At 38.8% G+C, this 72089-nt stretch overlaps 1 protein-coding gene across 1 annotated transcript; it reads right to left on the bottom strand.

The window, feature by feature from the left end:
* Positions 1-33825: 33825 nt before the first annotated feature.
* LOC126470999 (craniofacial development protein 2-like) lies at positions 33826-34344 on the bottom strand. Its single transcript, XM_050099051.1, has one exon. The coding sequence runs from the start codon at positions 34342-34344 to the stop codon at positions 33826-33828; it is 519 nt and encodes a 172-aa protein (XP_049955008.1).
* Positions 34345-72089: the final 37745 nt, after the last annotated feature.

The raw sequence follows: 72089 nt of genomic DNA, 5'->3' as shown, positions 1-72089 counted from the left end.
ACTGTGCCCAGCCGCTTATCATACACGACCCGTTGTGTTCTAGCTTGAGCAGCTCAAAAGGGTACCTTTCCCTTTCGAAACTTTAAAAGAAGGTTCCACAAAATTACACATAAAGAAATAGATTACAATAAAGACTAAACATACACAAAAATGCTCATGGCATCCGAATTTAGATGACAAATCTAGTCACACACACATACCATAAAGCCAAAATAACGATTATTGAAGCCCACTGGAAACACCACCATACACATTGGTCCCTGGTTTGAGAACCAGTTACTTATCGCATGTTCACACATTGTGCAAATAGGTGATATAACTGAAGAATTTTTTTTGTATTCCTCTTACGGTCGCCCATGGCAGCAACCGAAGAATGACTAGTACATGTCGTTACAAGATCCGTGCATAGTACCAAACGAAACACCGAAACAAAAACAAAAAGGAAAACAAAACGTTTCCACACCATTAAAAACACAAAGAACTAAAAGTTTCGGAATGGGAAATAAATCTCTAGAGAATAACCATCGAGATTACCATAAGTAACTGTCAAGATAACAAAACAAGCCGCAAAAACTTCGAGTAACACACATCATTAAGTCCAATCCCACACTAACATCACCTAACAACCATTTTAAACAAAAACATCTCGCACTAAAGTGCGCCACTACTTACACCAATATGCCATCTGCAAACACAATCCATTTCAAACACATGGTGCCTCAATGACATCACATTTCACTGCTCAAGTCGTGGTCAGAGCAGATGGCTGGAACTGGACCCTTCGCCTGACCCAGGATTTTCCAGTCTACTTCTATTTTGACCACCCTGTATTTCCTCACACGTCAGGCGATAGTACCTTACTGACATTTTATTATGCAGTTGTAAGGAACGTGCTTGCATGACAAGTCATGGCACGGTGTATGAAAATAATCAGATTATTTTGTACATTTGTTTGGATCAAATTTAAGCACTTTTATATAAAACTAACAACTGAACATCAGCTGTAATCATAAAACCAACTACTCTTTGAATAAGGTCATTTGTTGTTCTGAATGTTATTCACTGCATATTTTGTTTTACTGACAATCAATAACACTATGAAAACAGCAGAGTAACTAAGAGATGTAACTTTTTCCACCACTTCACTACTTGAAAATAATAAGGGATTGTACTACAGTTTAAAACAGAAATTTCCAAAGTGCAGGTAACTCTTTCACTTTGGGCACTTCAAAGGAAAAATATCTGAAATACTGAATTATTAGAGAATTAGGCTAGAATGTGACGCATATAAAAGTGTTAATGAATTGAGGTAAATAGATATAGAAAGGTAAGCCGGCCTGAGTGGCCATGCGGTTCTAGGCGCTACAGTCTGGAACCGAGCGACGGCTACGGTCGCCGGTTCGAATCCTGCCTCGGGCATGGATGTGTGTGATGTCCTTAGGTTAGTTAGGTTTAATTAGTTCTAAGTTCTAGGCGACTGATGACCTCAGAAGTTAAGTCGCACAGTGCTCAGAGCCATTTGAACCATAGAAAGGTAAACAAATTGTGGCACAATAGAGCCTGAAGTTGGAGATTCATCAACGAACATATTTTTCTACTTGAAATGACTTTATTTGAGTATATGTAACCATGAATGATACGAAAGTCCGGAAGAAAGATAATCTCTGGACACCTCTCTAATGGTAATGGAGAACAGCTGGTTGAAATTTTTGAAAGATTTGATCCAAAAATTACGTGTAAGTTCATGAACAGAAAGACATTTCCAAATATACTTGGGAGCAGATTACCAATTGTAGTCTCTAGATGGCTGATGAAAGGTCTTAAGGAAGAGTGCATGGTGGATCAGACCACTATTTACTAAAAATAAAATGTCTTTGTCCACAGGCAACAATAACAAGATAATATTAGAGCTACAAAAATTTACTATACTGAGAACGATGCAAAACAATATCAACGGCATACCAGATGAAGGGATAAGAACATTATTTGCTATAGAATGGGGAAGATACTGAACGTATTGTTTAAAGGAAGTACAGAAGAAATGTATGAAAACAGAAACGCCAGTGTTCAAAAGAGATACTAGGCGTACAAGTAAACCACAAGCAATCAGCAGAATGATAGTCAGAAGGAGAGATAGCAATGAAAGAAAACATAATGCGTTCTTTCAGTGGCTGAAAGATAAATCTGACGAAATGTCAATCTACAAAGAAACACGAAGTGGAAAAAATAGGGTAACAATGAATGAAAAATGAGGTATGATATGTTCTGAGCCTGGTAGTATCAATCTGGAGACTGCGAAATATGATTAGGTAGTGAAGCTAGTAACACAGTTATTCAACACATGAAAACTTAATAACTGCAGAAACGAACCTCAATTATATTACTACCGCAATTAAGAAAGGAGACCCCTAAATTTGTTTGAATTGTAGAAAAAATTGTGTTACATACATATTAACAACGATTTCAAGGAAAATAATAAGAAACAGGGAGCAAACTAATTTTAGAACTCGAGAATGACATAGTTTGACCACTGTTAGAGCATGTACTTACCATATTTTCAGATCGTAATATTTTAGAAAAATGTAGAAAACGACCAAAATGGACTGGATTAGTTTTCATAAATTTGCATAAAGCATATGATACCATTCCAAGGAACCAGCTCTGGAAAGCATTGCATATGGCAGGCAGAGAGGGTGTCTCAATTAAAATGCAAGAGACACGCAAAGGTAATATGTACCAAACAAGAACTAGTGATATACTTTCACAGAACCTTAGAACAACCAAATACCTCTTAAGAGGCTGACCCATGTCAGCAGCACTATTCCAAATATAGAGCTATTTGTCCCAGTAAATGGTCTGTTAGTTGCAAGACAAAGAGGTTACAGATTGCAGTAGGAACATACATGCGTTATTTACTATTTGCTGATGCAAGAGTGGGAGGATGAAAACTGGGTCTATATATCTAATCAGCTAGCAACAGAATATAAGAACTGGGATTTGGGGATTAATTACAAAACAACAATCTACTACTAATTATCTGGATGAACTGAACATGGAGGAAGAATACCATAAAAGTTAACAATTTTTGCTACCTGAGGTCCAGATTAGAAAAAGAACGTAACTCAAACTTACGAATTAATTAAAGAGTTGAAAATGGTTCAAATGGCTCTAACAAGTAAGCACTATGGGACTTAACAGCTGAGGTCATCAGTCCCTTAGAACTTAGAACTACTTAAACCTAACCAACCCAAGGTCATCACACACATACATGCCCGAGGCAGGACTCGAACCTGCGACCATAGCAGCCGCGTGGCTCCGGAGTGAAGTGCCTAGAACTGCTTGGCCACCGCGGCCGGCAATGAAAGAGTTAGTAATGGGACCAAGGCCATTGGGATACTTAATTCCACGTTACATAGCAGGAAATCAAAGAACAAAAAGACTCATTAAGTCAGTATTGGGTATAGAGAGTAATAATCGCTGCTTGTTGTCGGCAATGACCACTCATGCAGGAACCATGTGACAAGTTTCGAACAACTCAGTGACTATAACATGGAATCACTGGTGTTTTCTCAAATGAGCGAAGCTACAAATTACTTTGTCACCATAGCCAGGTCCTTATTGCTTTCACATTCATTGGTTTCCATGACAACCAAACTGTCACTTGCCAACCTAACCTAGACCCTGGGCTAAGCTACAGATTGGTGTCACCACAATCAGATTTTTTCCTTTCACATATGTGGGCTTCGCCAAATAACAAACAAATTGAGAAACTGTGCACCAGTGTGCACAGTCCAACATGGAGCAGAGACCTGGATAAGTAATCAGAGACATGTAAAGAAGCTGGATGGATTTCTGAGGCAAGAGTTTCTGGGAAAAACCATTAACGAACTTGGGCATTATAAAGATAATTGAAGTGGAAGAAGGAATATGGGCTGTGAAGGATAGAAAAAAATAACAGCAGTGAATACATTTAAGAAGAGCAGAAGCTAACAAGAATACCAAATTTGATACTGGTGTGGGAAGCTGAAGGAAAAAGCAGATGACCGATGACTACTTCACATCAAAATGAACAGATGACAATGGGGAAATCTGATGCAGAAGCAGAGAATGCGTCAGACTGAAATACCTGGCGTACTATCTTCAACAGAGTGTTTGTGTACTTGTGTAATATTGATTACAATAGTTTCTGAGTGTACTATGTTGACAGAAACCTCTATATAGAGGACACTCTAAGTAAAAGTAGGAACAGGTGCAGTGGGCCGAATTTTTCAACCCAGGAGGTACCAGAGACTTGTCAGTCACCATGAAAATATCTCTGGTCAACAGGAGTTGGAGGTACAATGCTACAAAGGTCAAGGAACAACTTCTTATTCAGTTAAAAATCACAGCCAATGGAAGGCTAATATAGAAAATGGACATGAACTGATTGAAATGTGGACAAATTTATTATCATCACAAATTAAAGACCAATAAAACAATGTTAACACATAATTACAGCAAGAAAGTTAGCATATACTTGGTTGTATCCAACATTGCATGTCAAAAACGATTTCAACACAAAATAACAACTCAATGCATTGCTTGTTGCATTGTCAAACAGTGTGTCTGCATAACTGTTAAAAAAAGGGCGAAATACAGTGATTTCATTTCAACAGACTAGGGATTCGTTCATTAATTTGGCAATTGCAAGTCCTGATGGAAGGTAAATAACTTAAAAAGAAAAAGTTACAACTGACTGTGCTTGTGTTTATGTTGCATTGGGGTTGGAATGTGATGTTACAGAATTACCAATATAGATATCCATCGTGTGCACTCTATGAACAGAAGGATGTATCAGTGTTAGGCCTATATGTTACGTAATTTTAGAACATGGAAGACAAATTTGCACAAAATTATGATGCAATGAAATGCCCTAAAAGCATTTTGTACAACACCAAATTTGCACAAACTTTTTTGTAAGGTGAAGAGCTTAAAAACGTGACTAAGATTTTTAGGCACCTGTTGTTTGATGGGGAAGTTACTCAGATGATGAAGGCACATCTATTGCTGAAGCTTTATTACTATGTAACCCGTTTTCGTGAAAAACATTACTCTAATCTGTCCAACAGCCCTACCAGATAGAAGTAAGGTAAAGTCATTTCGAAGTTTCCTCCCTGATTTGTCCTATTGGTAATAAATTAGAACTACTCACACCCCCAAAACATGGTATCATTAATACAAAGTGGTTAACTTACTCTCTAAGATACATTATCTACATTCCCCATAACCAGCAATGCCAATCAGTATTATAAATATCACTTGACTATTATTCCACCAGCTAATTTGCTGCAAAAGTTATGCACAATTTCTGATTAAACTATACAAACATTACGCTACACACACACATAAGTTTATAGAATACCCTTTCTATGAGTAATACAAACCACTGTCTGAACTTACAGCTGATTCCAGATGGCAACTCAACTAAATGTAATATGTATATATACATGCGAACTGGAGCGTCAAATGAGACTTTGTACCAAGGGCAGGATTCTAAACTGTGTCGCCTGCTCACTAGGCAGATGCGCTAACCACTATGTCCCCCTGAACATAGGCTTTACACGACTGCACAGACTATTGTAGCATGCCTCCCCTTAATCCAAATTCCCATTCATGTCTTACCCAACTTGGTGTTACCCATAAACTCGAATAGGGATGCAGAGGCTCCCCTGTTGTATTGCAATAGTACCTCAGCATCGAACAAAACAGGGCAGCCTGTCTGAAACGAAGGCGTAGATGTCAAGTTTCAATCCCAGCCTTGGTACTAATTTTCATTCATCATTTAAATGCACACACACCGACACACACATCAAGGAAGTATTCAAAAAACACGCCACACGACTATACAGGAACTCGAGACACTCCAACAATCCTTTCATCCTCACTCTGGGAAACTACGATCACAACCACAGGTGGAAACACAAGCGGCCAAAGACACTGCTAGCTAGGGCATAGCCACCTATGGTTAACTAACATACGCAAACAGCGACAAACGTCGGCAAGCCCCTGCATATCAGCAACACTCACTGGCAACTACCAGCTGCTCTGGGAAACTACGATCACAACCACAGGTGGAAACACAAGCGGCCAAAGACACTGCTAGCTAGGGCATAGCCACCTATGGTTAACTAACATACGCAAACAGCGACAAACGTCGGCAAGCCCCTGCATATCAGCAACACTGACTGGCAACTACCAGCTGCTATTAGTGCCGACCAACAGGCCACAGCAGCGACACCGACGAGCTCGCCCACAGACGCACAAACAATCTGCCAACATTCCCTCACACTGTGCCTCCGGTATATGACCTATCGGACACAAGATCGATAACAAACCTAACTGTTGCAGGTTGCTGACGCTGAACGAGGACTCTGTACCAGCACCCAGCGCCAGCCGCCGAGCAGCACAAACGCACAACGTCAAGGTATCGACATGCATGATACCCACTACTAACAAAGCCTATCCTTACACAACCTATCGCAGGCAGGAAGACAACCGCTACTGCTCTTGCCGCCCGACCTAACTTTCGCAGAGGTTTTTTCCCTTGGCCCTTGCCTCAGCACTTTTTTTCCTCTGCCCTTCAAACCGCTACCCTTCGTCAGATTTCGACCAATCTATCTCCAGATGAGCGCGTATTAATGGTTAATCCTAACCAGACGTACGCAAACATCGCAGTATCCACATCCTGCGACACCTCACTTTAGTGAATACTAACCCTTATGCAGAGATGGCAGTAGACCTTTTGTGTTGGCCATCGTGCCGGTGTGGGCGTGGAGGGGCTCCACCTCTTATAAAAACAAAAAAAAACAAAAAAAAACACATATCTCAGATGTTTGAGACTTAAGAAAGGGCTCTGGAACCATATAGTCCCATTTGATTTGGGATTGGGGAGGGAGCCATGCTTGAGTAGTCCACGAAGTTGTGCAAAGCTGTTGTGACAGAGTGGCGTACTGGTTAGGGCAACTGACCAGTGAGCACGAGACCCAGGTTCCAATCCTGACCTTGGTACTAATTTGATACTGAACATTTTCCTGAAAGCAAATATTTGAGTAGTACTAAAATTAGAATACAGTTACTACACAATTTCTACCGAACAAAAAGTTTGCATTAACCTTCTTGGATTATGATGATTTGCAATTTCAGTGTTGAAGCCGATTGTTCTGAGAATTGGCCATTAACACAAACAGTGCACTCAAAGAAATTTTGCAGTGTAACATTCTATCTGAATACTGCAGGCACAAAGAACAAAACTGTATAGTTTTACAAGAAACTTTACTTTTCTTGCAAATCAGAAACTAATTATTATACGAAGTTACTTACCATCCGCTGACTGGAACACAAACTTTCCTTTCTCTGTTACAGCCATGTGCTTTCTGTGCATATGTGCTCTCATACTACGCAGTACATTGAATAGGAAACTGCAGTCATCATGGGGGCACTTAACCATACCTTCTGTATTTGTCTCTTTACCCTGTTTTTTTCTAATGTGTGCATTTAAAGATTGCTTAGCTAAAACGCTTTATCACACACAAAACACTTATTAAAATCCGTTATTATACACCCACAACCCATGAGGTATCAGGAAAGAATGGCTTTGTTCAAAGAATAGCTGTGTTTCATAAACTAGCCGTGATCTGGTTTGGCTCATGTGGGAGATGACATAATGAGCCTTAGCCAATCAGCAAGCCCAGCTCGAGACTCCACTAGGGATTCCCAAAGAAGTGGTTTCTTTGGGTCTCATAGCTGCAGCAGTTTGTACCCACACTCAGTATCACAGATTGTGTTAGCGATCTCAATTATATGAACACCTGCAAAATTCGTCAGCTACTTGAATAGAACTACATACCATTCCTTCCACAAGTTATTCAACTGTAAGGACTTTTTCTTTTCTTAAATACACAAAAACGTATCTGAGGAACAGTATGGCCCAGGATCGCTTATCAGCTCTTCCTTGGTCCTCAGTTGAAAAACCTGTACTGAAAATACGCTATGTGATCAAAAGTATCCGGACACCCCACAAAACATACGTTTTTCATATTAGGTGCATTGTACAGCCAACTACTGCCAGGTACTCCATATCAGCAACCTCAGTAGTCATTAGACACTAAGCGAGAGCATATGTGGTGCTCTGTGGAACTCATGGACTTCGAACGTGGTCAGGTGATTAAGTGTCACTTGTGTTATACGCCGGTAAGTGAAATTTCCACACTCCTAAACATCTCTAGCTCCACTGTTTCCAATGTGATAGTGAAGCGCAAACGTGAAGCGACACATACCGCACAAAAGCTTACATGCTGATCTCGTCTGTTGACTGACAGAGACCATCAACTATTGAAGAGGGTCGTAATGTATAATAGGCAGACATCTATCCAGACCATTACACAGGAATTCCAAACTGCTTCAGGATCCACTGCAAGTACTATGACAACTAGGCGACAGCTGAGAACACTTGGATTTCATGGTTGAACGGCTGCTCGTAAGCCACACATCATGCCGGTAAATGCCAAATGACACCTCGCTTGGTGTAAGGAGAGTAAATGTTGGATGATTGAACAGTGTACAAACGTTGTGTGGAGTGACGAATCAGTACATAATGTGGTGATCCAGTGGCAGGGTGTGTTTATGGCGAATGCCCAGTGAGCATCATCTGCCAGCGTGCGTAGTGCCAACAGTAAAATTCGAAGATGATAGTGTTATGGCGTGGTCATGTTTTACATGGAGGTGGTTTGCACCCCTTGTTGTTTTGCGTGGCACTATCACAGCACAGGCCTACATTGATGTTTTAAGTACCTTCTTGCATCACACTGTGTAAGAGTAATTTGGGCAGGAGACTGTATCTTTCAACACGATCGAGAACCTGTTCACAATGCATGGCATGTGGGGAGTTGTTATATGACAATAACATCCCTGTAATGGACTGGCCTGCACAGAGTCTTGACCTGACTCATATCGAATACCTTTGGGATGTTTTGGAATGCCGACTACGTGCCAGACTTCACCAGGTGACATCGATACCTCTCCTCAGTGCAGCACTCCATGAAGAATGGGCTGCCATTCCCCAAGAAACCTTCCAGCACCTGACTGAACATAGGCCTGTGAGAATGGAAGCTGTCATCAAGGCTAAGGGTGGGCCAACACCATATCGAATTCCAGCATTACCGATGGAGGTTGCTATGAACTTGTAAGTGTGTAACAGCCAGGTGTCCGGATACTTTGGATCACATAGTGTAGTTGAAAGCCAAGACATGTAGTATGATGATGTCATTGAACAAATGGGAAAGAAGAATGATCATCGAGTTAGCCTTGCTTTACAAGTAAGAAACCCTCCAATCACCCAGTTCGTTTGTAAATAAAAGTGTGTGAGTCACTATTATATAGTTGTACTGCTATTGGCAGTAGTAGTAGTAATAGTGGTAGTCATCATTATTGTCATCTGACAACTAGTAACATTGTTAGTAGTAGTGGTTGTCTTTAGGAATGCTGGGTATGTGTAAATTAAAATAGAAGAAATCGGAAATCCAGTAAGTTTTCTGGACTACCCAGAATTCAAGTCCATGATCCGTGATCTGGTCGGAATTCCACACTGTAGGCGTACACATGTAACAGACAAGATATCAGGAAAGACTGACTTGATTCAGATAGATGTGTTTCAAAAAGTAACAGCGATGCAGATTGGTTTGCGTGGGAGACCACTGTCATGAGCATCAGCCAATCAAGAAATCCAATTTCTTGGTATCTGACAGTGATTCAGATTCCCAGCCTAGCCCAAATAATCAATAGGGGCAATACGTCAGAGACACTCAGGCTATATATGATGGTTACAGCTTGTGCACACATGAGGCATTACAGCTGCTGTAAATACATCACTTCGCACCACCCCCTGATGAGAGTGTGCTATGAAGTGCTGCGAGTCTATTGCTCATCACTGAAGCCTTTATTCACGCGCCATTGAATATTCAGTAGAGTCTGGACCTTGTCTCATTTATGTTTATGGTTTGAATTGCTCCCTGGATTGTTGTATAGACGACTTTACTGCGCCCTGAACTTGTTCTTTTTATCCATTCACTTCATGAACTAGGCTGTTATTTACTTCCAGAACCATCTATTTCACTGCGCCTAACTCTACGTTACTACCAGCGTAAGTAATCATAAACTTACTGTTCTACCTACACAGTATAGGACTTCATGCACTGGCTACCGATAACTTCAGGTCTCTGCACCGAGTTGTGTGACAGCAAATATTAACCTTATACATTGCCGATTAGTGGTATAAATCAGATGTAAACCTGAATCATAATCCTTAAGATGTCCTCCACAGATGAGACAAAGCTTTGAGCTTTTCAAGACAATCCATGGGACCACTTCTTAATTGCTTGACAAATTTTAAATATTTTTATTGTACATGATTTTCAGTCATTTCCGCCAAACTTCTTAAACAGTTATGTTTTTGCAGTTGCCAGACTGCCCAGCAAAAAGTAATGGATGTGCTACAAACTGTATACTGTAGTAAATAACTTTAAAAATTACATTTGTAACAATAGAAGGGTTTAGTTAGGTTTCTAAAGTCACTCTGATAATATATATTTAAATATATGTCAAACTGCACAGATGCGCTGGAACATTTTTGGTGAAGGAATTGAGGAAATAACTGTAATTGAAAAAAGAAGGCAGAACCTCTTCCCATGTTTGTTTAATTAATTACTAATATAACATTTGAACTTTGACCATACAGTTTAGAGGGCATAAAATCAACAGAAGCCTCAAAATATCAGTAGGATTCACTGGTTCACCATTTCATCTCAATCACTCACACCAATGATCAGATCAGACAAACCACCAGCAGAATCAGTTATACCAACTTAAAACAAGCACGTAGGAATACTGCTGGTCCTGATCATTATACTGTCAAATTTTGTGTGATAAATGATCATAACAAATTATATAATGCTCACAAACACACTAGCTAAATCTATTTACATTTCACTACTTTTTCCCATTATTGTTGTCGTAATTTTGACATGTCAGGATTGTAGCATAGGAATTGGAGCTGAAATACATAGCGCATGAATCTAGTCAATGACATTGGGTTTACCATGCCCAGAAAACCTACTGCATTACACACACTCTCCTAAATGTGTAGTATATGAACTATAGAGGATCTGAAATCATAGTAGGTCCATGGTTTGAACATAAAAGGCCCGAAATTTCTCACAAGACTTACTTTAATATATACTTCCCATTAGCATGTGGAATTTAATTGAAATTGTTTCTCTTAAATTCAGCAAAAGTACATTGTTATTTTCATTTCTGGTTTGTATTGTATTATATTGTATAGAACTCGGAACCTAGAAACGATGGAGAGGCTTCGTCCCTGCCATAGCTCTCAGTTGTTCACAACCCCACAATAGGCTACAGCAGTCCACTCACCCCACTGTCACCCCACACCGAATCCAGGATTATTGTGCAGTTTGCCCCTAGTGAACCTCCCGGGAACATCTCACACCAGACAAGTGTAACCCCAAAAGTTTGCAAGGTAGAGTAATTATGGTGTACGCGTATATGGAGACAGTGTTTGTGCAGCAATTGCCGACATAGTGTAACTGAGGTGGAATAAGGGGAACCAGTCTGCATTCGCTGAGGCAGATGGAAAATCATCTTAAAAACCAATCCACAGACTGGTTGACACACCGAGCCTTGAGATTAATCCACCAGGTGGATTTGTGCCAGGGACCGACATGCCTTCCCACCACGAAAGCAGTGTTTCAGACCGCATGGCTAACCGGGCCAGCTTCATTGCTGTTTAGTGTTTACACAGTGCAATCTGTAGCAGTACAATTTTAAGATTAAACATTACCTGTGGATGTAACAATGTGAGTGGCAGGATTTGCACTGTGTATAAAAACTAGTGTTGGCACTGCTACAAGTGCAGCAGGAACAGTCCATAGGGACAGAATATGTTGAAAATGCAGCAAGTATATTGGAAAGAGCTAGTAACCAATGAATGAAATTACTTCTGTTTCATGTCAAATAAATACCTAGCAACACTTTCTCAAAGACTTTATCTGTGTCATTTTTTTTCCATTCATGCACACAGGTCTCTACTTCTCCCCCCCCCCCCCCCCCCCAATACTGTGGAAGTCAATTGGCTATGAGCTATTGGCACAGTCTTATTAAACCAAAATTCATTTAGCCTGCATAGATACTTACTAACATACCTAGATATGTGTCTGTTTTCTGATTTTCTAGTTTTCCTTTCGTTTTTTAATTTACCACTCGTTTTTTGGTGACAGAAGCCTCATGTCATTAGGCACCCTTGATGCCTAGCCTAGTCACACCCCTCTGTAGTATAACATACATGTAATAATAGTTGTTGTAGTAGTAGTAGTAATTGTAGTAGCAGTACTTCTAATCATCCTTCAGTCAAAAAGTGGAACCAGTTTTATATGCTGATGTTACATTTGTCATTAACTTTTGTGCACCAAACTATACTACAACCAGCTCATTTTGGAAGGAACATTTACAACACATTTTATAAGTGATTGTCTACTGCTGTTAAATATTTGGAACAAAAGCATGTTTGTGCCATCAGCTCTACAATGGTATGTTTATTCTCTATGGGTTTCAGCTATTGCAGTTATATTTACAGAAGGATAAAGTGTACATCAAGGGATCAAAGATACGTTTTCCTCTACTATTACCCAAGGAAATGTAGAACAAACATACGTCTCATAAGAGTCTGTCTGAACACAGTCCATATAAATCTGCTGTAACTTGACGTAGTTACATTACTGTAATATATTAGACTATTGGACATGTTATCTTGTTACAATTTAAGATCACAAAAATACATAATTCTTTTTCGTGGATATTCCACTACATTCAGGGTTAGTATGACCTTAAATGGGCAGGCCTTCTAGTAGGATATATCCAAACATTTCTTTGAAGCAACTGAAGGAATTGTAGAAAAATTAAATCAGGATGATCAGACATTGATTAAAGCCTCCACCTGTCATCCATACATCATTTGTACCTTATTGAAAATAAATTATTTCTTAATGAAAAGTCTAGTGCTGCTCTGTTTATTCATTTAGCACACTCTGTATGCACACTGCCAACTGGCATCATGACAATGTTGACAGTATTTAGCTTCCATTTTATTTCTGCAATTTCCCATTTGCCTGCCTGAAAAACTGATCAAAATCCCTCCATAATGTGTGAGGTGTTGAGCTCAGAGAGAGGATAAGGTGGTATTGATACTGATTCAACAGATTTGTATAAAGTGTGAATGTGTCTGTCTAAAATGCACATACTTAGGTTAATTTTTTAATAGACAACAGCAATGTATCATCTAAGTAATTCTTCACTTTACTGAATGTGTTGCTTAACATCGTTCCTTGTAACAGCCTAAAAGTCAACTTTAGTAATTTCCTTCATTTTTTGTTGATAATTTATTGTAATACCTTATTACTGTACTGATCTTTTTGTCCATTCTTTCTTTGATAAAACAAAATATAAATTCAGTCTAGGTCTTGTTCCGGGGCCTTGGCCAGAGCTGTTGGTGCTACAATTATCAAAGTGTCTAACTTGTATATCGAATTAATACCTAGATGGGGCACTAAATTTAATGAACTGCCAGGGTGAAAGTCATACTGTCAGAACAAATTCTAGAATTAAATTTTTGACAAGCAGTGGATGCCATGTCATGCAACATTTTCAACACAAACAGATGTTTAAAAATAAATGTTCTTGAGCTCAATGGTTTCATTACGTGCTTTTGTTAAGAATGTAAGCAATAAATATTTTGTGTGTGTATTTTTAAATTTATTTTCTTGTCTACCAGTGGTACACTCTGATGCATTTGAAAAGTGCCACTTGAAAAGTGCTATAAGTGGTACTGTTGCTTGATTCAGTTTTAACTGGTGACTGCTAAACAAGATCCCACAGCATTTGCACTACTTACAGTAACACTTGCAGTAGGCAGAGCTTAAGGTAGTAACAGTTTCATATGTTGATGTTACGTTTGTTAACACTTTATCACAAAAAATTGTACTAAAATTATGTGTTTTGAGAGATCTTTAATGTAATGTTTCGATGAAATTGCATATTTTCATAATACACAAACGTAAGCAAGAAAACCACCAAATATGACATTTTAGCCTTGCAAACACTAAGTCAACATGGCAGTTGCTTGGTTTGCTTCCGTCAGCCAGTCAGTACGAGACATGTGACCCTGTCAGTAAATCACAGCACAAGACACATCACCAAGGCTGTAGTAAATGGAGATTAATCTCTAACTTTTCTTCTGCCATGCTGGTAATATTAACTACAAAACCCATGAGCATTTGTGATCAGTAGCCTCCACACGGTTTTATATAAAAAGAAAGGTCTTGAGCTAGGAATTAGATGCAAGCATAATAGATAGGTGAACATGAAACACTTGTCTAACTTTTGTATCTCAGATCGGAAAAGGAACACAAAGACAGTATAGATAGGGTACGAGAAAAGAGAATGCTAATAAATTAACGTAAACCAAATCACACAATGAAGCAGTTGTTATGCATCTTCACAGTTCCCTTCTGCAAATGTATCACAGTTCTTCAGTATCAAATGACAGTCTTTTAACTGCCACACAAAGCATTATTTTATGATGATGAACATATTGTTTATTATCAGTTGTTCATGAGTTAAGTGCATAAGAGGCCAATAAGATTTCAAGGGGGAATAACAAGAAATGTGCACAAATTATTCAAGAAATGTTTCGGTAAACTGCAGCATGATTTTATCTGAATCTCATTACTTTGCTACATGCAAGGCACCTTAGCAGAAATGGCCATTCTGCTCTGCTGAGCATAGCAGCATTCTCATTCATGTCATGATTACATCAGTTATTTCTGCAGTCACCTAAACTATGGTGACCACAGGAGTAACATGCTTAAAACTTTTGGCATTTCTCCAAGTAAAGAAAAGCATAGTGTGTTAAATTACGTAGGCATGCTGGTCATCCAAGGAGTTCTGTTGCTGGTTTATAATATTCTCCAAAGTTGACAACTGTGCTCATACATCAACACGGATATTTACTGGGGACCCATGACACAGAAACCAGTGTGGCACACAGTATTCTGCAGTTCCATAAACGTGCTATGCAGATATTGATGGTCTCAGGTGATGACGGATAAAACCTGACTGGTATGGTGGAACATGCTCTATGTAGAGTAAACTGAATATCAGTGAAATAATCAGTTATGAATCATAAAATTTTGTAGTAGTAGTAATTCTATCCTTTTAGTTATAGGATCAAAAGAAAATGTATCTCGTTCATGAATACTCATTTTCTAGTAGAAATTAGTATGGTACTGAATTTAATGCAATTAACTGTTCTTATAATCTTCCATTTGAGTGTGTCTGTGACTTATTCCGTTACTCAGCACTCATCTGTGATGTTGAAGATACCAGCACTGTAAAACATCAAGCCCTGGAGGAATTTCTCCCCCAGCCACCCCAGCCCCTCCCCTTTATGATGCTACCTGGTTTTTGGCTGTATTTATACTTATTTTTAATTTTAAAGCAGTTCATTCATGATTTTGGAGATTGATAAAGTTTTCTAGTACTTGGGTGAAACTTTTCCTGGTTTTTATTTTTCCTTTTGTAAATTGATAGTTACTTATGCCATGATGTTATACCGCAAAAATCCGTTTTCCAATAAATTACAGTAAAAGACTATAAAACAGAACATTGTCACTTATTCTTATTTTGCAAAGTCATTTTGATATTGTTAGAGACAAATGCCTACATATTTTTACTGATTTACAATTTATATCTGTTTAAGGTATCAACTTAACGTAACTTTAGTAATATTTACTCTAACTTTACACTACTGTTATTCCCAGCTATTTTCATAAAAAAACTACAATTTACATTTGGTAAACAGAAGCTGTAAATTCAAAATCTTATAAAACTTAAAATGAAAGTTACTTACATAGTAATTTGGTCAACAGAACTTTCTGGACGCTCCCAGAACAACCTGAAAGGTATATACTGTGCTTGTATGGGGCCAGATGCTTCAGACTCATTTTGAATCTGAGAGTGTGAACATGATGTGAAGGCATTGATTTCTGCGGTTAGAAAGACAATAGATCTCTTCTTATCTTTTATGTCCATACTGAGCATATTTTCTTTGTGATTTTGGACAGTGTTTGTTACTGTGGATTGAATAATGTTACATGGTAATAAAATGTGAGATTATGCAAACTGATAGTTATACTTCAAGCTTGTGATTTATGAGTCCCAGGGCCTACTGAATTATATTTATACCATGTGGTTATGAAGACCCTGTACACTGATGCCATTTGCAAGTTAAGTAAATAATTAACAATATGTGTGAGGTTTCCTCTCTTGAACTATGTTAACAAACATTGCTACCAAAGTGCACTTGCACTGTCATCAACTTTTAATAATTCCAATATAATTAATAAAGGGAGGATCTTTACAATATAATGCCATCAACTTCACAAGAGAACATGAATTCTCCTCATAAAACAATGAAGACATCACTTGGCTCTGCATGGAACTGTTTTGCAGTGAGCAGACTATCTTTTTAACCCATAAAAAACGTTGACAGTTTCCATTAGGTCAGTCTCATGGTATATAAATAAAATCAGTAATATTATTAGTGAACCCTATTGACCATGGGCTTAATGGGGCAGACTATGTCAACCTTCTGTGCTAAAACATCTGACAGAGCTGCTATGCCATCTGGAATATAAGAGATGTAGTTACGAACAAGAGCTACACTATTGACATATTTTCAGTCACATACTTGTATCTCACATGGCTTACTCCAGCGTGAACATTATCCTCATATTAATAATATTTATAAAACACAAGAATATTATGAAATGATGTGTAATAATGTCCTTGGGCAACAAAGCCCTCCTTTCTTCACATACTCCAGTGTAATAACCATTTGTTTAACTCTACATTTGTGTGTCTGTATTGTAATACAGAAATTACATCATAAAATTTGATGCGAGGAAGTAATTCCATACAATACCAGAGTTAATAATGTTCCATGGGCCCAAGGTGAAAGGAACTGGAAACAGTTACATATTGTCCTCTGAACTTATCAGCAGCTCTTGACTAGTTTCCTTTACATATTTTAAAAGGCAGGCAAATAAAATAGCACTATTAATGAATTTTATAATGTTATGCAAAATGATATGCTATGCTAAATGTTCATTAAGTTTTGAAGAATCTAACTATAGTCATTATCTTTTTGATGCCCTTATTATGCTCCATATCAGACTTCATTAGTTTCAAATGAGCAGACATGCTACACATGGTCCATTATTGAATTTCTGGAGGTATACGGTACTAACTCATATGAGAAGACAACAGTATTATGAAAAGGACAGTTACTACTCACCATATAGCAGAAATGCTGCATCGCAGGTAGGCACAACAAAAAGTCTGTTACACACACACACACACACACACACACACACACACACACACACACACACTCAAGCAAAAGCGACTCACACACACATAACCACAGTCTCTGGCAGCTGGAGCCAGAGACTGTCATGTATGTGTGAGTTGCATTTGTGTGTGTGTGTGTTTTGTCTATTTTCAACAAAGGCCTTGTTAGCTGAAAGCTCGCTTCCTGACAACATGCGACTCAACATCTCTGCTATATGGTGAGTTACAACAATCCTTTTCATAGTAGTGTCATGTTCCATCCTTGATTTTCCAGTGTTTCACATCAGAAGATGTTTATTCGGAGCTCATCACAAAAACCATTACACAAACCAATAATGCCCCCAATGGAAACAATAACTATGATTAATCACCTGGATGTGAGCTTCTTCTCCACTGATGTAAAATGATGTTTACAGTTTTTAGTGAAGGCATTAAAATGTTTTGTTTATGCAAAAAGAAAATTGTAACTGGTATAAAAATATTTACAGTGCTTACAAGGCGACATAAAATGCTTACAAGGAGACATAAAATCAGTGTTATCAAATAATATGAAATCCGTGACCAATCATGGTTGTCGAATAGTGATTACAATGTCAATAGAAATAAATTGTACGTGACATTGCTCTCCTACATATTATGTTAATGGTCAGCTCACAATTTTAAGATAATTGTTTATTGCCCACATTTTATATCAGTTGCTTGATATGACATAATTTTTTGTAGGATTTAAAAAGCAGACCTCGTCAGAGTGTTAAAGCTATGAGAAAGGATAAAAAAGTCAGAGTTGTGACAGGAACAAGAAACAGGCAGTTATGCAAACCATTATTCGAATGAAAGCCTTTACTTGATGGTGGTTCCTTGTCGGTTTGTATACAAAACACTCTTCTTTGTGGAAAAAATTTCAAACAAAATTTTTTTGCATTTGTTTGTGATACAACATCTTTTTCAGACTGCTGGTACATGCTGCCCTGCTACAGAAATAGATTGCTTGAAAATAGTACATTTTTATGGCAATAAAACTTAGCAATAAAATATGGTCTAAGTACCAGTACTACCAACTAAAAGCTATGCAGGCAAACAGTGAAAAGTATTTAAAACACAAATGTTATCATAGTGTGGAAGAAGTGTATGTGTTCTTTTCATATATACCTATGTGCCCATACAACTGTATTCATTGACATGTCGCCAATATTTGTCATGTCACTCAACAAAGAAGATTGTATTCTGTCCTGTTCATGCATAAAATGTACCTCCAAGGATCTGATGCATGTGTATCAAAATAACTGGTTCTGAACATTACTGCCACAAGCTGCTACATAATCAATTCATGAGTTATATGTATGTTACCATTGACATAGGAAATACAAATAAAAGATGGATATTCCATTACTTTTCCAGTTTGGCAATGTGATGAATCTTTTTAACACTTCAAACATGGTTGAATATGTGAAAATAAAAATTTTCATACAAACTAACCAGTACAAGAATAAGCACAAAAACTTATGAATCCTTGCCTGCTAGAATTGTCTGAACTGAATATGTGAGTAAAGCAGAAGCCAGTCTCTTAAACTGGTCTGCCTCCATAGGTAGTAATGCCGTTGTACAGTTACAATTCTTGACTACAGTTTCACGATTCAAAATCTCCTTTAATATAGGATCCTCTCTTTGTTTTATTCCATTTTAATTTCTTCTTTTTCATTTCATGTTTTCTAATTTTGGTTACTTTTATGTCCTTCTGCCTCATTTTTGTTTCTTAAATAACATCTCTTCATGTATCCTTGTTTCTGTACTCCACATCCCCATAAATGCTACTATTGTCTTCTATTTGATGACCCTAGCTTCATTACTGTTTATTTATGTTGCTCTCTCTGAAGTGTCAAATCACTTAAAATTCTTCATAAGTTGCTGCACAGTTAACATGTTCAGATTTTCTGAATTAGATTTGAGTATGCTAGGATTTTCAGGTTTGCTGTGTTTAGACATTGATCTCAGAATGCAAAATACTTTTTACTGAAGGTGTAAGTTTTTAATTTGTAATAGAGCATAGGACCAGCAACATTGGTATGAAATATTTGTATTTTTCCCTAATTCCATCATAGCAGCAATAATAGTCATTTCTTTGTGGTGACTTGTTTTGGACTATGAATTGAAAATGCTAATTGCCACAGAGAAATGACCATTATTGCAACTGTGACAGATACAGGGAAAAAATAAAATAAAATAAAAAATAGGAAATATTTTTTTTTATTTATCAGTTACATCAAAATTTTATTACAAATTTGAAAAGATAATATTAGTCAAATTACAAATACTACCTAATCCTAGACTTTTATGGTGATATTTCTTACAGTTCCCTCTCTGTCACACCCTTTATCCCAGACCTTATTTCTTGTTCTGAGTTATTCAATTTTACATCTCCTCTGTAGTCTCTTCAGCTGTGTTGTCATCTGGTTTCATTCCTGGAAATCCATAATGCTGCTTCAAGTATTTTTGGTAGGCTCTGTATGCTTCAGTAAACACATCATCTGATAACAAAGCTCTCTGAAGGATTTTCTTATGCATTTCAGTTGTATTTTCACCTGTTGGTATACTTTCTCTGACAGTTCTAATGTTGTCTTCATTGTTATCAATTATGTGTTCTGAGAATGTACGCAAAAATAAAACAGAGAAGAACTGTCAGTGCAGCTAGAATTATGATATACGATTTTGTGTCCTTTAATAGTTTAGACTTCCTCACATGGGACACAACCTGCAAAATAACAATGCCAGAAATACAAACAAACCAGCTGGAGAAATATTCCCAATTGTGCATTACAGTCGAGACTGAGAATACTGCTTCAGTTGTAAGTTCTTTTTTCTCCCAATTCTTAAAAGTATGACTGGTTTTGGGCTATTACATGCCCATCATCAAGTGTCCTCTGTGCTCACTGGTGGTACACTGCCTCCTATACTCTACATCATGGCACTCTGGATCACAACACAAAATTATCACACCTAATGATGGACATGTATTAGCCCAAAACTGGTCATGAGATAAGTATTGGAAAATAATAATAATAATAATAAAAGCTTACAATGGAAGCGGTATTTTCAACCTCTGCAATACCAAAAATTATGGAATATTAATTTCCGCTCTTCAATTTCAGAATAACATTTAATATATGACAGTTCCTTAAAGTTGTGAAAATGAAGTTAACAAACAGTCAGATAAGTTGTATGCACAGAAAAATCTATAAAAAGTCATAATTTGTGATCCCATGCAGACTGCAATCTGTTGCTGTGTAGTGTAATCAATAACATAATGATCACTAAAAGCGAAACAGTATGAGCTGAAATGTGTCACATTCAATGTGTGACATATTTTTCAAATTTTTACCATATCCTATGCACTGCAGCTAAGCCACCATTATAAATACTAACTTAATAAGTGGCACATAAAGAAAACAGTTACCATTGCATAACAGTTACTTGCTGCCCGACGCTGTGGTAAATACAGGGATCCTCAGTGAAAGGTTAACTGCAGTTTGAGACCACACAGGACACTTACCTTTTCATACAATAAGACATGTAAATTAATTCAGATAAATGATATATGAGACTTCACTGAAACAATGAAAGAATAAAGGAACGAGCAAAAGAAGGAAATGTCAAACTGCTAGATATTTTGTGATATATTTGGATGTAAAAATTTATTATAAATCAAAACGATATTGATGATTGTCTAAGATAAAAGTGGTTAACAAAGAATGAATAAAATTTGTCAGTTGACACAATTTATGTCCATTAACTGCCACAGGTAGTATATAATATTTTAGTGTAACTTATCAGTCAGTGAGAACAAGAGAGTGCCATATAACATACAGTTACTGAGAACATATGCAGGTTTCACAGATGTACATCGTAAACTTCTCTAAATTGCTACACTCAAATGTTCTTTTATGCAACTAGCAGCCACAGCAAATATAAGTGAAGACAGATTTTTGAAACCATTATATACAATACAAAAGAGGATAATAATTTGTGGGTCAAAGAAAATTTTATCAAATGCTGTATGACAAGGGTGTAACAAAAGAGTATAAAAGGGAGATCTGATCTGAACTTCTAATGAATAATGCAATTTGGAAACTGGTGAAATTATATAATGTAAAAAGATATATATAAAGGAAAAATTGAATGGAAGTACATAAGTGATGAAACTGAGTGGAAGGCATGAAATATGTCAGGTTTTCAAATATTGTTTTTAATCATCATTTTCTTGTAGAGTTAGCTCTCAGCTCTTTCTGCTGTATACCTCTTGACTTCTCTTTCAATTTTACAAGAATATTATAAAAACATCAGGCTTCTAATATCAGTATTCTTGTGTCTTATAAAGTAAATCTTCACTCACGAAACAGTTATAAGATATTACAGACAGGTGTGGCTAAACATGCATCCATTTGACAAGAGATGCAGTATGAGTGAGGCCTGACACAGGTGAGCATCCATCGCAAACTGTTACTGTGGAACTAGTTTGCCAGCTAAAAGATTACACTTCACCCTCCCAAACTGGTGAAAAAGAATCCACAAAATAAGGCAGCTAATAGAAGGGGAGCAGGTAGCCTGGAGAATTACTGCAGTGACAAACATTGAGGCCATTGCTGAATACCTATGTGGTGAGGTTCCCCATGGTGAAGACCCAGAGCTTAAAACAACCATTTCAAGACCACAAAATACATACCATACAAACAAATATAATAAGAAAACAAGCAATTACATCAAATGAGAGATAAAAATAATATGATAAAAGGCATCTAAATGTCCAGTCAGAAGACAGAATAGTACTTAAGTTACTGAATATGTAAGGTGTGAAACTATTTATTGACATAAGGAACTACAAAATGTTTTAAGTAATTTGACAGAAAAATTGTTCTTCTAAATCTCCTAAGCAATTTTCTATAACCAAGCATCTGTAGGTAGCACTTGAATAGAAGTGTCAAAATAAAAATACAGAGTTTTTAGTAATGCAATAGATCTTGAATTATGAGCCAGTATGTTAACTGTGAGATTTAAAAAAATGTATTTCCAATGCAAAATAAATATCACATCATTAATGTGGTGGCTTTATGAGACAACATACTACTGTCAGCAGTGATGTACATTTCATTATGTTCAATAATAAATAATAGCAAATAGGGGTAAGTTGAAGATCTCACTGATTAAAATGTAAATAACACGAAAACCAAAGATCCCAGCAGACAGCTAATGGCACAGCAGGAAAACTAGTGTAATTCTAGTCTTAAATTGTGTGTAATATGGATAGTGGCAAGAAGTTATATGTAAATTCGAGAATTTTGCTATGACAGACCATGTCCGTTTAAGGGCAGTGGCCATATCGGCTTTGAGAGTTGCCTGAGGATGGCCATATAGTTTGATGACCAACATGTCAGTCATGGCTGAAAGGGACTGAAATCTTTGGGTGACTTTTTCATGGATTTTGTGTAAGAGTTGTGAATTTGAACTCTAAATGGAATCGCATTTATACTTCTTTGACATCTAATTTGCTGAATTTTAACTTTAAATGGCATTTTCTTAGAACTTTTGAGGTATATGTAACTTTAAATTTCTACATTAATGTGGTATGCCAGATTTATCACTTTGATAGCCCAACTCATTTCTCAATTCTCCACTTTTGCTTTCTCAATATTATGCAAAGATTTAATGAAGCTTTTTACTTATAAACATTAACCAGCTTCAGGGAGTAGAAGAGAGTGTGACCTTAGTGCTATGTACACTGACTTTGCAGAAGGTAAGTTTACCTACGTGCTCAAGTGCAACAGGTCTAGGTAACATCTGGTGCAAGAAATTAATTCCATCCACAGTAATGTTTGATATAGTGCTTGTGCATGAAACCATAGAGGCTCTGGGAACTCTGTGGCTATCAGTGAAATACCAAAAATGGGGTGGGAGCATGTGGAAAGCACTGGCAGCAGATATTAGACTGAGATGTTGAATGGTGAGTGCCACAATAAACCATAGAGGCAACATGTAAACTGCAACCAAGAAGAACTTGGCAGCCCTCTGTGCAGAGGCAAAACAGTTGAGAGATGCATCTTCAAAGGTGAATGCAAAGTGTGTTTACCCAATTACAAGATGAGGATTTTTCCCAAATTCATGATTTGAAAAATATGGGGTCATCTTATATTCATAAATAAAACTACTGCTGCTGAGGTCAACATTTTAACATTGTTTAATGGATGATTATAGGGGTCATCTTACATATACTGATGAAGCTTTAGTCATTGAGGTTTCGCACAACTTTATTTTGAAGAATTCTGAAGGGTAGGTCTTAGCAAACAACAGTTGTTTTCAAATAGGCTTAAAACTCCTTGATACACCAAAGTGCTCAAAACAGTACTGAACTTTCTTGAACAATCACATGGCATTTGACTCAGGGCACTAGTGCAAGGAGTAGTTGGGAAACTATGGAGTAGCCACTAAAACTGTCTAATGCTCTGCTTTAAAATGGACAATTTTGTGAAACACAGAAGGAAATAGCATTAAATTCTATCAACTTACAAACTTTTGTTGTATGTGAACAAGTCTGCAATAAAAGTTTTCATAGATCTATGGGTATTGTATACATATGTTTATGCTGCTTTTCAAGTCAAGGTAACGTTCAAAGATGAAAATGTTGTCCCTCAAAATCCATTACTTTATTATGAACCTCAGTCAATATTTTGTTGGGTTATGAGAAACTATAATCATTTACCAGGTGGGCTGCAAATGAGAAAGTCGGTCACTCTTCATATTTTAGAATACCAAGGAGAAACATTAACAGGTTTAGAACAAGGTGGTGTCATTCAAATGAAATAAGAAAGAAAATTAATCCAGAATTAAATGCATAATCAACAAAAATCACATTAAACCAAAAGCAATTTTTATTTCAAGGATAAACTATGTTTGAAAGACGTATTGTTGAGATAGTACCGAGAGATGTCAATAGACTGTGGGATAAATGAAAGTTTGAGAAGTGTACTGATTTGAGATGGAAATCTTTTATGTACACACCAATTGCTGTTGTTACATATGACATGCACCCTAGAAGATATTGCCATCCAGGTATCACTGCTGCTGATGCAGCTCTACAAAATGGTTGGAAAGGGATCAGTGACACCAGCTTGGCTGAGAAGTTGAACTACCACAAGTGTAACAAGGGAGGGCATAGCACAGGCAGCAAATTTCTGTGCTGCCAACCATGGGAATATAGACTGTGTACTTTGGCTTTTTTATGAACATCTACCATGTTTAAGCTGCAGTTTGCCTGAATCCATTTGTACTCAGAATCAAACTGACTGTAAAATGGGACAAATACTCAACGATAGCACTCATTTCTTCAGGAGATGGTAAAAGTCTAGACTGGAGCTAGTGGCACACTTAGCATTTTGTGCTGCAGTATTGACGACGCTTCATCATGGGGTGTGATAGGAACAGTAGGGGTGTGTCAGGTGCTAGTTCTACAAAGCCAGTGAAAGACAGTCGAGCAGATATGTTTGGAAGCAACAGAAATTGTAATATTCTCACATCAGTATAAAAGTGAAGTCCACTATTTAGTCAGAAAAAAAACCAGCTGTGTTCTCATGTCCCATTGTAGCTACAGCCTTAGAAATTGCAATATATTTGGAAGAAACAGCCAAATATTTGTGACAATGAAGAACAGCTCTACTGTTAGGATGATGATGATGATGATTTAAAATAGTGATACCACAGACTAGAGGCTAACTTAAGAAAAAAGTCAGTGAAGATAAAAATAAATGTAAACAGTTTCTTTTTGTTCATTTCTCCTTGTATTATCAAAATACAGGCAACAATAAATGGCAAAGTTGAGTATGCATGTGTGTATGTGTAACATTAATGTTTTAGGTCATCTTATACTCATGTAAATACAGTATGTGTGGGAGGAAGGAAGTCCGCCACAAGGCAACTGTAGGACACACGTCAAAACAATGTTGTGGATCAACAATAAAAGCCTGTCAAATTTAAAAGACCATAAAATCTCCAAGATCAGCGATGCTTTATTGAAGCTCAAAGCTTAGTATGTACTTTAATGCTAGATACTTTTAATAATTTCCTACACAAAAGTCTGTCTTGAAATCTGGATGAATATCCAAGCAGGTTCTGGTTATTTGTAAAGTACGCCATGGCAATACACAATCACTATCTTCACTGTGTGACAATGGGCATCTCACTGATGACAGTGCCACTAAAGCACAGTTGCTAAGCAAAGTTTTTCGAAATTCACAATTTTCAGTCTTTGAACAGATGCCAGGTCTTTGTGTAGTGAGCAGTTGGAGCTGCTTGATGATGGCACATACAGAAAATTACGAATATTTTATACTGTGATTGGTGATCCTACAAATTTCAGTTACCTATAACTAGCCAAGTAAAATAATGGTACATTTTAGAATGAACTGCTTGAAATCTGACACAGCAAGTATACAAAACAATGTCTTGTCTCCTCCTTTAGAACCCTCCTTTGGTTAATTACTCTTGCATCTTGGGATGGTTGGACTTGAGGTGACCATACCTCAAACAACGGGAATACTTCTTCATCTTCTTTTCCTATTTGTCTTTGGGCAAACCCTGCTTTAATTTCTTACAATGTTTTGGGAATAAAGCACCATCACTGCCACCTTTGTCCAACTTGAGGTATTCTTCAATAGTTCAATTTCACAACTTTTCTTTGCTGTTTTCCAATTTGAAATTTTCATCCATTGCACTGGACTTTATACCCATTCAATATGAAAAATAAATGTTTATAAACCTCTGAGCCTAATGTGTACAATTAATCAATAATCACATTATTTGTCCTTTCTCTACAAAAAATGGTTCAAATGGCTCTGAGCACTATGGGACTTAACATCTCAGGTCATCAGTCCCCTAGAACTTAGAACTACTTAAACCTAACCAACCTAAGGACATCACACACATCCATGCCCAACGCAGTATTTGAACCCGTGACCATAGCAGTAGCGCGGTTCCAGACTGAAGCGCGTAGAACCACTCGACCACCAGCGGCCGGCCCTTTCTCTACAGTTTTTTGGCCACATCCTGAGTATGAATTATCTAATTTTGAGTACTGTCTCCAAATTTTGTAATATGATGTCCAACAGAGCATCCCAGAGATTAACCCACTTAATTTTATTCTTACCAGTAAACAGGTTTTCCAAGATATCACTAGTTTCCTCTGCCTTTGTTATGTTTTCCATACCTGTGTACCCGAATTTATCCATCGAAGAAAAATAAGTTGTTTGTATTCCTACCAGTATGACATACATAGTTCACTGCACATATTTTCTGATACATTACTGTGTGCTAGTGTTTATGATGGTAAGGAAAAACAACAATAACATTGTTCATAATACTCCTATTCACAAATAATGTTACATTGAATGGAAATAACAGAAACAACAATGCAAGGATACTCCACATCTTGCTGATGGCTATGACAAAGGTGAAATGTGGTGCCAGAGTACCTACACAGCATTGTTTGAATACATGTAAGCAGGCAATGTAGTGAGGGTAAGGTAAGGGAAAGGATGGGTGATACTGTAAAGAATAAAGTCAAAGATTTGTTGCAGACCAGGACTCAAACTGAAATTTACTGCTTCTTATGAGTGGATGGTTAACTGCTTTGGGCATCTGGACTCAAATTTCCGACTTATCACACACTGTACTGCTATATCCCTTGTCCATTGAATTCTCTACTCAAAAATCCTGATTCCCACAGGAGTTCCAATGATATTTGCACATTCACACAGAAACAAATATCAAGAAGCCATTACCTTCTTTTTCAGAAATGTATATATCTGTCATGTCTGTTCTGTCACACGTCCACTCAGGACTCAAAACTAGATTTACCACTTGTCATGAGCAGTTGTCTTAACTGCTCAGGTCATCCAGTCATGGTCCATGACTGACTCAAATTTCCAACTTATCCCACACTACAATGCAGTATCCCTTGCCCCTTTAACTCTCTACTTGCAAATCCTGATTTGTGCAGGAGTTCTGATGATTTTGTGCATACACACTGGAACAAACATTGAGGACCCATTACCCTCTTTTTCATAAATGTATATACACAAATTGTGTCTGTTCTGTTGGACATGTCGTGAGTGGTTAAGACAATTGCTCATGACAAATGCTACACTGGTCCTGAAGCTACACAAATTTTCAGCTTTCATCATTGCATTACCACAATGCCTGTACTGTTAACTCTCATGGCTTCCCACCCATTCTTTCCCTTTCCTTATATCCCACCTCCCTCCCCCCCTCCCAAACATCTGATGTTCACATGCATAAATCAGCCACATCAAGTCACTTCATCTTTGTTTTTATATATATATATATATATATATATATATATATATATATATATATATATATATATATATAGACACACATTTCTGGAAAAGAGGATAAATGTTCCTTGCCATTTGTTTCAGTGTGAATGCACAAATATCACTGGAACTACTACATGAATTGGGATCAGTGAGTAGAGAGCTGAATGGATGAGGGACACTACATTGCAGCATGTGATAAGTTAGAAATTTAGTCAGCCAGATACTGCATCCTGATGGCTATAGCAGGTAAGACAACTGTTCATGAGAAGTGGTAAATTTGGGTCGAGTCCTGGTCTGGTACAAATTTTCAACTTTTCTTACTACATAACTATGGTGCCCTGTCTGGCAAGCCCTCACAATCTCTACCCATTCTTTCCCTTTCCTTACCCTCCCTACATTTCATGGTTACATGTATGTACCAGCCGCATCATCACAAGTGATGTCTGTTCTGTCGGAGATGTCTGACAGATCAGACACCACTCAGATATATACTGTTTGAATAAGTGGACTCCAATATTCACAATACTTCTATGTCTACATATATACTCAGTAAATCACTATAACACACACATAAAAAAAAGGTTTGCATCACTTCAGTTCTGAGAGTTCCAGAACCTGTACAGTAAATGGGAACAGAGATCAACATAAACATCATTTCTGCCCTTTTTATTGTTCATGAAAACCACACATTGCATGTTGTACCACCATACAGCAAGACCTTCAGAGGTGGTGGTCCAGATTGCTGTACACACCGGCACTTCTAGTACCCAGTAGCACATCATCTTGCATTGCTCCATGCCTGTATTCATCGTGATATACTATCCACTAGTTCATCAAGTCAGTGTTGGTCCAGATTGTCCCACTCCTCAATGGTAATTTGGCGTAGATCCCTCAGAGTGGATGGTGGGTCTCATCGTCCATAAACAGCACTTTTAAATCCATCCCAGGCATATTTGATAGGGTTCATGTCCGGAGGACATGCTGGCATCTCTAGTCAGCAATGTCATTATCCTGGAGGAAGTCATTCACAAGATGTGCATGATACGGGCGCGAATTGTTGTACATTAAGACGAATGCCTCACCAATATGCTGCCGATATGATTTCTCTATCGGTCAGAGGATGGGGTTCACGAATCGTACAGCTGTTACGTCACCTTCCATGACCACTAGCAGCGTACATTACCCCTACATAATGCCACCCCAAAACAGCAGGGAACCTCCATTTGGCTGCACTCACTGGACAGTGTGTCTAAGGCATTCAGCCTGACCGGGTTACCTCCAAACACGTCTCTGACAATTGTCTGGTTGAAGGCATATGTGACACTCTTCATGATGCCAATCCTGAGCAGTCCATTGAGCATGTTGTTGGGTCCATCTGTACTGTATCTGTGCTGCATGGTGTCACGGTTGCAAAGATGGACCTCGCCATGGATGTTGGGTGTGAAGTTGTACATCATGCAACCTAATGCGCACGGTTTGAGTCATAACACAAAGTCCTGTGGCTGCACATAAAGCATTATTCAACATGGTGGTGTTGCTGTCATGATTCCTCCGAGCCATAATCCATAGGTAGGGGTCATCCACTGCAGTAGTAGCCCTTGGGTGGCCTGAGCAAGGCATGTCATTGGCAGTTCCTGTCTCTCTGTATCTCCTCCATGTCTGAACAACATTGGTATGGTTCACTCCAAGATGCCTGGACACTTCCTTTGTTGAGAGCCCTTGCTGTAACAAAGTAACACTGTAGACACGTCCAAACCGAGATATTGACCATCTAGGCATGGTTGAACTACAGACAACACATGGTGTGTACCTCCTTCCTGGTTGAATGAATGGAACTGATCGGCTGTCAGGCCCCCTTCGTCTAATAGGTGCTGCTCATGCATGGTTGTTTGCATCTTTGGGTGGGTTTAGTGACATCTCTGAACAGTCAAAGGGACTGTGTCTGTGATACAATGTCCACAATCAATGTCTATCTTTAGGAGTTCTGGGAAACGGTGTGATGCAGAACTTTTTTTGATGTGTGTATGTATAGAGCACATTCTATACTAAGCTGTTTACTGATTTATGTCTTTCAGTGTCTTCCAGCTGACATTTCTCAACATTTCCATTACTGGTACACTCTTCCATGACACAGACAGGAATTTGACTGCTTGCACTTTGCTTCTTGATGTACACTCAGTGTCCACCACAAGTGAACATGACTCCACACATCCTAGCAAAATTCCGCTACGAAATGAAGTGGTGTTTTGAAGCAACCTTCTTTGTCAGCATCAAGCAACATGGTTTGAACAGCCTCCACATAATTACAGGGATATAATGCAAGATCCCAGTGGTTACTGGTGTCAGAGGGGCAGCTTTCTTAAGTTAGAATCAAGTCTCAGGCACCCCCTTCTGAAAGAAGTCACTATAACTGAAGAGCCGCACAATAATACATGGGAAAGTAAGGTTAGCTTATTCCACCAAAAGTTAGAGGATTGAGTAATAAGGTAGAAGAGCTTCTTTCCTATTTGCAAAATTTAGAGGAAAAGATAGACATTCTGTGCCTGTCTGAGCACCACATAACCACAGGGTTAGATAAATTACATATAAAAGATTGTAGTCTAGTAGATTACTCATGCAGAACTAATATATGTGAAGGAGTAGTTGTTACATATATTGAGACAGAACACAAGTTCAAAAGCATTGACACAAGCAGATTTGGCACTGATCAGCACATAGAAGTGTGTGCTTGTGAATGCTGAAAAACAGTTCACTTTTCATTGTAACAGTATATAGATCACCACTGGGAAATTTTGAATTATTTATTAGGAACCTGGATTTCGTACTGTGCTATCTGTCAGACATCACCAAGCAGTTAGTGGTCTGTGGTGACTTCAATGTAGATTTCCTAAAGGATTCTAATAGGAAAAGTGGTCTGGAAACCTTATTTGGATCCTACAATTTGTTCTCAGTAATTAACTTTCCAGCACGTGTGGACAAAGACAGTAGGTCCCAATTGATAAGGTTTTCTTTGATGAGGCATAAAGCAACAAAATAACTGTTTAACCAGTAACAAATGCTCTCTCAGATCATGATGCACAGTTAGTCAGGGCAAATGACATAGTCCCTTACAGTGTAGATACACCTTCGTGGAAGTCAGTTTGAATGATTAATTACTACAGGTCAAATGTTTTTAAGAGTAGTTTACAAGAAACAACCTTGGATGAAATTTATAAAGAACAAATGCCAATAAAGAATTTAATCTATTCCAAGATAAATTCATATCAGTATTTAAAAATAGCTTTCTGCATAAGTTAATCAGAAGGGACATTAAACAGCCATGTAAAAAGAATCCATAGATCACTAAAGGGATTAAATTATCTTGGGAAAGAAAAAGGGAAATGTATCTTTTGGCAAGAACAAATAGAGACCATGCAGTAGTTGCACACTACAAAAACTACTCAAAATTACTAAGAAAGGCTATTAAAAAAGCAAAAAACGTGCACATACTGTCAGATATCAGTACGTCAGACAACAGAGTTAGGGCAATATGGAATACAGTGAAGCAAGAGACAAGACAACCAACCACAGAAGAGGATAACAGTACTATTGAATTGAATGGGAGTGCTATAAATGAAAAGTCTCAGTTAGCAAATGTATTTAATAATAATTTCTTAAACATAGCAGAAAGCATAGAAACCAACAGTTCAATAGAAAGACCACAGCAATTTGCTGAAGAAGTAACTTCCACAAAAATACGTCATATTAATGTACCACCAATGTCTACATTTGGAATTAAGAGGGTCATAAATTCTCTTGAGAATAAAAGCTCTTCTAGTTTTAATGGTGTTTTCAATTGAGTACTAAAGATTTGTTCCCATATAATAAATCGGGTATTGTCTGAAATATATAATGCATCATTAACTCAAGGCATTTTTCCAGAATGACTAAAATATGCCATTGTTAAACCCCTCTCAAAGAAAGGTGATAAGAGAGGTGTCAGTAACTACCAAGCAGTTTCACTGCTGAAATCATCATCATCATCTTGGACAGTTTCCAGCCACTGGCTGGGTCTGTCGGGAACACAAGCCTCTCCATCGTGTTCTGTCTTTCCACCATTCCCCCTCTTCCACCTTCGTCCAGTTCTCTCCTCTTCTCGCTACACATTCCTTCACTCCCTTCACCCATCTATCTCTTGGTCTTCCCCTGGGCCTCTTCCCCTCCAGTTGCAGATCAAACATCCTCTTTGGAATTCTTCCCTCATCCATTCTCTTCATGTGTCCATACCACTGCAGTCTTGATTTTTCTATCCTGTCCTGTACTGGTTCCTCCTTTAGTCTTTCCCTCACATACACATTTCGCAATCTGTCTCGTCTTGTTACACTCAACCTGCTCCTCTGGAACTTCATTTCACTAGCTTGTATTCTACTTTTGTCGCTTTTATGCATTACCCATGTCTCACTTCCGTATGCCAATATGGGGACAAAGTAGGTTCGGTATATAATTCCCTTGGATTTCTGTGGCACCTCCTTGCTCCAAATAAGCCCCCTAATGCATTTGAAGAACTGCCCTGCTTTTCTGCACCTTTCATTTATTTCCATTGCGTTTCCCCCCTTACTTTCAATCATGCTTCCCAGGTACTTGAAGTTCTCTACCACTTGTAGTTTTACCCCTCCACAAGTTATATCCACATTTGGCCTATTCTTCTTCCTTGTTGTGACAATTATTTCACTTTTCTTTGCAGAGAAATGCATTCCATATTGTGCTGCCGTTGCCTCCCATACATCTAACTGCTCTTGCACCTCCTTCTCGCAATTTCCCCATCACATCAGGTCATCGGCAAAAAGCACTGCTTTCATTTTATGATCTCCAATCGCATCTGATACCTGCTGTAGGATTTCATCCATAACAATAATAAACAATAAAGGTGAAAGTGCACTTCCCTGTCGCAGCCCATTTTCCAGCTTGAACCATGCAGTACGTTCCCTCCCCACTTTCACACAACTCTCACTTCCCTCATACATTTTTCTGACTTTTTGTGTTATCTCTTCATCTATCCCTTTTGCTTTCAGCACATCCCAGAGCTTGTCCATATGATACTGTCATACGCCTTCTCAGTATCTAAAAAGGCCATGATTAAGTCCTTCCCGTACTCATAGTGCCTTTCCTGCAGTTGCCTTACCGCAAATATGAGGTCCGTTGTTGATCTTCCCGGTCTGAAACCATACTGCTCCTCTTGCAGTCTACTTTCAATACTGCTTCTTATTCTCTTCTCCAGGATCTTTTCATAGATTTTTCCACAGTGGCATAGCAGGGTAATTCCTCTGTAGTTCTCACATCTCCTTTTATCCCCTTTCTTGAAGATCGGGACTATAATTCCTTTCTTCCAATCCTCAGGAATTCTGTTCTCCTTCCACACCACCCTCAGCACTCTGTATAGCCACTGGGTTCCTACTTCTCCTGCTGCTCGTATCATATCCACTGTTACTTCGTCCCAAACTGGTGCCTTGCCCCCTTTCATCCTCTTTATGGCTTCTTCCACTTCATTCCAAGTTAGATCATCAATTTCCCCACTATTATAATCGTCTGCTGCCTTAGGCTCTCCATCGCTGTTAGTTACCCGCTTGGCGGCATTCAACAGATCTTCAAAGTACTCCTGCCAAATCTTTTTGAGCTCATGCATTTCCTCCACAACTCTTCCATTATTATCTATGATCCTCAGGCACTCGCTTCTGTCGTTCCTCTTATTTCTTACCATGGTGTAAAGTACTTTTTTGTTCCCTTCACTGTCCTCTTCTAACATTCTTGTCCATTTTTCCATCCACTTCTTCATCTCCGCCCTTACTATGGTCTGTGCCGCTTTCTTGCTTTCCTTATATTTTACCCTAGCTTCCTTTGTTCGGGTCTGGAACCATTCTCTGAAGGCTTTGTTCTTTCGAAGTACTGCCTCTTAACATATGTGGTTCCACCATGGGGTTTCCTTAATTGTCCTCTTTGTGCTAGTTCTTCCGCACACAGTCTCAGCTGCCTCAACTAGAGCCCTCTTAAAATCTCCCCATTCTTCTTCCACTGTTCTCTGATCTTCCTTTGGCAGCTTCTTCCTGATCAGTGTCTGGTACTGGGTCCTCCGTTCATCCTCTTTCAGCATCCATGTCTTCAACCTTTTCTCCTGTATGTCTGTTGCCCTCCTATCTTTTTTCTCTCTCAGGGTGGCTACAAACAGCCGATGGTCACTGTCTAAGGCCTCAGACGGAATGACCTTAACATCTGTGAGGCTGCTCATCATCTGCCTATCCACTAGTACATAGTCTACTACTGAAGTTTGGGACCAGTCTCCACTGTACCAAGTTATTTTGTGGCTACTTCTCTTCTTGTACCAGGAATTTGCGATCGCCAGCCCATTCCTCTTGCAGAATTCCAGCAACAATTTTCCTTCTCTATTTCGGTTCCCCCAGCCCTCTGGTCCCATTATCTCCTCGAATCCTTTTCTGTCTGTGCCAACATGTGCATTGAGGTCCCCTATTATAATCTGATTACCTCCATTTAGCTGCTTTTGCATGTCATCTTCAAATTCCTCCTTCTCCTTTTTTGTACACCCCACCTGTGGGGCATATGCTTGGATGATTTCAATGCTTTTTCCTTTCACTCGTACTCTGGCTTTTATCATTCGATCATTGATACCTTCCACCTCCTCCTGCAGACCCTCTCTGACCACTATTGCCACTCCATTTCTTCCCCTCTCATTCCCTATCCAGTACAGTTTACATCCTTTACTTAGTGGTTTTTCACCAACTCCTCTCCACCTAGTCTCAGCAAGTCCCAAGATGTCCAATTTCCTCCTTTCCATCATTTCTACAATTTCTTCTAACTTCCCAGTTAGAGTCCTTACGTTTAAGGTGCCCAGTCGTAAACCATCTCGTAATCCTTTTCCATTGCTTGGTCAGTTTCCTTTAAATCCGTTCCGTGATCCGAGGCATGTTCCCTTTTTGAAAGCAGTTTCCAAAATTTTTGAGAAGGTGATGTATTCAAGAATAGTATCTCACCTTTGTAATAATAATATCCTCAGCAAATTACAGTCTAGGTTTCAGAAGGGCTGCTCTACTGAGAACGCCATTTAGATGTTCACACACCAAAAATTACAAGTATTAAACAACAAAATAGCACCAGCAGGTATTTTCTGTGACCTATACAAGGCATTTGATTGTGTGAATCATAGTATCCTCATAGATAACTTGAAATTTTATGGGACTGATGGTATAGCCAACCAATGGATCATGTCATATCTAACCAAAAGAAAAGTCAGACTGGGGAAAAAAAAATCGTGCATGGGGCTCCTCAAGGCTCAATCTTAGATCCACTACTGTTTCTCATATATGTAAATGATCTACTGTCTAACGTACAACAAGCAGAATTAGTTCCTTTTGCAGATGACACCAGTATTGTAATCACTCACAGTATATATACAGAAATGGAAGAAATGTTGAACAAAGTTCTCAGAAGTATCATTGATTGGTTTTCTGCAAATGGTCTCACCCTGAATTTCACAAAGACACATCATATTGAGTTCTGCCCCTCTAAGGATACTGTACCAGTGATACATATAACACATGGTGAGGAAATAATACATAAGGTGGAAACTTAAAAATTCTTAGGTGTACATACTGATGAGAATTTAAATTGGAAAAACACATTTTAGAACTCATAACTCAACTTGGTTAAGCCACATTTGCACTTAGAGTCATAGCAAATTTTGAGGGGAGAGAAATCAGTAATTTGACATATTTTGCTTATTTTCATTCAGTAATGTCACATGGAAAAATGTTCTGGGGTAACTCATCATGAGAAAGAAAGTCTTCATTGCCCAAAGACGTGCTGTTCAAATAATATGTCATGCTCACCCATGACCATCTTGTAGACATCTGTTTAAGGAGTTGAGTGTTCTGACTAATGTTTCACAGTATATTTATTTCCTTGTGAAGTCTGTTGTAAATAATCCACTGTAGTTCAAAAGGAACAATGAGGTACATAATTACAATATTAGATGAAAAAATGACATTCATTACTCAACATTACGATTGTCCTTAGCACACAAAGGGGTGCACAACACTGCAACAAAAATTTTTGACCACTTGCCAAGTGATATAAAATGTCTAACAGACGGCAAGGTAAATTTTGAAAATAAACTGAAAAAATGTCTCCGTGACAACTTCTTCTATTGTGTAGAAGAATTTATGTGTTTCTATTGTGTAAAAGGTGATGGGTAGGAGTTGCTAAATCAATCTGTATATCTTGTTTTCATTTTGGGGAATAATAATAATAATAATATGGTGATATTTAGAGTACAAATAGATGTACAAATTAATTTGTAATAAGAATGTAAAATGACTTGTTCCATATCATGATGATTTATCGTGCAACATGATCCATGGAACATGAAAGTAACTAACTAACTAAATAACTTTGCTTGATCAACAACTGACTGATTCAGTTCATTCTACTTTACACACTGTTACCACAAGGCATCTGTATCATGTGATTGACTCTACTTGTGTAACATTAGTCCTATTGTCATTATTATAGCATTTTTACATTCCTCTAGACCAGGAGTTATTTACAAGTCATTGCAGCAGATAGATCTCATAATGCCATTGCAGCAGATAGATATCGAATCAGACTTGGTACATTTTGTTCCATTTTCATCATTAACAACTCCTACAGATTGCTGTGTCTTCTGTAAAGAATGAGAGAGTGCAACTAAAGTTACAAATAGTATTTCAGTGAAAGTCTAAGAACAACAGCATCATCAGGGAAACATATCCATGACACTTCTGGTACCATGTCCAAAAAAGCTCACGTAACTACTGTTGTTGAAATTCATACTAGTAACCATATTCTTCATTTATTACTTGGATACTATAACACACATTTGATGTGCCACGTCATCTTGAGTCACTTAGGTGACTCCATCTCAAGTCTTTGTTGGTGGAGTATGACCTTGACAAACATGTTCTTCCTGAGGTGGAGTCTGGTGAGTGTTACCAGCTTTGTGTAACCATTTGAACATATTTTGGCAAGCACCACACAATTTGGCAGTAGAACGAAGTCTCTTAAGAGGCAGTGGGAATCTTGGCTTAAACTGCCTGGAACATAGGGGTAGTACAAACTTCTATTTCAAGAAAAGCTCAGTCTTAAGGTGTGCTATGTGGTGAACGGTGGATGGCTGTTGTTGTGAAATAGTCATCAGGTGACAAGTTCTGGAGAACCTACTGAACCTAAGTTACAAACAGTTTACTGAGGCAGGCAGGACTCTATGTGGGAGGAGCTTGAAATTCTCTTGGGAACACTATGTCTAATGAAATTTTAAAAAAAAATTCCAAAAGGGATGGGTGTACTTCTGAGAGCAGAACAGCACTACAGACACATAACTACAGCACTCAAATGATGGACAACTTGCAAAAAAGTGGACAAAACCCGCATTATATGTTCTGCGTCAACCACAAAGGCAACTATGCTCTCTGCAGCAATGACCACAAAGTTTCTGGGATGAATAGAAAAGACAGGAGGTGAAGTTCACAATATTTGCATTGAAATAGAATATTTCACTTTTGAAACTGATCTCCTACTTTACTGTCCAGGAAAAACTGGCAGTTATGGCTCCAATTTTTTATGCGTGAAAAGAAAAATTGAGAAGATAGAGTTAACAAAGAGAATCTTTAACAAATCAAGATGGGACCATACTACTTGCCCTTGGAACAGTCCTGATATCAATACAATTTTTTCTTTATTCTCATTTTAGGAATGACACATATCCAACTGTTCAAATAGCTTATGGGAATGAAGCTAACTGGCATCATCTATATTTAGACAGGAGCACATCCTTGCCTTTCCCTTTTCAGGGCAAAATTCCTTGGAAAATCGAAGGCTGTGCTCCTGTCATCCTGATGATGTTACATGGTTGTATTCCTGTAAGTTATCTGAACATTGCATATGCCAGGAGAAACTAAGGTCTCACATTTACCGCTGTTATATAAATTAGCTAATTTCTTGTTCAAGCAGGAAATCATAAAAATTTATTATTCATGAAATAACTTCACAATTACTGATTTTTTAGCCCAGATTTTTCTGATTTCAAAACTACTTTCATTAGAGCTCATTAAAAAAAATCATTTTTAGCATTCTGTGGAAATACTTGAGGAAGCAGTGCCCATAATTTTGTTAATAGCCTCATTACCCAGATCATGTTAAAAAGACTTGTTGTTTTGCTATTATAAATTTGGAACCTCTTTCCACTCCCGGGATTGGAATGACTCCTTACCCTCTTCCTTAAAACCCACATCCTTTCGTCTTTCCCTCTCCTTCCCTCTTTCCTGATGGGGCAACAGTTTGTTGTGAAAGCTTGAATTTCGTGTGTATATTTGTGTGTCGACCTGCCAGCACTTTCGTTCTGTAAGTCACATCATTTGTGTTTTTAGATATAACCTCATATTTTGCTACCTTTACTGTTAAATAGTAGAATACAACAACAAATTGTGACTATTATTCATGGACACAAATCTGTTAACAGTTGTGCAGGACAATCCTTCTTTCAGTCAGTGTCTACTAACTAAATTGTCAAGATCTGTATTTCAGAAGTTAGTATCAGCAAGTCCTGGTTTAGTTACCAAAAAGTACACATCATATCATAATCAGTTGCAGGTTCACAACAATATGTATAGTCTGGAGGTATCAAAAATTAACGTCAGTGATTAGGAAACTGTATATAAGTAAAATATTTGTGCATCTTTGACCTAATTTGTCGCCAATGACATGTGAGACTGTTGATTAATTAATGTACATTACCAGTCTGAATAAAATATATAGATTATAGATTGCTAAAAAAGATAATTATCAGAACAGAAAATTGCATTTTAATAAATTTGAAGGAATTGATTACTATGAGCTACAGTGTAGTATATGTCTTTTAATATATGTCATTCCAACCCATTAATAGCAGATGACTGATTCAAGACCATAGATTACGAGACCATCAAAGGTGCATTACCAGATCAGATCAGTTACAAACCATCATATATATAACTACCCACTAATAGGCAATTCTCCTTGTGAATTTGATCGCCTGAATTTACTTTTTGTCCTGAAACCTGGGCAGTAATGACTTCAAAGAGCATAGTTACTTTTGCAGTGCAGTGGTGAAAACATTCTTCAGATACAGGAGTCATCAATGCAGATAATACCAGCTGAAGTTGCCACAAACACCCCTCACATGCAAGTGCACTTGCAGTTGTGAAGCTGCTACAAAACAGCTTTCTCTAGCATTCAACAAACAGAATTTACAAGTTTATCTCACAACTCCCGAAGATACAACCTTACAGACAAATCATGAAAGAGTTAGTGGTGAGCATCCAACAGCAAAGTTCCTACTACCTTCAATGAAGGGGAAGGCTTGGTGAAGTAGTTGCAAAGGCGATAGTCTGGATGAGTGACTGAACTGGCCTTGCAACATCAACCTAAACAGCATTGCTGTGCTGTTACTGCAAATGGCTGAAAGCAAGGGGAAATTACAGCCATAATTTTACCTGAGGGCATGTAACTTTACTGTGTGGTTAAATGATGATGACATCCTCTTGGGTAAAATATTCCGGAGGTAAAATTGTCCCCCATTCAAATCTCCGTGCCGGGACTACTCAGGACGAGATTGTTATCAGGACAATCAACAGTGATGTTCTGTGAATCACAGCATGGAAAGTCAGATCCTTTAATTAGGCAGGTAGGCTAGAAAATTTAAAAATGTAAATGGATAGGTTAAAGTTAGATATAGTGGGAATTAGTGAAGTTTGGTGGCAGGAGGAACAAGACTTCTGGTCATGTGAAAACAGGGTTATAAATATAAAATCAAACATGGGTAATCCAGTAGTAGGTTTAATAATGAATAAAAAAAATAGAAATGTGGATAAGCCACTATCAACATCATAGTGATTGCATTATTGTAACCAAGATAGACATGAAGCCCACACCTACAACAGTAGTAAAAGTTAAAATGCCAACTAGCTCTGCAGATGATGAAGAGATTGAAGGAATGTATGATGAGATAAAAGACATTATTCAGACAATTAAGGGTGATGAAAATTAATAGTCATGTTGGACTGGAATTCAACAGTAGGAAAAGGAAGAGAAGGAAAAGTAGTGGGTGAATATGGACTGGGCATAAGGAATGAAAGAGGAAGCCACCTGGTAGAATTTTGCACAGAGCATAACTTAATCATAGCTAACACTGTGTTTAAGTCTCATGAAAGAAGATTGTATATGTGGAAGAGGCCTGGAGACACCAGAAGGTTTCAGATAGATTATATAATGTTAAGACAGAGATTTAGGAACCAGGTTTTACATTGCAAGACATTCGTAGGGGCAGATGTGGACACTGACCACAATTTATTGGTTATGAACTTTCTTTTGGACATGTCTGAAAGAACAGATACCATCTTCATGTAGATAAGGCTTAATGGCCAATGATCTTCTTCAGTGTGGATGCACTCACATTGCCCAAACTCTTACGGGAATCAGAAGATTGACTGCCCTTAGTAATGAGTATAGTGGGCAGGGACACTACAAATGTTGTATGTGGACATTATGCTGGGAATGTGTGTCTTTTGGGGAATGTGGCAGATTTAGGTATCTGCAGTTGCACTATCCTCTGTATCCTTGGTGGCTCAGGTGGATAGAGTATCTGCCTTGTAAGCCGGAGATCATGGGTTCAAGTCCCAGTCGGGGCCACACATTTTCAACTGTCCCCATTGCTATTTATCAATGACTGTAAGCAGCTAAAGGTCTGATTTCACTTTAATTTCATTCCCTAAGAAAGGTTGATATCATTTGGAAAGCCAGTCATGAAGAAACTATTTCACTTGCAGCTAAAGATAAATGGGGTAGATGAAATATCCTGAACTTCAGCATGAGTACAAAAAGAAGACAGGCTTATACAGGTGTGAGTATTAAAAAACCAACAGTTTAAATAATCATTGTCACAAAGTACTGACACAACTTATTTACAGAAGAATGGTACAGCTAGTATAAGCTGACCTCAGGGAAATTCAGTCCTGGGCTTTTGCAGAAAAGTAACGACATGCAAGAAAGTTTAAGTAAAGGTAATCCTACATTTACAGCATTTGTATGTCTATAGGATTTTGACTGACAGCCAATCAGTTCCGGTCATTCCACCAGGAAGGGAGGTACATGGCTCGTGTTGTCTGTAGTTCAACCATGTCTAGACGGTCAGTAATGCAGTTCGAACACGTTTGCATTGTTACTTTGTGCCAGGAAAAGCTCTCAACAATCCAGGTGTCTTGGAGTGAGCCAAAGTGATGTTGTTTAGACATGGATGAGATACAGAGAAACAGGAACTGTCGATGACATGCCCTATTCAGGCTGCCCAAGGGTTTCTACTGCAGTGGATTACCACTGTCTATGGATTATGGCTCAGAGGAACCATGACGGCAACACCATCATGTTGAATAATACTTTTTGTGCAGCCACAGGTCGTTGTGTTACAACTTAAACTATGTGCAATAGGATGCATGATATGCAACTTCACCCCCGACCTCCATGGCGAAATCCAGCTTTGCAACCACAACACCATGCAGCATGGTAAAGATGGACCCAACAACATGCCGAATGGACCGCTCAGGACTGGCATCACATTATCTTCACCAGTGATTGTCGCCTATGCCTTCAGCCAGACAATCATCGGAGACATGTTTAGAGGCAACCAGGTCAGGCTGAATGTCTTAGACACACTGTCTAGTGAGTGCAGAAAGATGGAGGTCCCCTGCTGTTTTTGGGTGGCATTATGTGGGGCCAATGTACGCCGCTGGTGGTCATGGAAAGTGCCGTAAGAGGCATTCATCTTCATGGATGACAATTTGCGCCCCCATCATGCACATCTTGTGAATTACTTCCTTCAGTACAATGACATCGCTTGACTAGAGTGTCCAGCATGTTCTCCAGAAAGTAACCCTATTGAACATGGCAGGGATAGATGGAAAAGGACTGTTTATGGACGACATGACCCAGCAACCACTCTGAGGGATTTACACCGAATCACCACTGAGGACCAACAGTTCCTTGATGAACTTGTGGATAGTATACCATGACAAATACAGGCATGCTTCAATGCATTTGTGTAGAGTTGTCAGTGTTAAGAGACAAGCAACACTGTGGGAAATAAGCACAGAAACCAATGTGTCATATATAATGAATGTATCAATCAGAAAAGTGCAGTGAAATTTGGTGTTAATGGGCTATGGCAACAGACGATTGATGTGAGTGGGTTTGATAACAACATAACATCACCTGCAACAGCTCTCCTGGGCTTGTGATCACATTAGGCGAACCCCAGATGACTGGAACACGTTGGCCTGGTCAGATGAGTGCAGATTTCAGCTTGTAAGAGCTAATGGTAAGGTTAGAGTATGGTGCAGACCCAACTAAGCCATGGAGTCAAGTTGTCTACAAGTCACTGTGCAAGCTGGTCATGGCTCCATAATGGTATTGACTTCAAATGATTATGTTCACTTACTTGGGGACCATTTGAAGCCATTCATAGACTTCATGTTCCCCAAAAATGAAGTAATTTTTATAGATGACAATGCACATCTCAGACAATTTGAACCAATGATTTGGCCACTCAGGTAACCAGACATTAACCCGACAATCATTTATGGACCAAAATCGAGAGCTAACACTTCATTTAAGAACCATGAAAGAATGTTGTATACATGGAAGAGGCCTGGAGACACCAGAAGCTTTCAGATAGATTATATAATGGTAAGACAGAGATTTAGGAACCAGATCTTAATCTGTAAGACATTTTCAGGGACATATGTGGACTCTGACCGCAATTTATTGGCTATGAACTGTAGATAAAAACTGAAAAAACTGCAAAAAGGTAGGTATTTAAGGTGATGGAACCTGGATAAACTGAAAGAGAAAGAGGTTTTAGAGTGTTTCAGAGAGAGCCTTAGGAACGATTGACAAGAACAGGGGAAAGAAATACAGGTGCAGGAGAATGGGGAGGTTAGAGAGATCAAATAGTGAAGGCAGCAGAGGATCAAGTAGGTAAAAAGACAATTGCTTGTGAAAATCCTTCAGTAATGTGGGAGATACTGGACATAATTGATGACAGGAGAAAATATAAAAATGCAGTAAATGAATTGGGTTAAAAAGAGGACAAATGTCTCATAAATGAGATCGACAAGAAGTACAAAATGGGTAGCAGGGCTGGCTAGAGAACAGATACAAGGATGTAGCAGCATATATTACTAGGGATAAGATTGATGGCACCTACATGAAAATTAAAAAGATCTTTGGAGAAAAGAGGACCTCCAGTATGAATATCAACAGCTCAGATGGAAAACCAGTCCTAAGCAAAGAAGGGAAAGTAAAATGGTTGAAGGAGTAGATAGAGGGTTTATACAAGGGCAATGTACGTGAGGGTAATATTATGGAAATGAAAGAGGAAGTAGATGAAAATGAATTGTGAGATATGATACTGAATTAAGAGTGTGACATAGCACTGAAAGATCTAAGTTCAAACAAGGCCCCAGGAGCACACAACATTCCGTTAGGGCTACTGATAGCCTTGAGAGATCCAGCCATGACAAAACTCTTCCATCTGGTGAGCAAGATGTATGAGACAGATGAAATGCTCTCAGAAGAATATAATAAATCCAATTCCAAAGAAAGCTGGTCTGAGAGGTGTGAAAATTACCAGGATACCAGTTTAATGAGTTACAATTCCTAAAATGGGGAACATCATTTTGGAGTCTGTAGAAATGTAGGAACATGTGAGGCAGTACTGACCATATGACCTACCTTAGAAGATAGGTTAAAGAAAGACAAACCTATGGTTATATCATTTGTAGACTTAGAGAAAGTTTTTCACAATGTTGACTGTAATACTCTGTTTCAAATTCTGAAGCTACAGCGGTAAAATACAGGGAGCGAAAGGCTGTTTACAATTTGTACAGAAACCAGATGGCAGATATAAGTGTTGAGGGGCATGAAAGAAAAGTAGTGGTTGATAAGAGAGTGAGACAGGGTTGTAGCCTACCCTTGATATTATTCAATCTGTATATTGAGCAAGCAGTAAAGGAAACAAGAGAAAAATTTGGAGTAGGAATTAAAGTCCAGGAAGAAGAAGTAAAAACTTCGAGGTTTGCTGATGACACTGTAATTCTGTCAGAGACAGCAAAGGACTTGGAAGAGCAGTTGAACATAATGGACAGTGTCTTGAAAAGAGGATATAAGATGAAGATCAGCAAAAGAAAAATGATGATACTGGAATGCAGTCGAATTAAATCAGGTGATTCTGAGGGAGCTAGATAAGGAAATGAGACACTTAAAGTAGTAGATCAGCCGGCCGGAGTGGCCGAGCGGTTCTATGCACTACAGTCTGGAACCGCGCAACCGCTACGGTCTCAGGTTCGAATCTTGCCTCGGGCATGGACGTGTGTGATGTCCTTAGGTTAGTTAGGTTTAAGTAGTTCTAAGGGGCTGATGACCTCATAAGTTAAGTCCCATAGTGCTCAGAGCCAAGCAAAAGTAGTAGATAAGTTTCGCTATTTGGGCAGAAAAATAGCTGATGATGGTCAGAGTAGTGACAATATAAAATGTAGACTGGTGATGGAAAGGAAAGCATTTCAGAAGAAGAGAATTTTGTTAACATCGAGTATAGACGTAAGTGTCAGGAAGACTTTTATGGAGTATAGCTATTTATGGAAGTCAAACATGTATGATAAACAGTTTAGACAAGAAGAGAATAGAAGCTTTTGAAATGTGGCGTTATAGAAGAATGCTGAAGATTAAATGGTAGCTAATGTAACTAATGAGGAAATGCTGAATATAATTGGGGAGAAGGATTTGTGGCGCAGCTTGACTAGAAGAAGGGTAGGACATGTTCTGAGGCATCAAGGGATCACCAATTTAGTATTGGAGTGAAGCTTGGAGGGTATAAATCTTAGAGGGAAGAGGTTTGTACAAGATAGAGTAGCATGGAGAGCTGCATCAAACCAGTCTTTGGACTGAAGACTACAACAACAAGAACAACCACAACAACAACAACAATCAAGAGGTCATTTGCTGCACAAAATCCTGCACCAGCAACACTTCGGTGATTATGGATGACTGTAGCGGCTGCAGGAGGCTTCCAAAAACTTGTTGAGTCCAAGCTACACCTACTTACTGCACTACACTGGACAAAATAATGTCTCACATGATACTAGGATCTGTTCAGTGATATTTGTCACTTGAGTCTATAGTTGTTGGTTGTGTGGGGGAATGGTTATGGTGCTTTAGGATATCTCCTGCCACTGTATCTGTTGTACAAGCACATAGACCAGCCACAGATATACAAATTGCAGTATTTGATGGAAAGCTGCTTGAAGTTGTCAAGGCTGCTTTGAGTATTATGTAATGCCAAGATGATTGAAGATATCAAGGATGCATTCAGTTGTGCCCTAATTGCTGCAAGATGTTCATGTGCTTGGAAGAAATGTTTCAAATGGTTTGGAATCAGATTAAAGCTACAACATTTATATAAAAAAATGTGTGATGTAAAATTGCATTTAAATACAGACAAATAAAAATGTGTAGAGTAAGTGGAATCATTATCTGATAACATATAACAAATGTGTATAACTTTTGGCTAAACAATATATGTTGAATTATGATATACATTTAATTGGGCACCAGTCACTTATGGCTAAAATGTTTTAGTTTTACAGTACACATGCGTCATCAGTCTGTAAGACGTTCAACTTAGAACGTAGAAATCAAGGCTAAACAGTTGTGAAACTACATCGGCAGTTACAGATATGTTATCTGTAGATAAGGGGAAATGAGTGTCTGGAACATGAAAACTGCTGCTTTGATGTGTCTTTTGAATGATTTCACAGAGACTGCAGTCAACAAGATAATGAATTTAATTCACCTGGAAGCTGCTGATCATCCAGTGCAACTTTTACTGTGTATCTCATTTTAGTAAACAATCAAAATTTAAGAGACCTAGATAATTTCTAGGATGAAAACTGTGATGACTGAAGGGAATGCGACAAGCATTATCATGAGTATGTCATATATTCAACAATATTGCAATGTAAATAGTAACTCTTCATATATATATAACCCTATGTAATGGATTCTATTACTATGTGACCTACATAACAAGAAAATATAAAATAAAACTCCAGAATGTAACAGGAAGCTCCCAGTAGACCTACAAATTCAGTATGACATTGAGCAAATTGAAAACAGAATTAGGATACAAGTTTGGTGTTAGAAATCCTAGGTACCTTCAGAATACATGTGGAATGTGATAAAGCTATTGATATTATTGCTGCAAGAGTAAGGATAGTTGATATACTGTGAGTCATACATAATCTGAAAATGAAGTTAGAGGAAGGGAATGGAGTCAAAGAATGATTGTGTGTTGCAACAGTGTTATGGGCAAATAAAAGAGCTAGTAGTGAATAAAGCCACTGATTTTGACAGGGTTTGGGCAGAAACACTGACCCCAGTTTCTTTCATAATTTTTGCATCACTGTTTCTAGGACACAAAATGATGTGAGAGACCAAGACAATGTAAGCAGTCTATAATAATTTATGAAACAAAGAAAGTCAATGTGAAATGCTGCTTAACCTAGATCCTAATCCACCTTAAAATGTGCACAAGTACTCTTCTATTGAAAGTAATTAATCGTTACCGGCAAATAAAGCATGAGGTCAACTGGATTCTGCAGAGAAATAAACACAAGATACATACTGGAAATCTGACTTGACCAACAAACAAAGTTTCTTTCAACAAATCTGAAGCACACTGCATTTGTGGAAGAATCCTGCTGCTCCTACACTCACAGTGCAGCAAAATATTTATAAGAACAATACATCTAATTATTGCCAGAAAAATTTACAGACAGCTAACTAGTTAATGATACATTAGTAGATAAATATACATACGAAAAATCATATTCCACAGACAAGTGCTATGAACACACCAACAGTACAAATAACATAGTCAGGCTTACTAGTCCTGTCATAAAATGTTCTAACTCAAGTCAGATTTCTGTCACTTGATACACACTGAGGTGAAAAAATTCATGGGATACCTCCCAATATCATGTTGCACATACATTGGCCTGGTGCAGTGCAGCTACTCGACATAGTGTGGCATCTACAAGCCACTTGAAGTCTCTTGCACAAATATTGAGCCATTCTGCCTCTATAGCCACCCATAATTGGAAAACTGTAGCCACTGCAGGATTCTGTGCATGAAATGACCTCTTGATTGTGTCCTATAAAATGTTCAATCGGTTGATGTCAGGCATTCAGGGTGACCAAATCGTTTGCTCAAATAGTCCAGACTGTTATTCAAACCAATTAATCCAGACTGTTATTCAAATCAATTGTGAACAATTGTGGCCTAGCATTGTTGCTTGGGAACATGAAATCCATGAGTGGCTGTAAATGGTGTCCAACTTGTTGAACATAGCTATTTACAATAAATGATCAGTTCAGTTGGACCAGAGGACCCTGTCCACAATGTGTAAACACAGGCAACACCATTATGTAGCCACCACCAGTTTGCACAATGCCTTGTTGATAAATTGGGTGCATGGCTTCATGGGGTCTGCACCACACTCAAACCCTGCCATCAGCTCTTACCAGCTGAAAGCAGGACAAATCTGACCAGCCCACGATTTTCCAGTCATCTATGCTCCAACAGGAATGGTAACAAACCAGGAGAGGTGCTGCAGGTAATGTCGTACTGTTAAGAAAGTACTTGCGTTGATCATTTGCTTCCATAGCCCAATAATGCCAAATAACACTGCACTTTCCTAATGGACACATTTGTCTTACATCTCACATTGATTTATGCAGTTATTTCATACAGTGTTGTTTGTCTGTTAGCACTGAAACTCTAGGCAAACATTTCTGCACTTGGTCACTAAGTGAAGACGGTTGGCCACTGTTTTGACTGTGAAGAGAGGTAACGCCTGAAATTTGATTGTCTCATAAACTCTGTCAATCTAAAAATACAGAATTTTCTAATGATTTCTGAAATGGAATGTTGCATGTGTCTAGCTCCTACTGCTATTCTATATTCAGAACCTGTTAATTGCCATCATGTGGCCATAATTACATTGGAAACCTTTTTACATGAATTACCTGAGTACAAATAACTGCTCTTATAATGCGCTGCATTTTATACCTTATTTATGTGGTACTACTGCCACCAGCATATGTGCATATCGCTGTCCCATGACATATGTCGTCTCAGTCTAGTAACCCTGTATACTAGTATTTGTGGAAGTTAGGCAGAAGGACGTGAAGACAAGAGTCTAACTTTCTATCAACAATAAGGCCATTAGAGAAATGGTAGAAGCTTGGATTGGGGAAAGGATGCAGAGGAAATGGAGCATGCTCCTTAGAAAGGAGCCATAACGGTACCTGCCTAAAGCAACTTAGGGAAATAATGAAAAACCTAAATCTGGATGACTGGACAAGGATTTTAATCACCATTCCCCAAATTATGAGTCCAGTCTGCTAATGACTGTGCCACCTCAGAAGTAATTTTATGAAAAATGAAATAATGAACTGTCTAGAAGTTATTGTACTTATAGACATGCTTAGTTTTGTAACCTTACATAGCAATTTCTCTTTCAACAACGACATTTACATGCAGGACTTCTGACGTTCTGTGGGAAACCCAAATAATGGCTACATAGCAGAAATGTTTGTCAACCATTTAGAAAAATTAAAGAAACTGAATAAAGGTATCACAAATAATATCAAATTGTATGTAGATGACATTCCCATTATTTTCAGCTGAACAGGTGATGAAATGACAATAATTTTCATAAGTGCTGCCATCTGCATAACAATCACCCATGGGCATGAAGTGAATAACACCATAGTCCTCTTTGAAATGTAGATCTCTAAAGAGAACTAGCAACTGCATTTTGATATTTTGAGGAAGTCTACTAGTAAAGATCTGTATTCAATGTAAAATACAAAAATGCAATTCTAGGTAATTCTGGCATCTTCAGGATGCACAGGAAAAACAGTTGGAAATACTGAAATTAGGATTACAGCACACTTAAGCTGGTACACATTAGAGAAGCACAACAGGACACCTATTCCAGCACATATTAAAGACAAAGGCCACTTTTTGAAAACTGTTAACAACCTGGAAATTCTGCAGCCAACTGAAAAAAAGGAAAGCATATACACCATAGAGGAAATGAAAATGGAAATATTTATCCATAACAGAGTGAATAAACATATAATTTTGAATGAAACAATAGAATTAATGAGCCAAAAATTCAATAATCTTTGGTCAAGTTTAATGCATTTTATGGTAAATTTCTGTGTATAGACTTACAACAATGATCAGCAATATACTGCCACAAACAACTTGCCTAACATAGTCTAGGAACAATGTGAAGGTTTATGTGCAGTTACAAAAGAAACAAACCTCTCCCCGAAGTAAAATTCATAAAAGTCACCAATAAGTTGGTCAGCACATATAGTGATGTGATAAAGAATTTTCAAGCTAAGCAGTTATCCTGTGGACCATAATTGTTAGTAAGACTTATGATCTACTTAAATGTTCATTCACTTAAAACTGAGGTTTACCACAGAGCTCATTTGCATTCCTGGATAGAAAGTAAGTTTATAATATGTAACTATATCCTCATTTGATCAGTACAATCACATGTTATAATTCCTGTTACAAATCACTGTTGACAACACATTCTAGTCATAATAAAATAAATACCTATCTGCATTAAATCATATTATTATCAACAAGCACAAAGGAATCATGAAACAGTCAGACACTGCAAAGTGACTGCTACATTAATGGATGGGGTCCAGCCATCCAGGAGTGAAGTATGTAAGCAGACAAAGAAATTTATGTAACAGAATATGCAGAATGTTTCCTTACTTACCATACATGTATTCTTGCTTATACAGTGAATTACACTGGGGTTTTCATAATGCTGCAAAATGAAATGCCTAGTCATAAAATGTAAAACACTTCAAGTATAATTTCACAAGTACATGACAAAACAACATATGTGCTTTTTGAATAGGCAAAAAGTGTTGCAAATGAGAAAATCTTGTCAGTACTGTATTTAATTTTATATCTATTACTGTATAATATAACAACAGTCAGCAATGAAATAAAATTAAGTATAAGTGTAATCAAAAGTCAAATTAGAAGTAAAAACATTTTTAAATAACTGTTATTGAAAACTAACACAAATTTCCAACTGAAAGGGAGGGAAAATTTTTAAGGTCCCAGGTTAGAAGACCTCTGTTTGTTTCAATGTACAAGATGGTGCATGACTCACAAAGTACGGCTTAACTGCCCACATTAAAAGTCTCAATTTAACTTGCATTTTACTCATCATAAAATTCTTTACCTGAAAAATTAACAATATTTTCCAAAAAGCTTTAATAACAGTACAGCAGTTAGGTGCGCATAACTACAAATATTTACGAATGTTCCACCATCACTAACTCAAGTCACACGCCAAAAACAAAATAGTACAAATGGTGGTCTCTCATATGTATTTCTTTATGAGATTCTAAAATAGGTCATAACATTGAAACACTGACCAAGTAGCATCATTTGTTCCAGGTACACTATTCTCAAGGTACAATAATCCCCAATCCAGTACAACAATTTAGTATCCAGCCAACTACAACAAATTTATGTTGTCAAGGCAGCTACAAGTTTTCATGGGTCACCAGATGTTGGCTTTTATAAATAATATCAAAGAAGTTGAATCGAAAGGAGAGGATATAGACATTATTTTGACTGATTTTCATTGTGATGTAAAACAATGTACAGGACGGAGCTTGGATACGTCAGTGAAAAAATTTTGATGAAACTCCATGTGTACATAGTAGTGTAAAAGGTAAGGAACAAAATGTTTTCTGAGACTGATGAATGTGTTCTGAAATATATTCAGAAATGCACTGGAACAGAGGCACATAAAGCAATGGGAGATGTTGAACTGTCATTACAGCTCGAACAGCTTGATAGTCGTTCTGTATGATAGAGATGCTGTTGAATCCAAAGGAACAGAACTTCTCTTGTCACAAAATGGAAAATACAACTTTGCAAGTTTATGATGACTTGTAATCACTTAAAGGAAATCATGAGGTGTCTTGGGTTTGGTTTGTGTTGACACATTTGGAGAGGCTAACTAATGATAAGTACTCTGTCATGTGAAATGTATGGAAGTTATTCATAACACACTGTCAAAACATGTATGTTTCCTGTCTGTAATTTGTGCTGATGAGCAGTAGTTTCTGCCTAAGTGTAGATATTGGGTTCTCCTTTCATGTCCTCAAAATCTAACTCGTATGGGCAGAGATACTGGATAGATGTCAATAAAGATTACAAATATGTGATAAATGCTTTCCCATGGCATGGCAAAGATTAAACTTGTCCTGATGGTGAACATTGTAGTAATTTTGCACTGAAGAAACTTCTACCCTATACCTAAATAAAGGAAGAAATTTTCTGTGTGAGAACTTCTTTGTGCCACTTTCTCTTGTGTGATATTTGAAAACCAACCAGACAACCTTCCTTGGTACAATAAACAGAATTAGAATGGGCATGCCAGAATGCATGAAGAAAGCTCACAAGAAACTATTCAAAACCGCAACTTTTAAAAAAAGGTGATATGAATCTTATAGTATGCCAGGGAAAGCCAGGCATGTTTGTGATAGTTCTGTTCCTTGCATACAGATTTACAAATCTGAACTGACGTGAACCCAAAGCCTAACAGTGACATATCACAATGAAACCATATACAGAGTAAATGTTGTTGACCAGGTTGCTCACAACTACTAAGTGAAATATGCTGGAAGAATATGGCCCATTGATATTTTTACAATATTCTCTATTTAGCAGGCATCAATGGCTGGGTCATCTATAGAGATGTAGCAAAGCTCAAAACAACATCACAAGATTTCTTCTCAAGCTCATGGTGTAGCAGAAACCAAGGCCAGTCTACAAGAAATGTTTTATGACATTTCCCTATGTCTGTATACATTACAGAGTCTAGTCTACAGACAATGATGATCTGTTAGTATCTAACAGGAACAGATTACACAGACAAACTAATGTTTAACTTAAGATAATGTGTATCAAAGTGCACACTTCTGTTAGATTGTGTTAACATACTGACTCTGTATTAAATGTTTTTGTTTACTTGAAAAAAAATATAATTTTGTTTGCAAACTGGTTTGCATGTCTATAAGAACACAATATTTCTTTACAATATTATGAACATGTCGACACTAATTGCATTTTTAAGTTGATTTGGACAATAAAATGAAAATATTCAGTGCTTGGAGGTAAAACATAATAATGGTCATTGAATCAACTATCTGTTACAGAAAAACTGATCCAACAAAACAGAAAAGGCTAGGAACAAGCTGTAAACATATGAACTATGGATTGGACATTTTTGTCCTAACTGTGGTTCTAAGGGGTTCTAAAAATCCAGCAGTTCTAGTATTATTTATTCTTTAGATGATTTAAATAGTGACAAGCTGTGGTATATTTATCACATACTTCCTGCATCCTACTACCTTCAGTGCCAGTATTAGTCTTACTTGTTATTAATAAAACTAATAATATTTTCAGAGTCATGTCCATGGCTCCATGAGATTAATATGAAAGTTTCAAGGGCAGATCATTCAATTATAGTTATATACACCGAGAGGCTTACCTCATCTGGAATTTCTGTGAATACGGTTAAGTTCCAGTCATGTATTAGATAGTTGTAGCCATTTTCAAAATCTTCTTGTACCCTATGAAAACAAAAATCATCAGTCACCAAAGAAACGTAAACAAGTATGTGTTATGTAGTTAATAATTATCAATTTACCTGTAATCTACAAAATGCAGATCTCCCACTTTCATTACCTCTTGTTTAACGAATAGCTCTTCTGCTTTACTGCTACAAAAGCACTTCTTATCTTCATTAGATACTTGCTTCACAGTTGTGTCTGCAACAAATTGACCTCTGTATTACATTACCATGTGTAATTGTAAGTCAAATTATAGAATTAATACTTAAGTCACAAAATTTTAGTGTATTTTCAAGAGTAGCAATCATTTCTTAAGAACTTGGCTATATCAAATGCTTATATCGTGTGTAACAAGGTAAACTGATTTTGATAGAAAGTTTAATGTATGAATAAAATTATTTACATCTATTCCTTAAATCTATACTCATTTTATAGAAGTAAGGGTAACCAGCAACTGCTGTGAAGGACTGGACTCATTCCTGAGATGCAGTTGCCACAAATAATCATATCTCACTTGAGTCTACCTGTCTTATGAGATTTTACTGATTACCCTCACATTCAGGATAATTTTTTATCAATGGAATTTACTCAAACAATTCCTTCCTCAGACTGCATTCTGTTTGAAGTAGTACTGTATTATTTTTAACTTAGTATCTAATGTATGCGAAATTTTTAAAAACTATAAATTTCAGTATAAATTCACATTTCAGTTTTGGCAACAGCGACTAAAAGAATTATGAAAACAAATGTTCCTAGTAAGTGTTGAACAAAGTATATTTTTTACAGCTGAAGACAAAACACTCAAAAGAGTTACTCTGTAAAATAATTGATACACATTACAAGAATGATTTATATCATGGCGCAAGTGTATTAGAGATTGCTGAATAATTATTGCTTGAGTTGTAGGAAAGACTTCTTGTTGACAGCCACAACTAAGGTGGAACTATCTGTTTCAAAAAAAAAAAAAAAAAAAAAAAAAAAAAAAAAAAAAAAAAAAAAAAAAAAAAAAGGTTCAAATGGCTCTGAGCACTATGAGACTTAAAATCTGAGGTCATAGGTCCCCTATAACTACTTAAACCTAACTAACCTAAGGACATCACACACATCCATGCCCGAAACAGGATTCGAACCTGCGACCGTAGTGGTCGCGCGATTCCAGACTGAAGTGCCTAGAACCGCTAGGCCACATCGGCCGGCTGTACCCCAAGTTCCTATAAAATTTTTTTCTGTTTCCACTGCACATGTATAAACTAATACATGAAAATGATCACATCACAAATATGTGTAATTTTCCATGTATGTGCACAGCATTTATCACATGTCAAAATGCAAACCAGTACTGTTTAACAATAAAGCTGACTGTAAACTGAGATAAGTGCTACGATCTACAGCAGGTGCAAACAGTTGGCTACACCACTGAAGCAATAGATCACCTCCTACAAGAATTGTAAGTACAACAATGCGACCTTGATACCCATTTATCTGACCCAGATGTTTCCCATAATTCAGCAGACTCCCATTCTGCCATTCATGTTTCACAGAATATTCTTCAAAAACTGTTCATTTTATAATATAATGCAGATTGTGCTTATCTGGTATTGTGGTCTGGCTGGTATGTTTCAATTTTTCCTACATGGTAGTAGCATCTTTCAAGACACTATATTTAACAACCAGAAAATCCTGTAATAGGGTTAAAAAGTAAAACAAGACCAGCAGACATTTCCTAGCTTTAGGTAACCCCAAATTCATGCTATGTTGGGTTGGTGCTGGTCATTAGGGGAGAAGAGAATATTTAAGTACTGTTATGACAATGGTATAAATTATTGATTGTCATAATACAGTACCATTGAGAAAAGAAACTTTGAAATTAAAATAATTTCAGCAGTCCAGTCTTATGGAAGACATGTACTTCAGATGCACTCTAGAAAAGTTGTTTCTTCCTGTCAAAGGGATTTGGTGCTCCAGTCTCAGTTTAGCATGTAGTCCTATGCAGTAGGAGAGAGTGCACGACATCAGAAATGAGAAAATATGAAAATCTGATGCAAGACACTTAAGTTTCTTGCGTAAATAAATGTTATTGTTTTGGCATAGAAAACAATGTCAACAGTGAAAATTAGTTCAACACTAGAAAAAAAAATTCTTAAAAAGTAAAAACTGATGACCAAGAGCAGAGTCATATTAGTAGTCAATATATGTGATGCAAACATTTTATTATTAATCTTCAGAAAAAAAACTTTAAATTGATTCAACTACATGTTCTTTGTACGCTGTTGAGGCCTCAGGGGTGAATAAAAATGTCAAAAAGTGAAAGAGAAAGATAGAAAGATTACTATGTAGCATCCTCATTAACTTGAAGACATCATGGGTGGAAGACAAATGGATTAGACAGATATGGTTAGGCACTCCTTTTCAAGGGAGCATTTCCTGCATATCCATTGCGATATCTGATGGCACTACAAACATTGTGAATATGAATGAGTGGAAGTAAATTTGAAGCCTGTTGCTCCTTTAATTAAGTCCAGTGTGTTAAGAAGTTAACTCCATAGTTTGAAGTAGATGTCAAGAGCATTAACGATTTAAATATGAAGAAATACAGGATAACTTTATTAGATTAGACAGTTGTAGTTGGTTCAATAGAAGCAGAAGTTTACGTGTTAAGTTAAGCATAATTCTGACCCACCAGGCCTAATGAATGAAAATAAAAACATGTTACAGTTATAATAATATTTACCTATAATTGGTGACTGTGAACCAATCTCAGATTCCTCCAAGTTCTCTTTTGCTTCACCTACACACATGTATATTCCACATATTTTTAACTCAGAATCGCAAGGTTCATTGGGGATCTTTGGATACCTGAAACGAAACACACCAAGGAAGAATGTTTTGTCGGAATTTATCTAAGAAAGTGGCCTCACAGTCTACAGATACTAATAACTCAGAATACTCACATAAAAAGTTGAATGATATTGTTTGAGTTATCGTCATCTGATGTTTCTAGTTTTGGGATTTCTTCACTTGTAGCTTCAATGAGTATGTGAATAATGGCTGTAAAGAAATTTGTATTGGAAGCAGACTCACATTACGTACAGTATTCTGATAAAAAATTTAGGACATACGTCTTTATATAAAGTAAACCAAATCTCTGAATACAATGTGGTGTTTTACATATCAATATACCAGTATGCTTTATTATCACCTCAGTATTGAGGATTGTGAGGCATTTGCAAAGACGTCTACTGAAGCATTTGGAAACTGTATTGTAATGCTGTCATTAACAAATGAGGTTGGAGTACTTGATGCAAATTAAAAGGTGAATGGAATATTCTATCTACTTCCTGAGAAATGGTGTCTTTTGTTATATGATTATTTTAGGTGTTATATTAATACCTGCTACAACCATGTTCATCTCTGAAATTGAAATTCTAAGGCTGTGATACCAACAAGTTCTGATTTCTGTGATGTGTAAAAGCAATGACAGTCATGAACATTTCTGGGTTTTGCCTGTTACACTGTTATTGGAAATATTAAAGAAGGAGGCTAATAGAAAAGAATGTCATGTACAACTGTGCTTACAGAGCACTATCATAAATTATTGTAAGAATTCCTACAGATTACTTTGTCTTTGTTAGAAGCACTGTTACTGAAAAATCTACTCCTCGCTACTAAGATTTAATAGCGCTGTTAAGGTTCGCCACAGCTGAATCCACTTTGTAGCTGTTTTAAAACTTGCTCACCGTTATTGTGTTATAATTGGTAACAATTCACCCATAATATTCTGGAATAATGGCAGTTATGACGGTTTTACTGTCTTAAATAACATTCTGGTAATTCAAAATAGACTGCGATGTGGAGTTGAAAGAAAAGTTTTGCTATCAACATCGCAAACAAGCCTATCACAGCTTCAAATTGATCGTAAAATAACTAAAATTAAACGAGTGGAGTTATATTTCTACGTACACCTCTAAGATACGTAAGAATGAGGGTTCTAATATATTTCACCAGTATATATTCCAGATACACTGTATCACCCATGTCTCGCATGATCTTTATTTCTGAATTTCTGGTTTCTCGGAACAGCTTAGCATATAGGAAAGAAGGTGACTTACGAATCTGCATACACCCTTTCCATATCTATGTCTTTCCACAAAGCACTTGTGGATGAACAGTACCAACTTTCATATTATGCGTAATCCACAAATCTACAGACTAACAGATGTAACAGAATATGAAAACTCTCAGGGTAAAATTTGTTCTTAAAAGTCGCATACGATAAATATAATAAATATTTTTCCTGAAAAATAAGCAGCTGAAACAATACCGTTATTTACATTGTGAATCATGACATACAGTAATTTTATTTCACAGCTTATGTTCCGTACACAAATAATGCAAACGCGTTTGGTTATTAACATTTAAGAAACTATTAGTCATCCATTATAGTGAAAAATCCGTATCCTTTCTTTTATTTGATTTTACTCACATAACGCAGCGAATAACGTGAGACAGAACGCAAACTGCGCCATTCTTGAAGCTTCACACAAAACAGAAAGAACGAGACGCTCTTCCAACAGATGCGCAGCAACTAATACGATTTCTGTGGTTTATGCACTGCTGCCAACACATGACAGCGTACGTGCCAGAGATTTTTGCTAGTGCTTGATTTCACGTGCCGTGTATTATGCTTACGCTGTAGACAAATATAACGATCGTCACTAAATCAGAAATAGCTTACAGGACAAAATGCAGGAAATGGTTCACATGGCTCGAAGCACTATGGGACTTAACATCTGAGGTCATCAGTCCGCGCAAGTTGCCGAAGTGGCTTCAAATCGAAAGACTTGCACACGGCGAAAGGTCTACCTAACGGGAGGCCCTAGTCACACGACATTTATTTAGTCTCCTAGAATTAGGACTACTTAAACGTAACTAACCTAAGGACATCACACACATCCATGCCCGAGGCAGGATTCGAACCTGCGACAGTAGCAGCAGCACGGTTCCGGACTGAAGCGCCTAGAACTGTTAGGTCACAAAGGCCTGCAAAATTCAATACATAGCAGCCTGAGTGTCGCTTTCCAAGAATTGTTGCTAGCGTACTATGGTTAACTAGTGGCATATATGCTGAATATTTAAGTCTGTCCAGCGATGGGCTTTTTAGCGTTCTACTGGAAATCTTAATACGTAAATAAGTTTGTATAACGCGATCGAGAAAGATTACAAAGAATCAAAACTGAAAGGGAGCTTGGGAGATTTATTATTGCTGTGATTGTGGGTTATGCTTTAGTAGCACTATGAGCACGTACAAAAGTAATTTCGGTGTTAATGACAATCCTGTTTTGTTTCAGCTCCTAATGATTTGAAGTTTCTAAGAAGGACTTGCTAATGACGTTGAACATCATAGGTTACGATCCTTCACGTCACAAGTGACCGCCCTTAGTCTGCATTTTACTGTTCGTTACGTATAGCGCATCATGTATGTTCACCTCTCTAACTTCGTTTCACGTTCGACTTAGTGTGTGTTGCACAGGTGGAGTGGATTCAGAGAATGGATCAGCTAGCGAAAGACCACGATTCAATTCCTCAACAGGCGCAAATCAGCTTTTAATGCACATCAACTTTGATTGTACAGCTGATGTCTTTGATTTTAATAAGAGTCATAGCATGATACATAAAATATCACTGCAGAGTAAATATCGATTCTGAAAATAATTTTCTAAAATCAGTGCCGAATGTATCGGTTTAGCATAATTTATAAGTAATAGCGAATTGAAGAAATGCTTGGCCTGAATTGCATTTGTCCGAAAATCTGAGAAGTAACATGTTTCATGGAGTTGATTTCAGATCTAGCATAGCAACATAATAAAACCATTTTGACAAAACCATGATTTACACAATATAAAATCGAAAGGCGCACTCACCATTATCATTAATTTACTTCGACCTAAGATTGTGACTTCTGTTCACTAGCCTTCTTTCTATGGTTATTCGAACGTTTTGAAGGCCTCTGGAAAACGGATTGGCGTGGGGGGGAAGAATGCCATTTATTTCAATCGTTCCGCCTAAATTTGCGAAATATTTATTATTTTGTTATTATTATTATTATTTATTCATCAAACGGCTTTTACTTCTGTCTTGTATCTTTTGTCGTTGGTGTCACGAGTCGTTAACGGATTTGATGTCTGCAGCTGGTATGGTCCGCTAGTGAACGAGCACATTTACCTGGCTGCAACGCCGTATCAAGCGGTTGGGAATGGATGGGGCATTCGTCCACCCTTCCCACTTCAAAGTTCAGAAGGGGGGGCGGGGGGATACGTTTTCTGCTCTCCCAAATTCATTTAAATTGAAGATCGCCTATTTGACTTCATATTATAAGGAGAAAAAATCACACCTGCAAGATTTTAGTCACAGCAATCAACTCCGCTCGAAAATTTGGGACAAATAATTCTGATTGTAGGCAGTGTACAGTTTTTAAACTTTCGGCGTGGACTGGTTGTTCATCCGCGGTGCCCCACTGCAGCAGCTTACTGTCCTAGCGCGAAATTCCGTGCAGTGAAGTGAAGACCAGAGTCCTCCTATAGGCTGCGTGGTGTTGGCGCGAGCCGGCCGTAGTGGTCGAGCGGTTCTATGCGCTTCAGTCCGGAACCGCGCGACCGCTACGGTCGCAGGTTCGAATCCCGCCTCGGGCATGGATGTGAGTGACGTCCTTAGGTTAGTTAGGTTTAAGTAGTTCTAAGTTCTAGGGGACTGATGACCTCAGATGTTAAGTCCCATAGGGCTCAGAGCCATTTGAACCATTTTTTTGTTGGCGTGGGAAAAGTAAGGAGGACGCGTCACGTCAGCCCAGCGTGTTTTGATATCTTGTTCGAGAACGGGTGTTGTTTAACGCAGGAAAGAGGCAAGTAATACATGTATGAAATATGTCGACCTCATGCATATATACTTTCTGTATTATTTTAACTATATTTGAGTACTGATTTTCTCCACCGTGTATATCATGAAAATTAAAATGAATAAACCTAAGCAGCTGAAGAATTATTATGTAATGAAGTTAATGCTTTTCGATTTGCGGTTTAATCATGCCAATCACGCCGAAGAATAGTTCATCTCCAGCAAGTGTACCTACGTCACTTTCACCTGAAACTGCTACTGCTACTGCTGCCAGTGCGGTACGATCCTACTAAATATACATGCACTGCAGAAGCCACTTTAAAGTTTGATCCCCTATACTGTAGACGTATGATTGTATCCCACAGACTATACTAAGTCGCAAAAGACGCTCCCTCTGGTCCAATTTAGTTGTTTGCAACACTGTTTTGTAACACACTTTGTACACGACCAAACATTTCGTTTTTCTGCCACATCTTTGAGTCCTGTGCCAGGTTCTAAACTGACATTAAGAAAGACTGATCCACGGCCTTTTGCAGGAAACTAGACGTTACACGATGTTAATCGTTTTCTTACGGCGGATACCATAACATGCCACACATCGGCTGATTTTATATGAAAGACAGTTACAACATAAGGAAACCGGAAGAGTTTGCTCGCATTGTGCACAGTCTCCAAACTACAGTCCGAAGGTGATTCGCAAGCTATACATTTAAGCTCGTCTCTCACACTGATGGAATAGCTGATAAGTCTACGTTTTGCTTCGACTGATTCCTCATATTGCAGCCATGTGCGCGAACACTGTTTCACTGCTAGCAACCCATCCACAAAACTCATTCCCCAACTCAGACAAGCGCTGTCAGTCTCCAACTACATCTACATTTATACTCCGCAAGCCACCCAACGGTGTGTGGCGGAGGGCACTTTACGTGCCAATGTCATTGCCTCCCTAATCTCTCTAATTTTATATTCGTGGTCTCCTTGGGAGGTATAACTAGGGGAAGCAATATATTCGATACCTCATCCTGAAACGCACCCACTTGAAACCTGGACAGCAAGCTACACCGCGATGCATAGCGCTTCTCTTGCAGAGTCTGCCACTTGAGTTTGCTAAAAATCTCCATAATACTATCTCGCTTACCAAATAACCCTGTGGCGAAACGGGCCGCTCTTCTTTGGATCTTCTCTATTTCCTCTGTCAACCCGACCTGGTACGGATCCCACACTGATGGTCAATACTCAAGTATAGGTCGAACGAGTGTTTTGTAAGCCACCTCCTTTGTTGATGGACTACATTTTCTAAGGACTCTCCCAATGAATATCAGCCTGGCACCCGTCTTACCAACAATTAATTTTATATGATCATTCCACTTCAAATCGTTCCGTACGCATACTCCCAAATATTTTAGAGAATTAACTGCTGCCAGTGTTCGTTCCGCTATCATATAATCATACAATAAAGGATCCTTCTTTCTATGTATTCGCAATACATTACATTTGTCTATGTTCAGGGTCAGTTGCCACTCCCTGCACCAAGTGCCTATCCGCTGCAGATCTTCCTGCATTTCGCTGCAATTTTCTAATGCTGCAACTTCTCTGTACACTACAGCATCATCCGTGAAAAGCCGCATGAAACTTCTACACTATCTACTAGGCCATTTACATATATTGTGAAAAGCAATGGTCCCATAACACTCCCCTGCGGCACGCCAGAGATTACTTTAACGTATGTAGACGTCTCTCCATTGAGAACAACATGCTGTGTTCTGTTTGCTAAAAACTCTTCAATCCAGGCGCACAGATGGTCTGATATTCCGTAGGCTCTTACGTTGTTTATCAGGCGACAGTGCGGAACTGTATCGAACGCCTTCCAGAATTCAAGGAAAATGGCATCTACCTCGGAGCCTGTATCTAACATTTTCTGGGTCTCATGAACAAATAAAGCAAGTTGGGTCTCACATGATCGCTGTTTCCGGAATCCATGTTGATTCCTACAGAGTAGATTCTGGGTTTCGAGAAATGACATGATACGTGAGCAAAAAACATGTTCTAAAATTCTGCAACAGATCAATGTCAGAGTTATAGGCCTATAGTTTTGCGCATCTGCTCGACTACCCTTCTTGAAAACTGGGACTACCTGTGCTCTTTTCCAATCATTTGGAACCTTCCGTTCCTCTAGAGACTTGCGGTACACGACTGTTAGAAGGGGGGCAAGTTCTTTCACGTACTCTGTGTAGAATCGAATTTGTTTCCCGTCAGGTCCAGTGGACTTTCCTCTGTTGAGTGATTTCAGTTGCTTTTCTATTCCTTGGAATGGAGGATTTAGAAAAGGAACTGCAGTGCTGTCTTCCTCTGTGAAACAGCTTTGGAAAAAGGTGTTTAGTATTTCAGCTTTACGCGTGTCATCCTCTGTTGCAATGCCATTATCATCGCAGAGTGTCTGGATGTACTGTTTCGATTCACTTACTGCTTTAACGTAAGACCAGAACTTTCTAGGATTTTCTGTAAAGTCGGTACATGTAATTTTACTTTCGAATTCACTGAACGCTTCATGCATACGCTAACTTTGACGTCGTTTAGCTTCTGTTTGTCTGAGAGGTTTCGGCTGCTTTTAAATTTGCAGTGAAGCTCTATTTGCTTTCATAGTAGCTTCCTAACTTTGTTGTTGAACCGTGGTGGGTTTTTCCCGTCCCTCACAGTTTAACTCGACACGTACCTGTCTAAAACGCATTTTACGATTGCCTAAGACTTTTTCCATAAACACTCAACGTTGGGAGTGTCGGAACGGAAATTTTCGTGTCGCTCTGTTAGGTAGTCTGAAATCTGCCTCCTATTACCCTTGCTAAACAAATATACTTTACTCCCTTTTTTTATATTCCTATTTTCTTCCAAATTCAGGGATGCCGCAACGGCCTTATGATCACTGATTCCCTGTTCTGCACTTACAGAGTCGAAAAGTTCGGGTCTGTTTGTCATCCGTAGGTCCAAGATGTTATCTCCACGACTCGGTTCTCTGTTTAATTCCTCGAGGTAATTTTCAGATAGTGCACTCAGTATAATGGCCCTCGATTGTCTCTCCCTATCACCCATCCTAAACATCTGAGTGTCCCAGTCTACATCTGGTAAATTGAAATCTCCACCTAAGACTATAACATGCTGAGAAAATTTATGTGAAATATATTCCAGATTTTCTCTCAGTTGCTCTGCCACTAATACTGCTGAGTCGGGAGGTCGTTAAAAGGAGCCAATTATTAACCTAGCTCGGTTGTTGAGTATAACCTCCACCCATAATAATTCACAGGAACTATTCACTTCTATTTCACTACAGAATAAACTACTACTAACAGCAACAAACACGCCACCACCGGTTGCATGCAGTCTGTCCTTTCTAAACACCGTCTGTGCCTTTGTAAAAATTTCGGCAGAATTTATCTCTGGCTTCAGGAAGCTTTCAGAACCTATAACGATTTCAGCCTCGGTGCTTTCTATCAGCGCTTGAATTTCCGGTACTTTACCAATGCAGCTTCTACAGTTTACAATTACAACACCGATTGCTGCTTGGTCCCCGCATGTCCTGATTTTGCCCCGCACTCTTAGAGGCTGTTGCCCTTTCTGTACTTGCCCGAGGCCATCTAACCTAAAAAACCGCCCAGTCCACGCCACACAAACCCTGCTACCCGTGTAGCCGCCTGCTGTGTGTAGTGGAGTCCTGACCTATCCAGCGGAACCCGAAATCCCACCACCCTAAGACGCAAGTCGAAGAATCTGCAGCCCACACGGTTGCAGAACCGTCTCAGCCTCTGATTCAGACTACCTCCACTCGGCTCTGTACCAAAGGTCCGCAGTCAGTCCTGTCGACGATGCTGCAGATGGTGAGCTCTGCTTTCATCCTGCTAGCGAGACTGGCAGTCTGTACCAAATCAGATAGCTGCCGGAAGCCAGAGACGATTTCCTCTGATCCATAGCGACACACATCATGGGTGCCGACATGAGTGACCACCTGCAGATGGGTGCACCCTGTTCTCTTCATGGCATCCGGAAGGACCCTTTCCACATCTGGAATGACTCCCCCCGGTATGCACAGGGAGTGCACATTGGTTTTATTCCCCTCCCTTGCAGCCACATCCCTAAGGGGCGCCATTACGCGCCTGACGTTGGAGCTCCCAACTACCAGTAAGCCTACCTTCTGTGACCTCCCGGATCTTACAGACTGAGGGGAAACTTCTGGAACGGGACTAACAGCCATGTCCGGCCAAAGATCAGTATTAGCCGGACACAGAACCTGAAACTGGTTTGTCATACAAACTGGAGAGGCCTTCCGTTCAGCCCTCCGGAATGTCTTTCGCCCCCTGCCACACCTCGAGACGACCTCCCACTCTACCACAGGTGAGGGGTCAGCCTCAATGTGAGCAGTATCCCGGGCAGCCACAGCCGTAGTCCGATCGTGGGATGCGTGGGACGAGCTGGCCGTCCCCAACAAACCCCCGTCCGGACCCCCACAGTGATGCCCATTGGCAACAGCCTCAAACTGTGTGACTGAAGCCAACACTGTCTGAAACTGGGAGTGAAGGGATGCCAACTCAGCACGCATCCGAACACAGCAATCGCAGTCCCTATCCATGCTAAATACTGTTGTACAAAGAATGTCTGAACTAATCTACAGAGAGCACAAACAATTCGACACAAAATTTAAACTGTTATTAAAATACAAGACTGCCTAGTAAATGCCGTAATGCTGCTACTTGTGCACTGCTGACACACTACTCGATGGCAGAAGGCTAACTGTACAGTCAGTAACGTATAAACACTATTTGAAAGAAATAAACAAATGACAGACGACTTATAATTATGTGGTAACCAACAGCGCACCAATACACGGATGCGATGGAAAAGACACCGCCAGTGTATTGTAATAATAAGCATCACAGTTCACAGCGCAAACAATTTTAGGAGTTTTACGGTAACTTCAACATCGGCCAGTGATGTGACAACATGTTTCCCCAATTTCAGTATCATAGTTAAACCACCCCTTCTCCACTTTGCGAGTGTCATTGCCAACATGGATAGATGACTGTGCAGTATGCCCATTCAGTGTTAATTGTCGAACACATAAATCATCAAAGTATATTAGACAGTGCTCCACATACTTCTAACACCTCGAGCATAGTGATTTATTCACGGTCTGTCTCTATGCGTATGGGAGACACAGAGCATTCTTGCCGTCTTGGGGTAAAATTAGAGAGTGAGAGACCCTCCTCACAATGTCATTGAGCAACCCGCCATGCGGCACCGTTACCGAATTAATCTGCAACCTTCCCAAAGAAGACCGCTACACTCCACGTCTCGTGAATGAATGGAGCTTTCCGAGTCCTCACCCATCCAAGTGCATGAGATTTGTCGAGGAGCGCCAATGTCGAGGAGCTTAGAACTCCTTATCGATGTATAGTAAAAGATTTCCATGTGTTGTGATGTAATAGCAGACGGTTAAGAAGAACAATAAACGACTGATTTTTATACGTGACAGAGATCCAGAAGGCTGGAGTTCGACGCATTTCTACGTAGATGAACGAAGCTATCAACTCTAAAGTATTGTTCTAGAGTCTAGGATCGGTACCTGGAAGGTATCGGCAAGAGAGAACATAAACACATTCACTCCTAAGGCTACAACGTTCTGCACTTATAACGGGCTATAATTTTAGATCGTCTGATTTTTCAACCTATCAGTTGTATGGAATATAGCGCTATTAATATTCCAATGTAAGAAATATATTTCAAGCGCATGACATACATCCATCTTCCCGGTTTCTCCACGATAAACTATGTTATCGAACAGAAAACGAAAAAACTACTTCCGTAAAACATTTGCTCTGTGTGATATGAGCACAATATAGCTTTCCGGAGACATGTAGTGTCAAATGTTCACATCCGACCATGGTCCAGAAATTATACGATGCCTGCATCAGATATATACAGAATGATTGTTAGTAGCAGGGGATACTTCCTACAATGAAATAGATAAACGCATTGCAGCAGATTCCGACATGTGAAAATTACAAGTAATTCCGTCATTAGCTCTGTAAACAGCACATCTGTCAGGCAAATGTGTATATGGGGATTGCACCACCTCACAAGCACCTATCGCTAACTTAGTTATGACGCTGAAGCCCAATTTTACATCCAAGATGCGACATGGGGAATGGAGTACATAGCATAAATCAAAGCTCGTTTATAGGAATGTGCCAAGTTTCATCACACATGAGATGCAAGTCCTCTGATGACCTCTGATGATAATCGCAAGTAGACAGTGCTTTAAACCACATACAGAACACGAGGCTATATATAAGTAGAATGCAAACTATGTCACACGACTGATGCATCCGATCAGAACAGTGGAAAAACTGACCTGCAGCATCTCCTCATTCTCAAGGATACATCAGTCAAGCATTAAATCGTACCTCATTACAGCTCCATCTCAATCGATCACATCGTCCACTCTCTGTTGTCCTTCAACGCAGATGCAGGTAGTTTAGAGGTAAATGGTTCTAAGTCCTCCTGAAAAGCATCAAACACAGTAGTCAACTCACATGTATCGCTTGTACATCAATAGACATATGGTATAACACTGCCTCAATGGAAAAAAAATTGACTGCCTCCCTGATTCCCTTCCTTTCGATGTCGACGTTTTCTCGGATTCCTCTTTTTGCCACATACTTGTTCCCATGCACAAATTTTTCGGCGCAAACCAGAAGATACGAAAGTACTTCCTCAATTTCCCTGCATTTCGATGTATGTTCAGTCAATTTATACCTATTCCCTCGTCATTTTTCGCAATTCTATCGACTTTATGTCAGGTTTATCCATGCGATCATGACATTACCTCTCGTTCTGTGTTCTAAAATTGTTTGTAAATGTAGCACAGCCACCAACACCAAGCCCAAATGCACTGATCAGGAAGCGTAATATTGCACTGTACTCTACTGTATCCAGTCATCTTCACATTTGGAGAGTGTTTGCTCTGTTTTCTGTATGCCTGTGTATTTGCATGCCTGCAGACAGCTCCCAGGACCCAGTCCCCACTGTTGGTGCACCAAATTTCGAACATAGAGTACACGTGCGAACATAACATGTGGTGGTCCACCCGCGAACCCTATCGCAGATGTGACGTGTGGTGGATCCAGCTCTCAACATAGGTCCAGATATATAGTCCACAGCAGATCCACACTTGAATGCTAACTCGGATGTGGTATATTGTGGATCTGCATCCCAACACTGCTTCGTACATTGCACGTGGTGGATCCACCTTCAAACCCTACCCCATGTGCTGCATATTGTGAACCTGCATCCCAACACGAATCTGTATATTAAGCATGGTGGATCCACCTTCAAACTGTATCCTGCACATGGCATATCGTGGATCCAAATCTCAACATCACTCCGGATATAATGCATGACAGATCCACATTCGAACACTAACTGGCGTGTACTGTGGTTCCTGTGAGAATTCCACTTTGATGCTTGTTATTACAGTACACTGGCGGTGTCTCTTCCATCTCATCCAAGTATTGCCGTGCTATTGATTACCACATAATATTGACTAACAGCGCTTGTCTGAGTCACACACACACACATACACACACACACGTCACGTGCAGTGAAACAGCACGATCTGTAATGTCATTATGGGCGTCATACACAAGTCACAAGCAGTGGAACAGCATGATCTGTGGTGTCGGTATCCGGGCATCAGAGGTGTCCCGTTGGAATGGCAATAGAGAGAAAGTGATCGAACAGATGAGAGGGATGAGAGTGGACTCTGGTGGTGGTGGTGGTGCTGTGTACTAGGTCAGTTGGGCTCTGTATTTTGTGGTGACCACACCGGATGGCGGTCGTGCCTCAAGTTGTTTAAATAAGGACTAATGCATGATTTCGAAAGTTGAGAATTAGCAAGCACGTTTGCAGAGTCTTTTAGTGGTTCACATGTCTTTAGGCTGTGTGACGTGACCCCAAGCATGTCAGAGCTTTTGTTTTGTATTAGTGTAATAAATATACTCTGTCCCTAACTAAAGTGTTCCAAAATAAATAAAGTACACACCTTCCTCTTTCCACCAGCCCAGTACAGGCTGAGTTCTTCTCCCACAAATCCCTAGGAGGAGGTGGTGGTCTGGTGACTTAGGTTAGTGGAGGTAGTCCAAGTGTTCTTTCTTTCTTAAGGTAGCAGAGGTAGCCCAATTGACCTATCAACCCGCCAAACTTCAAAGTTGGCGCCAGTTCCTAGGATGAGGTTGCGGTTGGATGAGTCAGGTTAGTGGAGGTAGCGCAAGTGTCCTTCCTTTCACAGCATTTTCTTAGCTTAGTAGAGACGCTCGAATTAACCTTTCTTTACCACCAAAATTCAAACACGGGGCCAGTTCCTAGAAAAAGATGACAGTTGGATGACTTAGGTTAGTGGGTGTCGAGCAAGTGACATATTTTCCCTCGATTTTCTTAGATTAGTAGAGGTGTGATGCATTATCCTGTTGGAATTTGAACTTCCCTGGCAGTCGGTTGAGGATCTTTGTGGATACTTTAACTATTTCTTTCAAAGTCCAGGTGGGCATGGCACTTGCGAAAATCTGACAAAGTTTGAATTTTCCCCCTGGAAGTATGTCATGGCACCTTTTAAATTTCCCACCGCCGCCATCTTGGATTTAGGGTGGGAACCCTATCAGTGTGTCTGTAACGTCACAGGTCTAATGATACTTCTGTTATCACCTTACATCATGGCCGCCATCTTGGACGACAGGGCCTTTTGATGGTGGCGTTTGTGTACTAGGTCAGTTTGAGTCCGGGCCTCGTGACGAACACACTGTTTCCCTCCATCTTGGATTACATCACAGATGAGAGCGCCCTCTGGTGTTAGCACTGTGTACTAAGTCAGTTGGAGTCCAGATCTCTTAGTGAAAAGACTGGATGGCTGTGCTGCATGAAATTGTTTAAATAAAGACTGTTGCATGCAAAATAAAGACTTATGTCCAGCACTGGTCGAGTCTTTTTTCCATGAATCCCTAGCAGGACATGGCGGTTGGGTGACTGAGGTTAGTAGAGATTCGCAAATTGACCTATCTAAAATTCAAACTTGATGCCAGTTCCTAGGAAGAGGTGGCGGTTGGGTGACTTAAGTTAGTCTAGGTAGGCCAAGTGACCTATCTTCCTGAGATGTTTCTTAGATTAGTAGAGGTGTAATGCATTATTCTGTTGGAATTTATACTTCCTGCCATTTTCTGGGGGTGGGGATGGTGGTTAGGTTAGTGGAGGTAGCCCAATTGACCTTCTTCCCACAAAAATTCAAACTTCCCTCAAAAATCAACCATATTGGATGATGTCACAGCCACCATCTTGGATGAACTCATGCACTGTTGCCAAGTCTACACCCCACCATCTTGGATGACGTTGTCGCCGCCATCTTGAATTCATCTGGCAACAATGTAAAGTGGGGCCGCAATTGCCTTGCCCCAATACTCAAATGATCTGCAGCAACATTTTCCTTTGTCTCTAGAATGCATCATCAGTCTACCATTAAATCGTACCTTGTTAGTACTGTGTCTCAACCAATCATTCCATTCAATCTCTGTCATCCTTTAACGCAGATGCAAGTAAATTTAGGGTCTGATTGTTCTCTGTTCTTCCAGGAAAGTATCAAAGACAGCAGTCAACTCATGAGTATCATTATTACAATAGACATACAGTAGAATGCTGCCTCAATGCAAAAAATTACTCTTTCCCTGTTTCCTGATGCTTCCACATCTACATTTTATCGTTTTCCTTGCCGGCCGATGTGGCCGTGCAGTTCTAGGTGCTGCAGTCAGGAAACCGCGAGACCGCTACGGTCGCAGGTTCGAATCCTGCCTCAGGCATGGATGGGTGTGATATCCCTAGGTTAGTTAGGTTTAACTAGTTCTAAGTTCTAAGGGACTAATGACCTCAGAAGTTGAGTCCCATAGTGCTCAGAGCCATTTGAACCATTTTATCGTTTTCCTCTTGCTGTTGCATACTCGTACCCAAGTACAAGAATTCTTTTGCACCAACCTGTAGACAAGCAAGTGCTTCCCCAATTTACCTGCATTTCGGTGTCTTTTCCCTCGATTTATACGCGTTTTCCGTCATTTTTGCAAGTTTACCGATTTTATGTCACTTCTATTCATGCAATCATGATATCACATCTCGTTCCGTGTTCTAAAATTGCTTGTAAATGTGGTACAGCTGCCAACACCTAGTGTAAATGCACTACTTTTCTGGTCGATCGGCGTGTATGGCACTGTACTCGATTGCATGCAGTCACCTACACCCACATACTCTACAGTGCACTTCCTCAGTTTTCTGCATGTCTGTGTCTATGCATGTGTCACGAAAGCTACAAGAACATGAGAAATCAATGAGAACGACCAATAACAGTAGTAAAAGTGTTTTTACAACGAGAGTCCAGGTTTAAACCCAGGCCTACTGTTACATGTCATGACAACAAACGACATGAAATTAATACTAACTTTGCTTTCACAGCATTGGAAATTAACACCAGTCGGTAACAGAGGCACTGTGAGGTACAGTGGTAAGCATTTCAGAATAAAATTAGCAAAAAGCAGTCATCTACAATTTTATGTTGTGTTTTGACATACTAAATTACTCAAGCACATCACGATATGGACAGCAAACTTCAGACCCTAAGGGACTTTGTGTAGCCCTGCTACAGCACAGAAAATGAGCATTCACACTCACAACTACCAGAAAACAGCACCAAGAAGATTTGCAGTGTGCTAACTTTGTTCAAACATCCACAGTCAAAAAAGAAAACTAACTTTACAGTCTTCATTCATTCATCACATATTCACTGTATTTGCTACTATAACAATGAAGGCAAGGGTGCAGTGTTCAGCAGGATAAGCTAACAGTTAGACATCTATAGTCCATTTAAAATTACTTGATACTTGACATATTCCATTTGTCCGTCTCTGGTAGCTGAGTGGTCACCACGACAGACTGTCATGCCTAACGGCCAGGGTTCAATTCCCTTCTGGGTTGGAGATTTTCTCCACTCAGGAAGTGGGTGTTGTGTTGTTCGTAACATCATCATTTCATCCTCATCGACACGCAAGTCACCGAAGTGGTGTCAACTCGAAAGGCTTGCACCTTGCGACCAGTCTACCTGACGGGAGGCCGTAGCCACATGACATTTCCATCTTTCACTTGGCACTATGGTGTTGCCAAATCAGCTGCTGGCTGCCTCTCAGTTATAGGTAACACACAAACACAGCAAGTCATTTCACAAATGCTGTTAATATGTAACACAGATTAATGTTGGAAGTGGCCACCACTAGGTATATTGGAAATGTGAGATTACCTGTCAACAGCTGATTTTAAGTGATCAATGACTGAACTGCGGCAGGAGATGCATTATGAAATCCTAAATTTAAACTCGTGTCCTAAGCTAACCACAACCTCATGATGTGTGTGTGTGTGTGTGTTGACATGTGAATATAAAATTACTAAGTCCAATCATAATGGAGGTATGGATTTGACGTAGATTACTGCGACAGCAAAGGGAATGGAAGATTTTTTTTTACTTCGAAAAGTATGACAAGCCATAACAACGGTACAGATATTTCTATTTCTAGAGCCACAGCCATCGGCGGGGGTATTTCTGATACTTCACTCACAGTCGAAGGTCATCCAATTGAGACCGCAATTGTAATATATAATTGTAAGTGTAGTGATCAAGTATATATGTGTCAGGTTTCCTAGGATGATTCTGTCTGGAGTGCATGGCGCTTGGCAGCGATTGCAAGTGGTGTGGAATAATTCACGTTTCAAGCTAACAGCAGGAGCTGTCCTTTTGGGGTACAGGAATGTAGCTGACCTAACCATGTCATCCTCTAGGTGGCTGAATAGCGAACTAATACTCAGTATGAGTTGGACAGCATCTGTGATCGTGTGTGTTCCCCGTGGAAATTTGAGGAGTTTCAGTATGGACATGTGTTTGCACTGAAGCATTATTCCCTCCCACGTGTATTGTCTGGCTGATGGCTACTGCACATTTCCCATCTTTATTTGGTTGAGAAAACATCGATTGTGGTGCATGTTGTTTGTATCTAGCAGGTGAAAGATAGATGGTTTTCTAGACATGAGAAACACCTTAGTTGACTTTGGAAATTATACGGATGATTTGGAATCTGATGTATCACCGACATCGCTATTCGCAAGTAAAAATAACAGCTTCTTATAATTTTTTTCAAGTTTTCACACAAAGGTCTTCGTAGTCGATATAAGTTTCTAGTTACTCAGTGGTTTACGTCAGGTGCCACCTCGCTTAATGGTTCAAATGGCTCTGAGCACTGTGGGACTTAACTTATGAGGTCATCAGTCCCCTAGAACTTAGAACTACTTAAACCTAACTAACCTAAGGACATC

The sequence above is a fragment of the Schistocerca serialis genome, chromosome 3 (genome assembly GCF_023864345.2).
Source record: "Schistocerca serialis cubense isolate TAMUIC-IGC-003099 chromosome 3, iqSchSeri2.2, whole genome shotgun sequence".
In the NCBI taxonomy this organism is placed as follows: Eukaryota; Metazoa; Arthropoda; class Insecta; order Orthoptera; family Acrididae; genus Schistocerca; species Schistocerca serialis.
Note: the sequence above shows the minus strand (reverse complement) of the source record. Positions and strands in the feature narration are given on the sequence as shown.

Coding starts and splice junctions, on each gene's coding strand:
- LOC126470999 (XM_050099051.1), bottom strand. CDS start 34,344: ATGGGACCAGAGGGCTGGGGGAACCGAAATAGAGAAGGAAAATTGTTG.